Source organism: Oryza brachyantha, chromosome 11, assembly GCF_000231095.2.
Source record: "Oryza brachyantha chromosome 11, ObraRS2, whole genome shotgun sequence".
NCBI lineage: Eukaryota > Viridiplantae > Streptophyta > Magnoliopsida > Poales > Poaceae > Oryza > Oryza brachyantha.
This window is the reverse complement of record NC_023173.2, coordinates 14,314,517-14,384,787: the sequence shown is the minus strand read 5'-3', so window position 1 is coordinate 14,384,787 and position 70,271 is coordinate 14,314,517. Positions and strand designations below refer to the sequence as shown.

At 40.7% G+C, this 70,271-nt stretch overlaps 7 protein-coding genes across 10 annotated transcripts; 5 read left to right on the top strand and 2 right to left on the bottom strand.

Annotated features, from left to right (window-relative positions):
• Positions 1 to 795: 795 nt before the first annotated feature.
• Positions 796 to 10,720, top strand: LOC102706147 (ABC transporter G family member 48). The gene is made up of 20 exons (XM_015842221.2): positions 796 to 1,245; positions 1,348 to 1,468; positions 3,579 to 3,661; positions 4,027 to 4,111; positions 4,198 to 4,488; positions 4,577 to 4,667; positions 4,847 to 5,747; positions 5,839 to 5,999; positions 6,124 to 6,227; positions 6,346 to 6,511; positions 6,599 to 6,742; positions 6,941 to 7,047; positions 7,176 to 7,508; positions 7,622 to 7,912; positions 7,993 to 8,076; positions 8,401 to 8,534; positions 8,690 to 8,917; positions 9,048 to 9,219; positions 9,607 to 9,861; positions 9,957 to 10,720. The coding sequence occupies exons 1-20, from the start codon at positions 833 to 835 to the stop codon at positions 10,224 to 10,226; spliced, it is 4,434 nt and encodes a 1,477-aa protein (XP_015697707.1). The 5' UTR covers positions 796 to 832; the 3' UTR covers positions 10,227 to 10,720.
• Positions 10,721 to 11,289: 569 nt separating this feature from the next.
• Positions 11,290 to 16,206, top strand: LOC102713408 (rab GTPase-activating protein 22-like). Its single transcript, XM_006662946.2, has 11 exons — positions 11,290 to 11,699; positions 11,895 to 11,990; positions 12,567 to 12,670; positions 14,159 to 14,418; positions 14,526 to 14,648; positions 14,724 to 14,812; positions 14,884 to 14,989; positions 15,088 to 15,185; positions 15,362 to 15,622; positions 15,761 to 15,844; positions 15,953 to 16,206. The coding sequence occupies exons 1-11, from the start codon at positions 11,601 to 11,603 to the stop codon at positions 15,971 to 15,973; spliced, it is 1,341 nt and encodes a 446-aa protein (XP_006663009.1). The 5' UTR covers positions 11,290 to 11,600; the 3' UTR covers positions 15,974 to 16,206.
• Positions 16,207 to 16,939: 733 nt separating this feature from the next.
• On the top strand, positions 16,940 to 17,608 carry LOC102705862 (NDR1/HIN1-like protein 2). Its single transcript, XM_006663494.2, has one exon. The coding sequence runs from the start codon at positions 16,940 to 16,942 to the stop codon at positions 17,606 to 17,608; it is 669 nt and encodes a 222-aa protein (XP_006663557.2).
• Positions 17,609 to 44,815: 27,207 nt separating this feature from the next.
• Positions 44,816 to 47,449, top strand: LOC121055761 (serine/arginine repetitive matrix protein 1). 2 transcript variants are annotated; one of them, XM_040528881.1, is made up of 3 exons: positions 44,816 to 44,983; positions 45,079 to 46,272; positions 46,372 to 47,449. In XM_040528881.1, the coding sequence occupies exons 1-3, from the start codon at positions 44,837 to 44,839 to the stop codon at positions 47,158 to 47,160; spliced, it is 2,130 nt and encodes a 709-aa protein (XP_040384815.1). In that variant the 5' UTR covers positions 44,816 to 44,836; the 3' UTR covers positions 47,161 to 47,449. The 2 variants fall into 2 exon arrangements, with proteins under 2 accessions (XP_040384815.1, XP_040384814.1); XM_040528880.1 differs by having other exon boundaries at positions 46,369 to 47,449.
• A 6,176-nt stretch (positions 47,450 to 53,625) lies between these two features.
• LOC102712943 (pentatricopeptide repeat-containing protein At4g33990-like) lies at positions 53,626 to 60,443 on the top strand. Of its 3 annotated transcripts, none has more exons than XM_015842630.2 (5): positions 53,626 to 55,788; positions 57,909 to 57,965; positions 58,067 to 58,147; positions 59,334 to 59,434; positions 60,365 to 60,443. In XM_015842630.2, the coding sequence occupies exon 1, from the start codon at positions 53,743 to 53,745 to the stop codon at positions 55,765 to 55,767; it is 2,025 nt and encodes a 674-aa protein (XP_015698116.1). In that variant the 5' UTR covers positions 53,626 to 53,742; the 3' UTR covers positions 55,768 to 55,788; positions 57,909 to 57,965; positions 58,067 to 58,147; positions 59,334 to 59,434; positions 60,365 to 60,443. The 3 variants fall into 3 exon arrangements, with proteins under 3 accessions (XP_015698116.1, XP_015698114.1, XP_006663007.1); XM_015842628.2 differs by having other exon boundaries at positions 60,352 to 60,434; XM_006662944.3 differs by having other exon boundaries at positions 60,311 to 60,425.
• LOC107305336 (beta-carotene isomerase D27, chloroplastic) lies at positions 57,568 to 63,742 on the bottom strand. Its single transcript, XM_040528889.1, has 7 exons — positions 63,373 to 63,742; positions 60,732 to 60,871; positions 60,424 to 60,516; positions 60,000 to 60,061; positions 59,368 to 59,477; positions 58,034 to 58,123; positions 57,568 to 57,950 (listed from the first exon to the last, which is right to left on the bottom strand). The coding sequence occupies exons 1-7, from the start codon at positions 63,671 to 63,673 to the stop codon at positions 57,910 to 57,912; spliced, it is 837 nt and encodes a 278-aa protein (XP_040384823.1). The 5' UTR covers positions 63,674 to 63,742; the 3' UTR covers positions 57,568 to 57,909.
• Positions 63,743 to 67,365: 3,623 nt separating this feature from the next.
• On the bottom strand, positions 67,366 to 69,767 carry LOC102712479 (ADP-ribosylation factor-like protein 5). Its single transcript, XM_006662943.2, has 2 exons — positions 69,346 to 69,767; positions 67,366 to 67,891 (listed from the first exon to the last, which is right to left on the bottom strand). The coding sequence occupies exons 1-2, from the start codon at positions 69,535 to 69,537 to the stop codon at positions 67,529 to 67,531; spliced, it is 555 nt and encodes a 184-aa protein (XP_006663006.1). The 5' UTR covers positions 69,538 to 69,767; the 3' UTR covers positions 67,366 to 67,528.
• Positions 69,768 to 70,271: the final 504 nt, after the last annotated feature.

Here is a 70,271-nt window from a genome sequence, read left to right as displayed (position 1 = left end):
TCCCAAAATCATAGTCACTTTCTAATGTTCTAATCATCATCCTCCCCAATCTAATTAGGAAGCAGCAGGAGAAGATTTATGGATATATCATAGAGAACATGCCCAAATACATAATTCTTCTCATCTTCATCAGGAATGTCAACGCTCAAGCTACATCATATGCACTTTAAACCTCGAGCAAGGACATATTAAACCAAAATTAGGAAACCACATATATGTATTCTTACAACTTCATATACATCGATCTATAAGATATCTGGGTCCAAGGTTTAAGCTAGTACTAGTCGTATATTTGATTTATAAAAACTAAAGACCGTTTCGAACGCGGGAATTTGTTGTTAAAGTTCTTATAATTATTATAGACAGACTAAAGGCTGCGGCGTTCGGTAGAAGACCGGTGATGGGTTAGTTATCCGGTACGAAAAACATAGTAAAAGATTAGTATATAATTAATTAATTATTAAATACTATAAAATAGATTAATATGATTTTTTCAAAACAACTTTTCTACAGAAAATTTTCACAAAAATACACCATTTAGTGGTTCGGAAAGCATGTATGCAAAAAACGAGGGAATCTTGGTTATTTAGCTGGATTGCCAAATGCGGCTTAATTCGTGTGAAAATACTGTAAGATTATTTTCTTAAAAAACAAAGTGTATAATTTTCAAAGGAGAGGGGGGCTGCTAGTGAGGTTTGCTCTTATGTCATGGCGGCCAGCTTATGCTGCATGTGGGCTCTCTACTTATATAGTGGAGTAGATTGCAATGCTGCCTAGAGAGCTAGGTAGATTGAGTGGCAAGTAAGCCGAGCTCGAGAGCGAGCTAGGATCGATGGCGTCGGCGCCGGAGACGACGATGGCGGTGGCGCCGTCGGGGAGCCGGCGGAGCATGAGCTGGGGCTCCTCCATCTCGCAGTCGTTCCGGCAGGTGGAGGCGGAGGACCCCTTCGGGCGCGCGCAGTCGCAGCAGGGGCACGACGACGACGAGGAGAACCTCCGGTGGGCGGCGCTGGAGAAGCTCCCCACCTACGACCGCATGCGCCGCGGCGTCATCCAGAGCGCCCTCCTCCACGGCGGCCACGACGACGGCAACGCGGCGGTTGCCGCCGCCGCAGCAGGTGGCAAGATGGAGCTCGTCGACATCCAGAAGGTCGCCGCCGGCAACCTCGGCCGCGCCCTCCTCGACCGCGTCTTCCAGGACGACAGCGAGCGGTTCCTCCGCCGCCTCAGGGACCGCTTAGACATGTACATCACCATGGCCATGGATAACTACATGTGTTCGATCGAGCTGCTTCCTTGCTGTAATTAAATTAATGGCGGCCATGGCCGGCGACGGTGAACATGCAGGGTGGGCATCGAGCTCCCGACGATCGAGGTGCGGTACGAGCAGCTGTCGATCCAGGCCGACGTGTTCGTCGGCAGCCGCGCGCTCCCCACGCTGACCAACGCCGCCACCAACGTCTTCCAGGTACACACACACACACCTGCAGCTTGAGCTGGTGAATTACACGTTGATTGGATTGATTGTTCATCGTGCCGCCATCTCATCGTTAGTCAACATCTTTCTGTTGACAACACTGTAGCTGATGATCGGTTGAGCTTAAATATTAGGCTGGTAACAAAAGTAAATAAAAGCAGGATTTGTGGGTAATTTTTTCATATTTGAATTATCTGCGGTTTAAAAACCAAGCTAAAAAAATAGACTATGATTACGAAAAAGAAATGATAACTCTGAATTTAAATTTCGGAATTCAATTTTTTGTTGCGGTTGATAAAGCCACTTTACGTAGTACTCGTTAGGGTTATCTTATATTCTTGAAAGGATTTTGGGTTATTTTTCTAAATAGATAGAATTTTAATTAGGTACAATAAGAAATACGGAGTAGTTAGCAACAGAATTAATATATGTACTGCAAAGGAGAGAATTAGTTAGCAGCAGACGTGCGTCGCATCATTGAATTTAAATTTATGCTGTTCAACCTCGTTCTTTATACTTAAAGGATGAATGGATGAATATTCACGCTTCCAAAATCCATAAACGTCTTAAATTCAGTCCTTACAATATTTAAAATTTTATAATAGTTAACTCATCTGTTTGTACCCTCCAACAATTATTACAAATCAATCATCCATTCAACCATTCGGATAAAAAAAAGAAGACAATCACATCTATAACAGATTCCTTTCCTTGTCTTAGTCCATTTTATTTTTTGCTTCATTAGTGGGAATGGTGAAACAAGATGTTGACGTGTCTCCTGATAATTAATTAATGGGCGCAATCCCATGGTTGGACTCTCACACGAACTAAGATAATCTCCATGTACTTTTTAATTAATCAAATGCATGGCATCTAGCTACTAACTTCAAATGATATCCATTAGCCAGCAAGTCTTGTGTTTGTTTTTAATTAAATATTCAGGGATAGTCATGTCGTCACCTGCACATGCATAGCTAGCAACGATGTATGGACACCTTCGATGTGTGTCAAACCTTCTAGAACCTCTCCATCAAAAGAAAATGGGGAAAAAATCTTCTAGAATCTCTAGCTATCCAGCTGCAGGAATGCACTGCACATGGGACATGGCGTTGTTGCAAAAATCTCCAGCAAAGCACAGCAGCTACCTTAATTATATATCTAGGGTTCATGCATATTCTATCGGCTATGTATCTGACTCGTACGACGTGTCACTCGATCGCTAGCTCGATCCAAGAGTTTAAATACCAATCAATATAATTCCTAATCTGGAGTAGTTTTGCTTAAGCGAACTAGATACTGCTCCTTGTCTATTTTAATAGATGAGTCTCGTATGTTTGACCATTTATCATATTAAAAAATATGTGTAATTATTATTTGTTTTGATTAGATTTATTATTAAATATATTTTAATTATAGCTAAATTTTTATATATTTTTATAATTATTTTAATAAGACAAAATAGTCAAACATGTGAAAAAATCAACGGTGTCATCTTAACAAAAAATACAGATGGAGTACCGGGGACCAGTAAGGCCACATTTGGGAGGGGGCATAAGTTAACTTATGCTCTGGCACGGAAAACATAGTGATTGATTAGTACATAATTAATTAATTATTAAAAAATATAAAATAGATTAATATGATTTTTTAAAATAACTTTCCTATAAAATTTTTTACAAAAAATACACCATTTAGCAGTTCAGTAAGCGTGCGCGTGGAAAACGAGGGCGGCTTAGTTAACTAAGCGATGATGCCGAACGCGGCCTAAGTGTCGCTAGCTCATCAATTAACCTTTGACGTCATTACGGAGCAAATTAAAGGGCATGAGCTTTGCTACTGGTCTTCATGCATCTCTTTCTTCTTCTTCTTTTTTCAAAATACAAACGCAGAGCATGTGTAAGATGATACAGTACTCATAGGTTTATTAGTGTGGTGTATGTGTGCGTGTACGTTGCCCCAGTGGTATGTAAGCATGTCCATCTAGCAATATTTGGCCTAAATATTATGGTGGCAGGCTGTAGCGATCTTGTGTGCCAAGTAATTAATTTTCGGGAGTGTGATGGATAGAATATGATGATTTTGTTTTTCAAAAACGTGACAGGGTCTTATCGGACGATTTGGTTCCTCAAACAAGAGGAACATTAACATATTGCAGCAAGTTAGTGGCATCCTCAAACCATCCAGGTACAACCATATGCTACTCAAGCACTCTGTTCGTTTTTTTTTTCTCTAAATTTGACGTCGTTGACTTTTAAGTTTATTTTTATCATTGGTTTTATTAAAATAATTACATAATTATTAATTATTTTATTATGATTTGTTTTATTACTAAACCCACTCTAATTATTTTGTTATGATTTGTTTTGTTTATTAAAAACATGACTTATAATTTCACATATTTGCATAAAAGATTTAAATAAGACGAATCATTACACATAGAGTCAAAAGTCAATGGCTTCAAATAAAAAAAACCATAGAGAGTAATTCCCAAATACTTTTATTCTAAAAAAAAAGTAAGTATTGAACTCATCTATTTTTTCTCTCTTCAGAATGACACTTCTTCTTGGACCTCCATCCTCTGGAAAGAGCACACTTATGCGAGCACTTACAGGAAAGCTTGATAAAAACCTCAAGGTATTTCATCTCAAACTTCTTACATACTACTAATGAATTATATTCCTACCACTTGCTGCCTATTCACCCTGTTATAACCTGCTTAGGTCTCAGGCGATATCACTTACTGTGGACACACATTTTCTGAGTTCTATCCTGAGAGGACGAGTGCGTATGTCAGTCAGTATGACCTTCACAATGCAGAGATGACTGTAAGAGAGACATTGGATTTCTCTCGGAGATGCTTAGGCATTGGTGCAAGATATGACATGCTTGCAGAACTCGCCAGGAGAGAGCGTAATGCAGGCATTAAGCCGGATCCTGAGATTGATGCTTTCATGAAGGCTACTGCAGTGCAAGGGCATCAAACAAATATCATTACAGATGTTACTTTGAAGGTGAGACTGGTCATTCTGCTACATCTGTGGATTTGTCTGAGGCTGATAGAAAAAAGACTCACTTTTGTCAATTTACCTTGATATGTAGGCACTTGGTTTGGACATTTGTGCTGATATTATTATTGGGGATGAGATGATTAGAGGAATTTCTGGTGGACAAAAGAAGCGTGTGACAACAGGTATATATATATGCATTCAAAACGTATATTCAAAGTTCAAACTCTGTACACTACTTCCGCTAAACAAGATGTAGTGGTTGAAATCATTTGTTGTTAATTAAATTTCAAACCATTTGTCTACTCTAGGTTAACCATGTAATTGTCTAGGATTACAACTTCTTTAACCTCTTTGGTGGCAGGGGAGATGTTAACAGGGCCAGCACGGGCATTGTTCATGGATGAAATATCCACCGGTCTAGATAGCTCTAGCACATTTGAGATTGTAAAGTTTATTGGACATTTGGTACATGTGATGAATGAGACTGTGATGATCTCCCTCCTCCAGCCACCACCGGAGACATACAATCTTTTCGACGACATAATTCTACTATCAGAAGGATATATAGTCTATCATGGACCACGCGAGAACATATTGGAATTCTTTGAAAATGCTGGTTTTCGGTGCCCTGAAAGAAAAGGAATTGCTGACTTCCTTCAAGAGGTCACCTCCAAGAAAGACCAACAGCAGTACTGGTACCGTGACCATGAACAATATCGGTATGTGTCAGTCCCAGAGTTTGCAGATCGTTTCAAATCATTCCATGTGGGTCAGAAAATGCAGAAGGAACTGCAAATTGCTTATGACAAATCTAAAACACATCCAGCTGCATTGACAACTACCAAGTATGGGCTATCCAGTTGGGAATCACTCAGGGCAGTGATGTCAAGAGAGTGGTTGTTGATGAAGCGTAACTCCTTCATCTATATTTTCAAGGTCACCCAATTGATCATCCTTGGTTTCATGTGCATGACTGTGTTCCTTAGGACAAAGATGCCTAGTGGGACCATCGCTGATAGCACAAAATTTCTTGGGGCTCTCACTTTTAGTTTGATCACCATCTTGTTCAATGGCTTTGCTGAGCTACAACTAACCATAAAGAAGCTTCCAGTGTTCTACAAACATAGAGATTTTTTGTTCTTCCCTGCATGGACCTTTGGATTAGCAAACATTGTCCTTAAAATTCCTGTTTCTCTTGTTGAGGCTGCGGTATGGGTTGTGCTCACATACTATGAGATGGGATTTGCACCCTCTGCAGGAAGGTAACAACTTTGTGTAGTTTTTTCTTCAATTTTCAATATTAAATGCACAAATTAAGTTACATTAATTAGTTGTTCTATCTATTGATTGTAGGTTCTTTCGTCAGTTTATAGCTTTCTTTGTTACTCACCAAATGGCAATGGCTATGTTCCGGTTTCTTGGTGCTATTCTGAAAACAATGGTTGTGGCCAATACTTTTGGTATGTTTGTGTTGCTTATTGTCTTCATCTTTGGAGGTTTTCTCATACCAAGAAGTAAGTATGCTATCATGTAAATTCATTTGCATTTCATAAGCACAAAGAATACGGAAACAACAGTTGTCATTTATTTTTATGAAAGATACTAAATTTACTCTCCCAATTTGATTTGGCATTGCAGATGACATCAAACCATGGTGGATTTGGGGTTACTGGGCATCTCCTATGATGTATAGTCAACAAGCAATATCAGTCAATGAATTCCTTGCTAGTAGATGGGCACTTGTAAGTTTTGTGTGTCATTTTTTATATCTCTCTTCTCCCATTTAGAGGGAACTCATATTTCCTACTATTGTTAATGCCATGTCTTTTCAACAAATGATGAGCATTGTTTCTTCTACAGCCAAATACAGATGCAACGATTGATGCACCAACAGTCGGCAAGGCTATTCTTAAATCCAAAGACTTATTTACAACCGATGCAGGGTTTTGGATTTCCATTGGAGCCCTTATAGGATTCCTTGTATTATTCAATATCTTATACATTTTGGCCCTTACATACTTGAGTCGTAAGCACCATTGTTTTAACCATTGTGTTGTTGCTTTCATGTCATACTAATGCAAATACTTATCTTTGTATAAATTATTTCTCCCAGCTGGTGGCAGCTCAAACACAGTAGTTTCAGATGAAGATAGTGAAAATAAGATAGACATGAAAGCAAAAAATGAACAGCAAATGTCCCAAATTGTACACAACAATGGAGCCGACAATGCATCTGCAACATCGTCGATCCCCATGAGTGAGACCTTATATATCCATATTATACTATAGTAGGCTTGATAATGTTCTCAAACTCACGATTATTATTAGTTTTTGGTGATAATTTTCTCAAACTCAAGACTATACTATTGTAGGCTTGATAATGAACAAGACTATTGATGCTTTATTAAGTAGTTTGACATCAAAATAAACATTAGCACTTATTTTTGCTCAACAGATGGTAGCAGATCAACAAATCGGCAAATTCGATCACAAATTGTATTGCCATTCCAACCCCTTTCACTTTGTTTCAACCATGTGAACTACTACGTGGATATGCCAGCAGTAAGCTTACCTCCCTCTCAGAATTATCATGCTAGAGTAGTAAAAATATGAGTTCTGGCTTCGACAAAATTAATATTGTAGTTAAAATTAATCTAAGGTTAACATTTTTTTGTTGTTAATTATTGCAGGAAATGAGGGAGCAAGGTTTCACAGAAAGTCGTCTTCAATTGCTCTCTGATATTAGTGGAGTTTTCAGGCCAGGTGTTCTAACAGCATTGGTTGGTGTGAGTGGAGCTGGCAAGACCACTCTAATGGATGTCTTAGCAGGAAGGAAAACTAGTGGAGCAATTGAAGGAGAAATTATCCTCTCTGGTTATCCCAAGAAACAAGAAACTTTTGCACGCATCAGTGGTTACTGTGAACAGACTGATATCCATTCACCAAATGTTACTGTATATGAATCCATTCTCTACTCAGCATGGCTGCGTCTTTCCTCAGATGTTTACACCAATACGAGAAAGGTATTTACTGAACTATATTTTCACTCATTATGTTCTGTTATAGAGCTCTATGTCTTTGAAATTCCCAAACAGTAATTCAACTGATTTTAACTAAACTTTTTAACCACATCTAGATGTTCGTGGATGAAGTCATGTCCCTTGTAGAACTTGATGTGTTGCGCAATGCTATGGTGGGTCTTCCTGGAGTTAGTGGATTATCAACCGAACAAAGAAAGAGACTCACAATTGCCGTGGAGCTGGTAGCAAACCCTTCAGTAATATTTATGGATGAGCCAACTTCTGGACTTGATGCTAGAGCTGCAGCAATTGTCATGCGAACCGTCAGAAATACGGTCAACACAGGGCGTACTGTAGTTTGCACAATTCATCAGCCCAGCATTGATATTTTTGAGTCTTTTGATGAGGTCCCTCTCATTTCTCTGTGTGCATGAAATTCTAAAAACTTTTTATCTAATTACATAACTCACAATTATTTCTACTCCAGCTTCTTCTATTGAAACGAGGAGGGCAAGTTATTTATGCCGGTGAACTTGGTCGCCACTCTCATAAATTAGTTGAATATTTTGAGGTAATCCATTTTTTCTTAATTACAACTAGTGTGCATGATCCACTTTGTCCATAACAATGGTTTTTTATTTCCTCTTAATTAATTAGAAATATGGCAGCCTTCTATTATTGTTATTGATGTTATTATTGTTGTTCATGTTGTTATGATCATCATAGTTATTACTATTATTAAAATGGTGTTATTTCTTTACATGCTGAGTTGAATCACATATCTTACTCACAATATGGTCAATGAGATTGGAAATGTTACCAAATGATAAATGTTTATAGGTATGCATGACAAACTGTATGTGTGACATTTCATGAGGTTATTTTCACCCTGCAGACAATTCCAGGTGTTCCGAAAATCACAGAGGGATATAATCCTGCAACCTGGATGCTAGAAGTTACCTCCCCTATAGCCGAGGCTCGCCTCAATGTAAATTTTGCTGAAATTTATGCTAGTTCTGAGCTTTACAAGTAAGTAGCCTCAATTGAAATCCTAATTTTGTCATCTTTTAACTATTGATGTTTTTTTTACATTGAAACAAGTATGGATTCCAAACAAAAAAAGAAATAGTATTGTTGTCAATGTTTTTACTGACTTTAAATTCGATTTTCATAAATATCTCCAGGAAAAACCAAGAGCTAATCAAGGAATTGAGCACTCCCCCTCCAGGATATCAGGATCTGTCATTTCCTACTAAGTATTCTCAAAATTTCTATAATCAATGGATTGCAAACTTTTGGAAGCAATATCACTCTTATTGGAAGAATCCACCATACAATGCCATGCGTTATCTTATGACAATGCTCAATGGCCTTGTATTTGGCACGGTGTTTTGGCAAAAAGGAACTAAAATGTATGATCCTATACTGTTGTGCTATGCTTGACATATATAGATGCTAATGGAATTAGTGGTGCTATACTATAGATTCTTTAGTGCACACTAATGCTTTTAAATATGTTTGATTTCTTTTCTATATGGGCAGATCCTCCCAACAAGATTTGAGTAATTTGCTTGGAGCCACTTATGCTGCTACCTTCTTCCTTGGAGCTGCCAATTGTATCACAGTTCAACCTATTGTGTCAATCGAGCGAACAGTCTTCTACCGTGAAAGGGCAGCAGGGATGTACTCTCCATTGTCTTATGCATTTGCCCAGGTAAAATCTTTAACATGCTGATTGTTTGGGTGCATAGGGTAAAACATGAATCAAATAAATCTTGGAGAGAGAAGTAGCACTAGATATTTTCTCAAACATAAGGACAAAAGCACATTGCTAAAGAGCAGTGTGTAGGCCGGTCCTTTGTCTACTAAAAACTTAACAAAATGCCTCCATATTTTTTATCTAAGGTACTTATAGATATTTTTATGGTTTATATCGAAATATAAGGATATATATATATATATATATATATATATTATCACATAATAATCTAAATCAATTATATCCATTGAGATTGATAATGTATTGGTCGAAAACCAACAAAGAAACAAAGATGGTGTGGAAATTACAATATGATTTTTAATTAAGGGTTGATTTACGCAGGCATGCGTGGAGGTCATCTATAACATCTTACAGGGGATTCTATACACTGTTGTCATCTACGCAACGATAGGATATGAATGGAAAGTCGATAAATTCTTCTATTTCATGTTCTTTATAGTTGCGAGCTTCAACTATTTCACATTGTTTGGGATGATGTTGGTGGCATTGACTCCATCTGCAATGCTCGCAAATATTCTCATATCCTTTGTACTTCCTCTATGGAATCTTTTTGCTGGGTTTATCCTTGTTAGGCCGGTAAGCAAGAAGAAAAATGCTTTAATTTCTTATTGTTATATATTGTTTACTAGATTGGCTCTATTGTCTGATTGAGTCGGTGCGTATTGATGCAGTTAATACCGATTTGGTGGAGATGGTACTACTGGGCAAACCCTGTGTCGTGGACCATCTATGGTGTCGTGACATCACAATTTGGTAAAAATGGTGATTTGCTTTCGATTCCTGGTGGGAACTCTAAGGTAGTGAAGCAATTCTTGGAGGAAAACCTAGGCATGCGACATAGTTTTCTCGGTTATGTTGTGCTTGCCCATTTTGGCTACATCATTGTCTTCTTCTTCATCTTTGGTTATTCCATCAAGTATCTCAACTTCCAGAAACGATAGAGATGGTTCGCTATGGCTTAGAATGGCATTATGTTTGGTCATTGATGCCATTTACAACTAAAGGAGCTACTACACAATACCACTGTGGCATGACACAACGACTTAGTTAACTTAGGACTAGTATACGTAGCATGTTATAGTTTGTAAACATTCACTTCATGTATCAATATGTACATCAATTATATTCCATGTCCTAGTTATGATTTCTTCTCCCACTTGCCAATTGATGAACCATCCTAGACTGTATATACTTAATACAGAATTATAAAAACTAGCACATGAGTGTAAAAATATGTCGTCTAAGGCAAATGTAATTTTACAATTAGTGTACATACATTTCTAGTTGTTGGTCTTGTTCAGCAATGTTAACAACTTTGCATCTAGAATTCTATGACACGAAGGGACTCTAATGTACCCTAGAGGAGGAGTAAATAGGGAGAAAATTGCATATCTACCATTGTAAACAAAGGGATTCGCTGAAATGCCATTATGTAAATGGGCTTCACCCAAATATCATCCAAATGCTTGTGCAGTTTGTTATTTTACTATTTGGCTGTTAACTCTATTTTAGTGCTTTTTTGTTCCTAGTTTGCTCCTCCCAACTCATTTCTTCCATCCGTATCACACATACGCTATTTGCTCTCAATTTTTCAGTATCGCACAAGAGGCACGTGATGTGGACGCTCTCTATTTTTTCTCATCGCATAGGACGGCATTTTTTTTTATTTTGTCGAAAATGAGTAAATAAAAAAATATATTGAGAATGGAGAAAAAATACGCGTACGACAAATCAACTCATTGCGGCACGGGGAGAGTGCGATCATGATCATTAACGCCTTGTTCTTTTATTCCCCAAGAGAGAGGGATTGGAGAGGATTGAGTAGGAATAATTCCACACCGTAAGTTATTGAATAAATCTTTTTTTAATCTTCTTCAATCCTCTTGTGACGAACATGGCCTAAACATGTTTTCTGTAACGGGATCCCTTACAGCAGCAGTTCTCCAAATCAACTACTCTAAAAAGGATTTTTTTTTTCCTCCCCTTCTGCCAAACAAGGCCCGAGACACCAGGAGTACAGTACAGCGAAGCCGGAACTGCAGCAGCCGAACGCCCGAACCACCCGGAAACCCAAACTACCTCAACGCATCTTCTTCGCTAGTTCTCCCCGATCCGTTACCCGTCAACCAATCCGGTCCAGCTGACCAAAAGCCGGAGTCTTTCTTGCTTCTCGTGACTCCTTGATCTGTCGAATCCGTTCTTCGATTTCTTGCTTCTTTGATTCGCCGCTGTCGCTGCTGCTGGAGGTAGAAACTAGAAAGGTGGGGAGAAAGATCGAGCAATTTGGTTGCGATTGGAGGGGCGGAGGAAAGAGGATGCTGAGAAGAGCGGGCAAAGGGGAGGTTGCAGATGGGTTCTACCAGATTCGCTCGGATTGCACCAACAAGGTCCCCGAGACTAAGTTCAAGATCAAGGTCTCGCCTTTTAGTTCCCCCGATCTCTTCCTCCTCCCCATTAATTACTTGTTTAATTAATCTACTTGCTTGTGTATCTTCCTTCGGTGCGAGTTAATCTTTTAGATTTCAAAGGTTTAGTTTTTTTTGTGTCTGAGCAATTAATTCAGACATCTATGGGGTGTTGATTGATTTATCCTCTGCCATTAATTTCAGGTTGGGAAAACATTGAGCGTTCGGAAGTGGCATGCTGCGTTTACGCCTGAGGGCCGTTTGGATATTGCTTCAGTTCTGAACCGGATACAGAAAGGGGTAAATTGAATCCTTCTTCTATGAAAAGCTTCTGTCTTGGTGCCCCTTTGTCATTTCTGCGATATAAAAAACTTTATATTTTCCTGGGAGGTTATCTAATGTGATATGGTACGTTTAAGGAATGGAATTGGTTAGCCCCTCAAATGCACATGTTTAATTACAAGAAACAAGGAATGGAGTCATTCCATTGAAATTAAGCATAAGCCCGGGGTCACTCGGTGGATAACCATTGCCGCACTCTAGTTTAACCAGTAAGCTACTCCCTCCGTCCCATATTAACTGCTGTTCTAGGAATTTTTAAACACATTAATGTGAAAGAAAATTGACTCAAATATCCTTCATTATGGGAACTTTAGTTCAACTAGAATGGATCACCTCACTCAATTGTGCTTCAGTGATTGAACACGGGTCAGTTAGTCCCTATTTGACAAGGGATCGGTTAACAATTCAATACTATATGTCCACAGAGTAACCTGTGTCTATCCCTAACCAAAATCATGGGAATCCATCACTCAAAATAAACAGCATAATATTTCCAAGTATACATGAATGTAATGATCTGTTGATTTCTGTTAGGGTGTCCATCCTACAATCAGGGGAGAGGTCTGGGAGTTTTTACTTGGCTGTTTTGATCCTGGGAGCACCTTTGACGAGCGGGAGCAGATTAGGCAGAAAAGAAGGTAAGCAACTTTCTATAAATTTGTCCTTTTTTTCTTGCAAAGAGTAGAATGCTTCAATCCCCATGCTGTTCCATGATAGAGAAAACCATATTCGCTGCAGAAGCATGTCAGGCATGTGCACCACTTGGCTCTGCCCTTGCTCTTGTTTGTGCTTCTTGCGTCTTACTTGGTGTACTGTCATGTCCTTTGGTTGGCCACTGAACCCAACTGAGCTCATCTGTGGCTCTCATTAGTCATAACCCCTTGCCAAAAAACCAGACGCAGAAGTGTGGTCACAAAGTCCAGAAAAGTAGAGCGACAACATGCACTCTTGCATGAGGATATTACCTTGGAAATTGAAGGTCAGTGCTTACAATGTTGCACTAGCTGAATATCATTTAACCAGATTAAATAAGAATCTAGGGGACCAATGTTATCTGATCGTCCGATTAATCGCGATTAATTGGGCCGATCGGTCCCCTAACCTCGATTAGGCCATTCGAAACGATCAGGCCGATCAGAAACCTGATCGTCCGATTAGCCGACGATTCGGTCTGATTAATCGGGCGATCAGAAGGGGTGGCGATCAACCGATCAGCATGTGACTTTGGAGTTTTGGGTCGGGCTGGGCAGTCTTTAGTCTTGTAGAATTTTAGTATGGAGTATGGGACTAGAATTTTAGTCTCTTAGAACTATATGGAGTATAGGACTAGAATCTGGAGTTATGGGCACCTCAATCAACAAAGCTCAAAGGTAATTACCATCTAACCGTCAAATAATTCCTCTATTATTGCATTTTATATTGCAAACTAGTACACTGCATAGAGTGTAGTACTGTACCGAAAAGACTCGATTAATCGGTCTGATCGACGATTAATCGGCCTGATCGACCTGATCGGTGCCATGGCGATCAGGTTCGATAAGCCGATCAGACAACATTGTGGGGGACAATATAGACCTGAAGGGAGCTCAATAGAAACTACAAGGTCCTCCATGATGTCATGTGTAGCCACATCTCTGAGCTTGTAACTACTACACCAATTTTGGCAGAAGAAATTTGTCAGTGCAGCTCATTGCTCACCATTTGCCGCTTTTATTCTTTCCTGGAACTCATAGTCGATATGTATGTCACTAAATCAAGGAAGACTTGCTTCTATTTGGTTATACAACGGCTTCATTCTGGCTGATGTGAGACTGAGTCAATGAATTCTGACCCAGCCAAGTGGTGGGGTTTGGCCTGTTGGATCATCCATTGGATGTGAAGGCGCTTGGGGAGGGTTCTGGGCAGCGGCTGCGAGACTGTGCTGATGAGGGCAGATAATATGGTTTCTTTGTTGATTTCGTCTTTGTCATCCTACTGCAAACTCAAAATCGGTTAACTTATAAGAATTGCAGTTCCTTTTGCCCAGGCGCTTCATGCATTTTCCTTTTATTTTGAAATAACTAAGAATCAATCAATCAAAAGTTTTATCCATTTAGCCGCAAGATTGTAACAGTCAACCTATGTAGAATACAATATGCCATATGGAAGGAAGAATGCAAAGATATGGACTCCCATGTTGGTAGTGGTAAAATTATCACAGCCCCAATTATAACTGAGGATGGAAAGCCTATTATGGATCCTTTGGTTTTGCTCGAAGCTACTTCAGACCAGCACACAAAGCAAGGTAGTTCATCCAGTAGTGGGAACGAAAATGAGGTGACGAGGTCTGTAAACTGTGTGGTGGATAAACAAACTATCGAATGGAAGCTTCTGCTGCATCAAATTGGTAAGGTCTAGACATCGATTTTTTTGTTCCTCCTGCCCTGCCATTGTTTCATTGTGGCCATTCTTATTCTTCTTTCTTTCTTTTGTGCCCGTGTGTATGTTACACAGGCCTTGATGTATTACGCACTGATCGATCCATGGTATTTTATGAGAAAAAAGAAAATCTTTCAAAGTTATGGGATATTCTAGCTGTGTATGCTTGGATCGACAAAGAAATTGGTTATTGTCAAGGTGCGGTTCCTCTTGCATAAAAATGCTTATTTAATTCCTGAATAATCTTATACATGTTCATTTATTCTTAAACAGGAATGAGTGATTTGTGCTCACCAATGATAGTGCTACTCAACGATGAAGCAGATGCATTTTGGTGCTTTGAGAGACTAATGCGTAGACTGGTACAACTGCTTCTCCAACAGTTTTATGTGGGTTGTTTCTTCTAATTTTAGCACTAACTTTTGTTATAAAGCGAGGAAATTTCAGGTGCACGCAGCAATCTGTTGGGGTGGAGAACCAGCTTCAGCACCTTGCATCTATCATTCAAGTGCTTGACCCAAAATTACATGACCACCTAGGTATACAATGAAAACTTACAGGATTGTAACAGTGAACCCTGGACCTCCATTTGCTGATGCTAAGCCCTGCAATTGGTTATGTTGATCTCTGAATGCAGAAAACCTCGGTGGGGGAGATTATCTCTTTGCATTCCGCATGTTCATGGTATTGTTTCGGCGTGAATTATCATTCGGGGACTCTCTATACCTTTGGGAGGTAAACACATCATCTCATTTTGGCATGCCATGCTAAATCTTAAAATTCAATTCATTCAACCAATGAGGTCTCATCTATTAACCAACACAATTAATGTTTTATACGCCAATCATATTATCAAGACTAAAAAGCCAATGTAGCTGCAGCTGTATTACAATCGTTTCTGAAACCAGCAGATGATGTGGGCTCTAGAATATGATCCAGACATGTTCTCCACGTATGAACATATTGGTGCTGCAACTGGGGTGACTCCAGGATATAAGCCAAAAGTAAAATCAATGCGCCAGTTTGGCAAGTATGAGAGGGAGAATATGAAGAATGGGGCTAGTGAAAACGATGGTCCTGTTCCTATTTCCGTTTTCCTGGTTGCCAGTGTTCTGAAGGAGAACAGTGCAAAGCTTCTGCAGGAAGCTCGAGGGATTGACGATGTTATCAGGGTAAGCTGGATCAAGCCATTCTTTTATCTTCTTTAGAAAAGAAATCCATCAGACTGCATCATTTCACTGGATTTATGTATGACGGACAGTCTAAACTAACTTGGAATACCATGGAAAGCTCACATTCATTAATTTCAGATTTTGAACGATGTTAATGGGAATTTGGATGCGAAAAAGGCTTGCGCCATTGCATTGAAACTTCACAGGAAGTACCTTAAAAAGGTAAGCTGTTTGTTACACCTTCCTTTTACTGCAGCTTACTACCACTTCTTGTAATGCTTGATATGGTCTACTGGTTTACCAATCTTTGCTCTCTACTTCACTCGGCAGATTCAGGGAAAGAAGCCATGACAACGCTCTCTGGTTTGCTCTCCTGGTTTTGACAGTCGTTCTGTCTTACTCCTGGTTTTCTCCTAGTTTGTAAAAAAGATGTACAAAATTGGTTCATTTGTGGCTGGTAGAATTTCTTGCCACTAAACTACAACCAGCGTACCACACACGGGGAATATTACTTGTGACATTAATTTATTAATGAATGAATGCGATTATTGATCGCCGATTTTTGAGTGAGAAACCGTTCTACTTCTGCATATACTTAGTGTGATTATGGCAAGTAAGTACTGTCGGTCATTAGTCTGCAGGATTGGAGTTAATTTTTGAGAAATTCTCTCTTTTATGACTGACAAGTGATTGGTTCTACAATTAGCGTAGCGTCGGTGAACACCATCAGCGAGCATAAGTTCTACAAAATGGCATCTCACTGAATGTTTTTCTTCTCTTTTTGCCCTAATCTTTAATTGACCTATGTCAACCCCATACAAAAAAACTTTTTGTTTCACCATAGAAGGGACTCCCTCCATTTTAGGTCTGTCCTAAGCCAATCAATTTGAAGTTTGATCAAGTTTATAAAACATATCAACATTTCCAACACAGAATAAATATGCTCTAAAAATATATCCAATGGCGAATTTGATGAAACTAATTTGGTGTTGCCGATGTTATTACATCTTTCCATAGACTTGATTAAACTATGAAGCTAGCTGCTAAGCTAGCCTCTTGCCACTAGGCACCTGGAGTATTTAGAAGGAACAAAGTTAACTAAGGTTGGAGATGGAACCAAGAAGAAACTAAAGTTGCAGCTTAGCTCAGTCGGCAAGGCAAGCACATTTTATCAACAGATGGCTCATCTTGCTTCCGTTAATTTGATTCCTTCCTACCTTGCAAATGCATGCATCCATCCATGTCATCAACATCTCGTAATCACCACTAATCAACGAGACGCCGGCCGGCCGGAGAGAAGGAAGAACGATCTTATCGATGCAGCCGCCGGCGACGGCGAGCGGCCGCGCCAAGTGGCGAGTGGCGCGGCACACCCGCGAGAGCTGCACCAAGGTGGTGGCCAACACCCTGTGCACGCTGCTCCTCGTCGTGCTCCTCGTCGCCGGCGTCGTCCTCTTCGTCGTCTGGCTCGGCCTCCGGCCGCACCGCCCCCGCTTCAGCCTCGTCTCCTTCGCCGTCGTCGCACTGCCGCCCGGCGACGCAGCCGCGCAGCAGCAGCAGCAGGTCGCGTTCAACGTCTCCGACCGCAACCCGAACCGCCACATCGGCATCCTCTACGACGCGACGCAGGCCTCCGTCCACTACGACAACGGCGGCGTGCTCGTCGCCGGCGGCCCGGCGTTCGCCTCCGCCTGGTACCAGCCCAACAAGACCACCACGTTCATCGCCGGCTTGCTCGACGTCGTCGGGCCGAGGGCCACCGACGCCGCGTGGCCGTCCTTCCAGGCCGAGCTGCACGCCGGCCGCCTCCCGCTGCGGCTGCAGCTCACCACGGCCATCCGCTTCCGCCTCACCGGCGGCTTCGGAGCCCTCGGCTTCCAGTCCGGCCGGCGGAGGATGCACGTCGACTGCCACATGCTCGTCGGCTCCGACGGCGAGCTGCTGCCGGAGTCCGTCGGCGCCGCCTGCGACAGATACTTCTCATGATCTCACCGATCAACGGCAAAAAAAAAAAAGCGAAATTGATGGATAATAATAAAAAAAAATAGGACACTGATATAAATATGTAGAGCTGAAAAATATTGTAATACATAATGTTCAATTTGATTGTTTTTAATGCATTCTATGTGGCTTTCTCTGTTTATGTTCAGCTATGTCCATTTGCAATTTGTAAATACTTCCATTGGAAGATTATTCACTATAAACTTTGACCATCTATCTTTTTCCCAAAAAAAATGATAAATACTTAAATAAGCCCTACATCATTAAAATATGTTGAATTTTAAGCATGAACTTTCTCGTTCATCATAGTATGACCATTTAAAAATTAGTTAAAGTTAAAATAGAGGCAATTGTTGCACAAGGGGTGGATCTAACATGGGGTGACGAGGGCTCGACCATTTAAGCCACATGAAGAACACCCCCCCCCCAAAAAAAAAGTTATAGTAAAGATCAATAAAAAGATGGGCTGAAACTCTATCTAATTATTCAGATACTTAATCTCGATGGCTAGATCCGTCACTTATATATATAAATAGAAACGGAGATGGTGGCATCAGGTTCATGTGTAAACACATTCGGCCTGTGTTTTGGTGTTTGAGGCAAGCCCAAGGCCCAAACTCATGCTTCATGGGCCATTCCAAGTTCTCTACTATATATTTAGATAAATAGAAAAAGTCTGTTTGACCTCCCCAAGTATCAGCAGAATCCGATTTCACTTCTCTCAACCGCAATAGTGGATATAACACCTCCTTCCTGGGCCATTCCATAGTTGTGAACCACACATAATTTTGCAAAGTATAAGCTAACCCATAAGCTAATAGCACTTTCATGTTCCTTCAGACTGTTGGAGAACAGATATATAGACAAGGTGTTTTGCTAGTTTCAGGTTACATCTTGAGTCACAATTAATCAAATGGTTCAATTGGACCGTATGGCTAGAGGCATGTTAGAGGAAAAGAAGGCATGTGTTGTTGCATGCTTTTTAGGGCCACCAATTTTGGATTCGATCCTAACATGACAAGGAATCTGTCACTGGGGGCATGCATGCATGCATATGATGCATTTGCCTCCAAGCTTTCTGAATCATCACATGCTGTTCCAATTTTCCAATCCATCATCAAGCCAATGCAAGAACGTTGAAAGATTGTTTGGTTTGTAACCTAACTAAACAACCACTCCAAAAATTGGCAGTGTGAAAGAAAGTTTTGGAAAGTTTTTGAGCGATTTTCCGGTTCTTGGGTAGGTACTTAGACGTACTATCACATTTTTCTAGTGTAACAAAATATTTGGGTATCTCCAAATATCTCTTAATACCATAAAATTTCTAAAAAAAATTGTGGTCCATTTAGTTAATAAAAAACGACATGGCCAGATTATTTAGTTTGTTAAAATTTGAACAGTAATCCAAACAAACACAATTACTAAAAACTTAGTACTAATCACCAAATCTTGTTATTGTCAAAAAAAAATTGGCAATGCTAACTATGCCAAACAACCAATCAGAAGCCGTCATCCCAATCCCAGCGAGCCCCTCACATGTCCTTGTTTGGACGCCATGGCTTCTCACCAATGAGAGCCCACTGCTAGGGCTAAAGAACATAGTGAAAAGTGCATCAACGCAGGAGCATGAATATGAGAGAGAGAGAGATGACAGCACTTGCAGTCCATGTCAGGCTGGCCCAGGTTGATGGTGCATACTGAAGCTGACGCTGGGGCTGCCATCATCAGATTGTTTCATCCTCTCCTAGGGAGAGTGTCTGGTATATAAGGGGTTAAACTTTAGCGCATTGTTCGCATTGAATGTTTAGATATTTATTATAAATAGTAAACGTAGATTATTAATAAAACTCATCCATAATCTTGGACTAATTCGCGAGACGAATCTATTGAACCTAATTAATTCATGATTAGCCTATATGATGCTACAGCAAACATGCTCTAATTATGGATTAATTAGACTTAAAAAATTCGTCTCGTAGATTAACTCTCATTTATGAAGTTAGTTTTTTATTAGTCTGTTTAATCTTTAAATTAGTGTCCAAACATCCGATGTGACACAGGGCTAAAAAGTTTAACTTTATCTAAACAACCTCTTAACTGAATGATGAGTTGAATGACATGCCCTGGCTGGTCTAGGCTCTACCCATTGCAACTGTGCCAGTCATGCATGCTGCCCCAGGATGAAACATAGGCAGTTGCCCATCCTCCTCTCCTCTTATCTTCATTTTTGGTCACTAGGGTATCCCCACAGTCTACGTTGATATTATTTCATTTCATCTGGCTAGTGTGTGCTTCTTAAAACTCTGAGTAGAATTGTGCAGGGTTTTTTTTTTCTTCGTTGTACAGAACAATATGGTTTTTATGTTCGTCTTTGTGATACAGCCTGAGAAAATCAAGTGAGACAACATAACTGAAAGCTATTCGAAACACATGAATTTCGTACAATACGTTTTAGTTCCTATGCACAGGGATAAGACGAATAAGAAAAAAGAAGTTGCACCGTCCATAAGGGAGAGGTGCTCTATGGCGCCAAAACAGAATACAGTGGCCAATGTCTTTCAGAATTTAGAGAGAGGAAAGAAGAGAGAGGGAGATGGAATCTACAGTCAAGAATCAGCACGGTGTATAGGTGTGGGCTTGGGGGAAGATTGCCGACAGATAGTCCACTGACAGCTGAGGTGTGATTACTCCAATGTATATTGTACATGCACTATGCAGTATATGCAGTATGCCCCCCCTCTAGTCCTCTAGTAGCATGCAGCTGCTAGTGAACTGTTCTCTATGATGACCACACTCTCAGCTCACAAACCCAGAACTGTAGCCACATTGGTACCACACTCTCCATCAGTAGAGTAAACAAGTACTGCCTCCTCTTCATTGGGCTTCAGATTTTCTGCAGATGCTTTATATATGGTGTAAATTCTAGTAGTAGTAACAGCTTAGACTGTGTTTAATTTCCAAAAATTTTTAGAACAAATGTCACATCAGACGTTTGACCAGATGTCGGAAGTGTTTTTCGAATACAAATAAAAAAACAAATTAAGACGAATCTTTTGAGCCTAATTAATCCGGCATTAGCACATATGGGTAACTGTAGCATTTATGGCTAATCATGGTCTAATTAGACTCAAAAGATTCGTCTCATAAATTCTTCCATAATTGTGTAATTAGTTTTTTATTTCGTCTGTATTTAATGCTCCATTTATGTGTTCAAAGATTTGATTTGATTTTTTTGAAAAAAAAATTTGGAAACTAAAAAGGGACTTACTCGGTTTGTAGGTCTCCCAGAAATCTGCATTCTTCAGTCTTCTGGGGTTGTGAGGGAGGAATAGACTAATGTCAGGCTCACTGAAACTCTGAATCTTGAAGTTAGCAGATTTTGGTAGATTGTGTGCAGGATTGACCGGGGTTATCGGTTCTGGCTGGGTTTCTTGAATTAAGGAAATTATATTGCAGTGCAGGTGAAAACTGTCGAAATACTGATCCAAATAGAAGAAAAACAATTCTTACAGAAAGTAAATTCTGAAAAAGATTGTTGCCGGCATAGTGCATCTGTGACCATAACAGACATGCATGCATATGCAGTCCTACTCTACATATATGAAAATTGTGGCACAGTATGTAATAAGGCACAGATGAGAAGAGAATATCGTCAAAACTGTTGCCTGCCACGGACTACAGAAATTTTTCACAGGCAATCTAGGCTGAATCAGACCAACATTGCTGTGTGACCACCTCTGCATTAGGACTTCAAGGTTGCTCCAGTGCCTATTTGTCTGCGTCCTCTCATGGCTTGTGCTTTGGGCTTGGAGATAGAATGCCTAGAGGTAACTCTCAAGTTTTACACAAGATTTCTTACAGTGCTTCATGTGGTCTAGATTCAGGTTTTCATACATCCATGGTGTTGTTTGCATACTGTACTGATTCTTTGTTGAAACAGAAAAGAGAAAATAATGCAAGTTTTCATTTCTCTTTTTTTTTTTTGGTTGTTGTTGTGGTCTAGATCAATCGCAAATCCAAGCACTATTCCCATTTTATGGCAAGAAAAATCAGACCTTGTTGTCCTTTCTAGCATTTCTCATTTCATTGTTTTTATCTCTTTCAGACTTTCAGACAAGAAAACAAAAGGACAAGAAACTAAATTGCTTGACTCTCTGCTAATCATCTGCTGTGATCTAAATTAGTTCATTTTTTAAAATCTCCCTTAATCTTCTGTGATCTAAATCAATTGCAAATACAAGCACTTGTCCTTTCAGTCTTCCTATCAGGGCTTTCAGTCAAGAAAACAAAAGGATGAAAAACTAAATTGCTTGACTTGATTCTGCTAGTTATCTGCTAGCAAGACTATACCATAATTCGTGTGCATAAATATTATAGAGAGAGTTGCAGGCTTAAACATGCATTATCCTCGTCAATCTAGGGAATCAATCCACGATTACCCTTTTTTTTCTAATTGCAACTTTCAACAGTAATATACTCATTCAGATACTCACTTTGCCATAGTTAAACCCCATCATTAGGTAAGCTTACATCACAGTCACGCTGGTTTCAGTTACCAAGGTACTAGTACTATGTACTAGTACTATACTACTAGTATCAATCCCTCCAAGTATTAAAATGCATATATTATCATCAATCTTTGCTGCTTCCTATGAGGAAGAATCCATGTGTAGACCAATCCTGCCATGGACCACCAACAGCTGCCCTGCACTGCATCTGATCTTAATAAGAGGTCAAATGCACATTTCTTGCTGCAGAGCATGACATTATTGCACACTTATCATCATGGGCAGTGAGCAATATTGTCTGAAGAGCAAGCATCAAGCATGCATACATACATACAGATGCATGCAGGCAGCCCCATGTGATGTGGGAGCCGCCTCATTGTTAGCATTGCATATGCAATGTAAGCTCCATGTCTGGATGACATCAGAACAGCTAAATCTCTCAGCCAGATCCACCTAAAGATTGGTTCTTTTTTCTGTGTGTGTGTGTGTGCCCTCTCCAAGACAGGTAAAGGGATCTAGTTGTGTAGATGAACATTGAAAGGAAATTTGTTTCACTGCATAAGCATTCTGCAATAAAGATGTCCACATGTACTTAAGATGGAGGTTATATACAGATGCTAGCTAGAGAATATCCTGTGCAATGGTTGCATATCTTCAGGGAAGTCATGCATTGCAAGGAGATTTTACATGATTAGCCAAAGGTTTCACAAGTTGGAACAGTGAAGTTTTTCTACTGCTACTGTTGCATTGCATCAACATTGGCATCAGGGGAAGGGACATGTGGTGGACATCGTCTGATGGCATGTCTCCTCTAGCTCCTCCTATCTCTGTTGGCCAATGCCAAGAACAACTGAATGGGCTCAATCAGGAGCAGAGCCTCTTGCAGGCTGGCGTGTCACTTGTTGTTGTGCTGCTTCCCTTCACTGTTCCATGGATCTCAACAAGTGTCCATGGCTGCTGCTGCTGCAAAAATGAGTCCTTTCCTTTGGCGTTTGCAAGGACCATGGATTTCAGTCATCCTTGATGATACTACTCTACTACATGACCACAGCAGCAGCAGCAACAGATGATGCCACTGTGTAAAAAAGATTCCAGCTTTTATTAACTAACTATTGCTGCTCTGATGCAACCACATGCTCTTGCTGGATTCCTCTGTTGCAGGGAGGGATACCAAGAAAAGATACCAATCACTTGTGCTGAGCCAAGTAGTAATGGAGAAGTGGGCCCCTTGTGAGAAATGTGTGATGTCATCAGCCTGGCAGAGCCCCTCTGAAATCTGAATAATACTCACTCACTCTACTATAGTGCATAGCTTATGGCTGCTTCCCATTGGACATCACAGGGACAAGCGGAGCTGCCAATGTGGTCCTACCTGGATTTTGGTGAATATGTATGTATGTTATCAGAGAGGTAAATTAAACTTTCCAACCAACACACCATGAAATTACACTTCTCGTGCATACCATACCATCATTGTTTTTACAGCCCCTTAGGTCCATTTTTTGTACTTGGCAGAGCTAATTAGTACTGTAGCATACAAATAGACAAACTGATATTATGAACGGTTATATGTACAATATAGTTTTATCATAGGGCTAGAGCACTGAACTATTCATCATCTAAAAAAGACCACTGAACTGTTGCAGTAGATTTATAGCATTCTACTTGCACTATGATGTAGCTATTGACTCCACACTAAAAGGTTCAAGGAACTTGTGAAATAGTCAAAAAAGTTGTAACCATGCAATGCCTTTTAGCACCAGTACTTCTGCCTACTGCAGAGGAACTTTTCTTCAGTTTATAATTCTTTCAGTAGTGGTTGATCCTTGATGTAGAGCCTAATGAAGAATGTTTAGGTTTCCATCTTAGCCACTAAAATACTGGCCATTCTGATGATGATCACATCATTAATGTATAAGTAGGCATTTCTTTTCACATGCAGCCATGCAAAACAGGCTGCATTTATATGGTGCATCTCTTGTTGTATAGGAGTACCTTTGTCTGCTTGCTTCAGAGGTAGGTGGTCTATTGCTTCTTGTTTAATTAGAAAGATCATCAGAGTGTTAGGAATTTAGTAGTAGGATCATGGAATGGAAGGGATGTTATGTCAATCTGGCTGTAGTTAGTAGATGGAATAACCAGTACTACTAGAAAGATATTATATTGGTATCATATATAGCTTGAATGCTATGACATCACTAGCCTATTCCAAGTTACTTTTAGAGAGATCTTCATTGTCATTACATACCTAGTTTGAACAATTATGTTCCACTCAGCACAATAGAACATGGCACATGCTTATCTCACTGGTTCCAATAGAAAAGGTTCAACCTAGAACATTGTACAGTAGTCCTAATCACCGGTAAAGGTAGCACCTAGGACTTGTTTGTATAGTACTACAAATTATTGAAACAAAAATCATTTATATCACTATAAGAAGGTCCATGTGCTGCAAATGGAGCATATGAAAGGAACAATTATTGAACACCTGAAATAGGATCCCCTGAACCAAAGAGTTGTTGGACAAGAAAAGGTTAAATCCCTGATGTAATAAGGGGAAAATCCATGTGATGATTATGGGGTAATCGGTTAGACCGAGTAATTTGGTGCTGTCTTTGGGAATTTTTTGTCATCTAGGACTGAAGATTGAAATGGAAAACCAAGTAATTTATTTAGTTTTGAACATTTTGGTTTAGTCTTCGGTCATGATTGAAATTGTGATCCAAAAAAACCACACAAATCTCAGCTCCACCGTCAGCCTGTTGTTGTTGATGAAAGACCGAGATATCGCAGAGGGAGGGTGAATGTGACTGTTTAAAAAACTTAATAGTGCAAGTTAGTACTTCATCGGAGTCTCGCGTCCCAACCACTGGAGTCTCTGGTACCTCTTCTATGCCAAGACAGAGAGATGGTACTGAAAACTCCAGAGATATGGAGATGGTTCTTTGCAGAGCTAATCTAGTAGGCTTCAACATTTAAGAAACAAATAGACTTCAAGAAAATGGCAAGACATGACACTTTTTTGCCGGAGTTCGGATCTCTTAACCCTACTCTTCGTTGAGGGACTGCAAGGAGTCCAATCTCTCCCCATCCCAAGCCTCACTAAGCTCAAAACCATGAATATGCCTAATGCCTTGGTTTCCAAGCTAGCACCTAGGAGATCTGCTATAGGGGGACCATAGGAGGTTCAACCCTAGCAACAGTGAAGCTTGCTCTACCAATCAAACTTATAGGAGTGACTGAGTGAGTTCGGTATCCACTAACTTAACTCATTTTCTTGCGGAAGTGAGGAGAACCTTGCCGACTAGGAGGCAAGCCTCCAAGAGTAATAGGCTTGGATCTTCAGCCGGAGGCAATCCCAATGCGCTCTTCACTAGTATATAGGTGCCACCCATTGCAAACCCTAGATTTCTCTCTATAACCACTCTCTCTCTCTCTCTCTAGAAGAATGAACCCTAGGGGGATAAGGGATGAGTGATGGAGATCCCTAGAAGAATGCCTGGTAGTAATAAATGCACAGTGCCCAAAAAGGAATGGGGGAGGCTTTTATAGCAGATTAGTCGCCACTAGTCGTTGCCATGCGATTCGATTTCTTGAGACTTCGGTAAAAGCCACTAAAGACTCGGTCGATCTCGGTTACTATACTCAAGTGCCACCAAAGACTCCGATGAAAACCACTAGAAACTCCGGTAGGGTTTTTCTACCAGACTGAGAGTCTTTACCTGAGGCTCTGGCAGACACTGGAAAAGAACTAAGTGTCACTAGAGACTTTGGTGACAATCATCTGAAACTCCGGTAGAATCTCTCTACCTGATAAAGAGTTCTCACCAAAGGCTCTAGGGATACCACTGGATACTCTGATGTGAATTCTCTGTCTTACAGCAAAGTTGTACCAAGATTTTTGGTAAAGTCACTTCAATAACCCGAAATGAAAACCCAAGTGTGGTGTAAGGTGTATCGGTCAAGGCACTTTGATACTTGTTAGAACAGGTTGGGGCAGGTAAGTGTGGGCCAGAACTGTTTCTCAAGGCGGGTCAAGTCGGGTTGGGCAAGAACGGTCCTGGCCTCGACCCCAAAGTTCATCCCCAGCCTCGGAAACAAAAACGGGGCAAAACCCTCCCCGCCCCCAGACCCGAACGGGGCCCCGACACTCACGAGAAATTGTTCACGGAGAGAAAGGGAGGAGAGACTCACGCCTACCGCCGGAGGCCACTGTCGTCGTCACATTGACTAGCGCCACCCACCCGTTCCTTCATCGGTCGCAACACAGCGTGTTGAGGTAGGCGGTGACGTCGTGCCCCGTGCGCTTCAGGACGTGGTGCAACGTCCACCACTTGTGCAACTCCATCTCCCGCGGCCGGCGTCGGCCACGGTGGAGCGGGCCGATGGACAGCACCTGTGGCATGTACGCGCGCTCATCGTCGTCGCAGACCGACTTGGGCACGCGGTACACCGACAAGCGCGCCAACGGGCACGCCGCCTCCTTGTTGCGCACATCTGCCATCTTCCCACGAATGGTCATCACCTATTCCGGGTCCTGTGGCTTTGGGCTATGCGCCGGTGACTGCACCTAGATCCGGCAGATTTTGGAAGGAGAAGCTAGAGGAAGAAGATGACCCTAAGGGCATAATAGACTTTTCACATATTGTGTCATGCCACATTAACATAAGCGGTATAAAATTAGAAAACCAACAAAAGTGGTATAAAATTAGAAAATCATCTCTCTCTAATGGCAAATATGTAAGAGCAATTATAAAAGTGGCAATTGAAAAGTAACCACGTATAATAGCGGCAAATAGTTAAATTCCCCATTTCCAAGTTAGCTCTAGACCACATCCGCTATCCAAAATAATCCACTTTATATCTATATCCATGCATCATTTGTATCGGCTCTAAATCCCTCCAAAGTTTGACCGTTTGTCTTATTTTAAAAAATTATTAAAAAATAGTCACACATAAAATACTATTCATGCTTTATCTTCTAATAACCATAAAAGTACTAATCTTAAAACTCTTTTAAATAAGAGGAACGGTCAAACGGTAAACACAGGTGTAGTATGATTTAGGATACATCAATCACTATCCATTCAAATTCGATATGTTTGTGCACCTACCCTCTTTTCTGATTCCTATGTTTTTTCTAGTTTATTTAAACGACTTTCAAATACTTTTCATGTGTTTAACAATCAATTTGTCCTACACTTCCATTCCTAGCTTTCCTATGTTTTTCTTATCTTTTTTTTTTGATCCTGCATTTCACTAGCTAGTGTTCTTATAGGCCTGGACCTATGTTGTTATAGCTGAATATCAGAATGACCTACTGATGAGAGCCATGAAAAGGTGCATCTTCGATGTACCAAAAGATATGGAAAAGGAGAAAGAAAATTTATAGGGAAAAGGCAGCATAAACCATCTTAGCTGTCTTTGGGAGTTGTGTTGACTGCCAACATAGGTGTGAGTAGCCTCCCCATCCCTGCATCTGACTGCTAGGAGGAATCAACAAGTACCCCTCTCATGTTCACCATGATTGAAGCACAGCTCCCAATTACAGATTACACACACACATCCTACAGAAGAAACACACTATCAGACAAGAACATCACCAGATACCTCTTGGGACGGTGGTTAAGTGATAATAACATAATGAGATTACAAAATTGATTGCTGTCAAGTACTCTGGCAAAAAATAAGCTTAGGCAAGCACTGCCAGTATCACAAGCATGCATTACATGATGAACACAAACTGTTTGTCTGTTCTTCTCCATTGGCTCAACCAGTAAACATTCATGAGGCACATCCAATCACCAGTAAACATTCTGGCATAAGATAGCTTAGGCAAATTCTTGATCTTGTTTTTAGCATGGGCAGCACATTCATCTGCATATGAAAGTGTAGTAGTCTGCAGAGAGCATGCATCTGGTGCGTGCTGTGTGCATGCATCTATGGCGAATGCATCCACAGTATCACTACCAGTGGCTACTAACACAGTGTATGTCCTTGATGACCTTAGGATACATAAAGTAGAGCAGATGCAATGAACCTGAATTTGATGCTTGATGATTTCTCAGGGTCTGCAGATGTTGTAGTAGTATAGGAGTAGTTCTGAACCTGAATATTTTTAGAACCTCAAAGTAACAAAATTAAAATAAAACTTATGAGTGTTCACATTCATGAATAGATCATGTTCTTGGTCATTCAGATTCAAATTATTGTGCAGATTATAAATTTGATTATAGGGATAGTTTTGTACATTTAGAAATAAATTTGACGAATAGTTTGAAATAAGTCGTATAAACAATGTAACCCCTAAAATTAGTGTAACAGTAACCATAGTGCTGCCCTACACTACACTAAACTAAATTAAGCTAGGAGTACTTAATCAGTATTATACTTACATTATGCTGGTCTTAGGAGAGAGAGAGGGGCTGGAAAGACAAGGAATGTGGCAGTGCAAAAAGTGAATGACACTGAGATGAGAGCTGGTACTTGGGAAATGTGCTCTCTCTCTCTCTACTTTTTAGAGCATGTACGTCATTATCCAGCTCTAATGATATTTTAAAGAGATAAAAGGGAGAGAAGAGAGGTGGACTACTAATTTATAGTCAGTTGCACAGGGACTCTAAAAACAGAGTGTGTATATGATATGTGGGACCATGTACTAATGTTTTGTAGGTAACTATATATGAATTGGCTATTAGATTAACTATAGACGAATTAGAGCTAGTAGTTGGTATACTATTGAACTTGCTCTTAATCTCTTTTTACTCTCTTTCTTAACTGACTGTCACTCACATTCACGTCACTCAAGCACGAAGCCAGCGACCCAAGGTTAACAGTTGCAAGACGAGTACAGACGCTTGCGATATTCTAGACACCCATCTCACACCCTTGATGATCCATCCTACGGCCAGTATCAAACCCATCCTTCACTCACAGCACGTAGTAATATGCATACATGGATGTGTTTTTCTTACAACGTTCCCTACTTGAAGTACCACCCATGGGATTATTTTTTTAATCCAATAAATCATATTAATTTATATTGTCATATCAATTATTAGTATTATAATATTTTTCTGTTTGTAGTAAAAAATTATGAATCGGTTATTAAGATCACTTTTAAGATGATAATACTGATACCATAACACTATCAGTAAAGCACCGTAAAGATACAACTGAGGACATGAAAAGGTCAAACGTCATAAATCGAAAAATAGTTTGTCAATAGTGTACGTATTCTTATCGATTAAAAGGCCAAGACTGGAAAATAAACTTCGTTAAAAAAATCTTAAAATTAACTCTAAGTTTAATGTTGAGAATTTATTTTTTTCTGCTTGTAGAGCAAGTTCAATAGTATAGTCAACTACTAGCTCTAATTCATCTATAGTCAATCTAATAGCCAATTTATACAATAGCTACCTACAAAATATATATTACTCTGTCTCACCTATCATACACGCGTTGTGTCTTAGAGTTCGTGCTGTAGCTGGCTACAAATCTATAGCTCACTGTTCTTCTCTCTTCTCTTTTATCTTCTTAAAATATGTTTATAGTTGGCTTATAGAAAAGATTGCATACGTGTGGATGCATTGCAAGCATGCGTGCGTGCATGTGAGGTGTTTGGGGTGAAGCTGATTGGTGAGATCTGTTGGTGGCGAAAAGGCCCATGGTGTTTGTCTTTACAAAAGCTAGGGCATGCACATTGTTTGCTTTGGCCTTGGCTTTAGCTTGGCTCGTGCACACTGCGTGATCAATGGCTTTTTGTTCCTCACTCTCTCTCTCTCTCTCTCTCTCTCTCTCTCTCTCTCTCTCTCGTGTGATTTGGGATGTGATGATGCAACGGAAGGAGCAGGTCGAAGAGATGCGTACGTGTAGTAACTGAAAGGAGAGGGAGAAATGTCAGGATGATGATGATCATCATGGGTGATGGGGTAGGGCACACGTTGCCGAGGTCATCGCTTGTTATTATGATGATGGTCACTCGTCACTGTGCTGTACAGTTCTGTTCAGGTGACTCAACCCCTCCATAATAATATTTTTACGTGAATTATAGCAAGTTTCAATTTATTCGTTACTATTATCTCCGTTCTAAAATATAATTATTTATGCACGATTATATTTTGAAATACGTATAGAAATGTTTATATTTTTGAATGGATAGAGCAGCAACTTTTAAAAGAATATATTGATAAGAAATTTTTTTAAAAAAATATGGTTGGATGATTATGATATTCTTGCTTGGTAAGTCTCTAGGTAGGGAACAATCCTTGTTTTTAGGTAGTCACTTGTTACATACAATTAGGGGTGGTAATGGGTCTAAACTTCTTGCCTATAAATTAAATTTAAGGGTTAGGTTAAAATAGGTTAAAAATAAAATTATATAGAGTCTTGAACTAAATTTTTTTAAGGATTAAATAGAGTTATAAAAGAACCCAAGTCTTTACCCATTACCACTCCTACGTACGCTTGTTCAAAAAACCACATGATCAAATCCTTATATGTTCTTCTTCTATGTGTGATAATGTGGTGCATGGAAACTAGAGGCCCTGAGCTGGACATAAGTCTGACTTGACATGATCCAAAAAGATCCAAACTTGGCGATCAAAACCATGTGCAAAACCAAAGCTTTATTCAAGGAGTTCTTTTTTCCCATGGATCGATAATTGTTGCACCATGATTCCATCTCCATGCTCCATAGCAAAATCAAGCAGCAGCAACGGGAGATCGATGAAAAAGGTGGCAACAAGTGCCTATCTATCTAGCTACATACTACGTACGTTGGTGCATGCATGCATGCATGGGGAGGGCCACATGGAAATGGGGTTTTTGGCGCCAATCAGAGCTCACATCACCACATGCTAAAGTAGGGTTTTAGTCTGGGTCCATGCATGCATGCAAATGCCAACTTATCCATGTTCCCTTCCTCCTTGTCTCGTTGAGCTAAAGCATTCATAAGGGGACCCCCTTGGGTTAGCTTTTTGGGGACTTTGGAGGTGATGATCAAGAGAGGTACCCCTGCCTACCTAGCTTGTGTGATCAGAGAGACATGGTAATGCGGTGTGGCAGCTGTGTAGTCGTTTTCGCCTCGTTTTTCCTTTTAACCTAGAGTAAGGTTATTATTGGATCCCATGACAATAGGGGTTTGACGCTATCTCGATGACGTTCGGTGATTGATATGTGACTTGCCTGCTATGAGGTACCCACATGTATCGGTGTCTTGTTCACCGTCGCAAGCGGTTAAAATGCATTGTTGGTCCACCAATGCTTTTTCTTTACTCTCTAATAATATCTAGCGGGTGACTTAGAAGGTTTCGTCATTGGCTGCGATGTTATCAATTGTGTTGTTAACGGTGGCTGATACACCACAATATCTATTGTTTACAAAATAGCACTCGATTTGTTTTATATTGTAAGACGTTTTGGCTATATATGTCTATATATCGATATATGTTGTGTCTATATATGTCAAAATTTATTAGTATTCATATGAATCTAAGTAAATACTAAAGTCTTACATTCTTAAACGGCGGTAGTACTCCCTCTAATTTTTTTAATTGATGTAGTTGACTTTTGGTTTTATGTCCGACCTTTTATCTTATTAAAAAAATTTGTCCAAATATGCAAAATTATGAATCATACTTAAAGTTATTTTAGTAATAAATCAAATCATAACAAAATAATCAATAATTATAAAATTTCTTAATAAAAAAATCAAACATAGATCCAAAAAATCAACTACGTCAATTAAAAACGGATGGAGCAATACAGAAGCACCATCTAGCATGCGCACATAGACGAAGCTTTGCCGCTAGAATGCCAACAGTTTGGGCATGGAATTGCAAGTATGGGGGATCAAGGAAACGAAATCTTGGATGCACTGCAGATCGGAGAGGCCACTGCAAATGGCGGGAACAGGCGCAGGATGGATAGAAAAGAACCACTGCTGCTACTACCAATAATTACGGATGAACAGTGCACTGTGCAATGATAATTTTGAATTCCCTGTGGACCACGCCCACGGGCCACGGCCATGGCGATTGGCGCCATGGGCGGGCGCGGGAAAGGTCTGGATCTTGGTCAGTTTGAAAATGGATAATGGTGAGAGGTCTCCGTGCGTCCAGCCATGATTGGCTGCTTTGCGTTCGAATCCGGTGGTTTCCCGCGGTTTTTTTTTTTTTTTTGGTTACGCAGGCTTTGGTCTGAAACAGATCGAATCCTGTGTGGCCGCGTCTTGTTGATTACTGCATTATTAATTTGATTGCTTTCTGCTCTTGCAACTTGCAGGTTCATTCAATGGGCGAGCGTTTCATCCGTTTTGCGTCTCAAAATTCCTATTTTAATTATTTGTTTCCGCAGTAGTTTGTACTAAAACATTTATAAGATTTACAAAAATCGTTTCCACCAAAAACTACTCATCAGAAGGCTCATTAATAACCCCAGAACAATATACCAACTTAACCCAAACAAAATTATTTACCACAATATAACTTCATAAGTTCATAGTATACTTGTTATTAATAACTTACTCAGTTTTACCAAACTGTTTCTAAATACGAACAAGCTAACCGTTCGAGCAATCAGGACCATATTTTTTGAAAACTTGTTCATATATATTCCCTCCATTTCAGAAAAAAAAACAAATTTGGATGTTCAATGTATTTAAGTTCAAACCCAAAAGCTGGTTTTCGTTACTTCCTCCGTTCAAAAACGTACGCATTTATATGATCTACAAAGTAAACCTATATGACTTCGTGTGTTCCACTAATCACTTCTAATTTAAAATTATTTCCATCTTCATTCATTTGTTATTTACCCAAGCATATCGTAGCTTTTTTAACCTTAATCTTAACTAAAAAATATTTATATTTTTAAACGGAGACATTACCTCTGGCTAAGGCCGCGATTGGCCATCCCACAATTTACCTAAGTCTCTCTCGTTTTTCGCGCATACGCTCCCACAAACTGCTAAATAGAGTTTTTTTGCAAAAATGGTATAGAAAAGCTATTTTAAAAAATCATATTTATCTATTTTATTTTTTTAATAATTAATTAATTATTTACTAACCTATTACTGTGTGTTTTTTACCGGAACATAAGTTTACTTATGCCCCCCTCTCCAACCCGGCCTAAGTCGAAGAGTCCCTTGTTTTTGAGAGAAAAAACAATTAGCAGGATCAGAATGAGAGAGACGGGACGATAGCAAGTACTACTACTAGTATGCATAGCAAGAAGGAAAAGTTGACGAGACCGGATCGATCTCGGCGGCATGCATGCGTGCTTAATTTGGCGCGCAACGCAAGCATGGGCACGCACGTTGCCGGGGCGCGGGCGACGCTGTCACGTGGACAGTGGCTACTCTCCACGTGAGCACAGCGCTGCCCTGTCTCTCTGCATCCATGTCTCCTCTCCTCGTTTTTTTTTTCTCCTTTCTTTTTCTTCTTGCTCGCTACATCTTTTCCTCTCCGATTATACCTGTAAACTAAAATTAAATTTAAAATTTAAAATTAATTTTATGTTTTTATTGAAGTTTATTATTCAGCATTGGCTTTTAGATCGTACCTGTAAACTAAAATTAAATTTTAAATTTAGAGTTGATTTTAGATTTTTTATCGAAGTTTATTATTTAACATTGGCTTTTAGATCGTTAAAATACATGTATAAAAATTTTATTCATAAATTATATTTTTATTTATAAATATGTGATTTGCACGAAAAAAAATCAAACAATCCCGCTTTGATCAGCAATTTGTGATCATTAATCTGCCTCCCAATGAGCATGCAACACCTGTACTCCGTTCACCAGATTTCCCTCAGCGTCCCTGTACTTATCCATCCCAACTGAATAGTATCATATTATGCTGTTTCTTTATAGTGTTTTCTTCTTTGTTTTGTCTGTTCAGAAAGCATGACAATAAGATAGATGGAGATTACATACATGCAGCATGGTGTCATGACAAGAATGTCTGCACGCATGAGCACGACGGAGACAATGACATGCAGGCCTTGTTTAGTTCATTTTTTTTTAAAAACATCACATCAAATTTTTAGACACCTTAATAAAACATTAAATATAGATGAACCAAAAAACTAATTACACAGTTATGAAAGAAATCTTGAGACGAATTTTTGAGCGTAATTAGTCCATGATTAGTTATATGTGCTACAGTAACCAACATGTGCTAATGACGGATTAATTAGACTCAAAAGATTCATCTCGCGGTTTCTAGGCTAGCCGTGAAATTCGTTTTTTCATTCGTGTCCAAAAACTCCTTCCGACATCCAGTCAAATATTTGACGTGACACTTCTCCCAAAAATTTTGTCAATCTAAACACCGCCGTAGTAGATTGCTACTGTTTATAGGATGTCTTTCATACAATGTTGTCGATAGGCCTTCACTTCAAACCAAGAAATTTGATAGGACTTCTCCAGGAATTAGACCGATTCCTATAAAAATATACTGAAAATATAAGGCATGAAAATCCTTCTAAAGGAGTCTTTAATTCTTATGATCTTTATCAAATCGAGTAAATTTTACTACTGTTTAGCATGAAAATATAAGGCATACTATTAATTTATGTTATACTACATTAACAACTACAAAATTAACACTAAATGAAATTATTCTTAAATACAAATCAAAATTTTCAAATTGTGACTTTGCGATAAACAAGAACCGCTTATATAGAAATTTTCTCTGTTCATATTATAATATATTTTATTATGTTTAGAATATCTATGTATCACTGTATTAGTCCGAATAGTCCAGAACTACTATAACTGCACTACTGCAGTACGGTTCTTTGATTAAGGGTCCATTGAGTTCCCCGCATTTTTTTTTAGAAAAACATCGTGTTGAATCTTTAAACATATAAATAGAGCATTAAGTATAAATTAAAAAACTAATTGCACAGTTAGACGGTAAATCTTGAGACAAATGATTTTTTAAACCTAATTAATCCATGATTAGCCATAAGTGCTATAGTAACTCACATGTATTAATGAATGATTAATTAGGCTCAAAAGATTTATCTCGCGGTTCTAGCCAAGCTATAAAATTCATTTTTTATTCGTGTCCAAAAACCTCTTCCAACATCCGGTCAAATATCCAACGTGACCCAAAAATTCTCTTCTCGCAAGCTAAGCAGGGCCTAAAAAAACTAAGGTCATTTGCTCCGGCGACCAGTGATGGCAAGATTTCACTTACTACCACGCGAAGCCACCACAGTAAATTCACTCTCTTCAGCCTCCCAAATCCAAAAGCTCATCCGGTCACAAGAGAGTGCAAAGCAAGGCCAAAAGCGACTCAAAAGTGCTGTAGTACTCTCTTCTGCCTCAGCGCTGACCTGCAGCCTGCACTAGCTGAGCCGGAGCTTGAGTTTGAGCTGCCCAAAGCTACCTCCTCCTCCTCCTCCTCCTCCTCCTCACCTCACATCACACTTGTCCGGTTCTCCCTTACCATTGCGTTGCATCGATCGCCCAGCGCTGGATGCAGACTTGCAGAGTAGTTTGTGTTGCTCTGAAGAAACCAACCAACCAACCAGCCAACCAACCCTGCCACTCACGCATGCATGCAGCGAGCTTTTAATGATTGATTTATGCCTTGACCAAATCTTTGACCACTCTGGCTTCTACTGGTACTCTAAAGAAGAGACAGAGAGATTGAAGGGATGAACTACTCCCGTCCTAAGGCCTTATTTAGTTTCTAAATTTTTTTCTAAAAACATCGTATGGAATTTTTAGACACCTAAATAAAACATTAAACAAAACTAATTGCACAGTTATGAAAAAAATATTGAGACGAATCTTTTGAGCATAATTAGCCCATGATTAGCCATAAGTGCTACGGTAACCAACATGTGCTAATGACAAATTAATTAGGCTCAAAAGATTCGTCTCCCGGTTTTTAGGCTAGCCGTGAAATTTGTTTTTTTTATTCGTGTCCGAAAACCCCTTCCGACATCCGGTCAAACATTTGACGTGACACTTGTTCCAAAAATTTTCTCAATCTAAACACCACCTAAACTATAGTAGTAGTAGTAAATATTTATAGAATTTAAATGTTACTACATCTGTCTTACAATAAATTTATTTTTTAGTTTTTAGATAAAATGTGTTGACTCTTTATCTTATTTGAAATTTTTTTATTTGAAATTTTTTTTACGATCAATATTTTTATTCTTACTAGATGATAAAACATGAATAGTATTTTATGTATGACTAATATTTTTAAATAAGACGAAAATTTAAATGTGGGACACAGAAATCAAAAAATAAAGTTATTGTTTAAAGGAGGTAGTATCCTGTAATATGAAACTCATGAATCACTTTATATTTAAAATTATTCTAATTTTATTCCCACCTACTCTTTCACCTCTATGTGTCTTATTTTTCGAAGAAACTTAACGTTTTCTTCTCAGCCTTAGCTCCTGCTAAATAAATCAGAAATACTTATAATTTAAAACGGAACAGATACTTTATTGCCATCCTTTATCGATCTGTCGAGTGGGCCTCACTGCATGCCACAGTCTCCTCTGCCATCCTGTAGTATTTGCACGGTTGCACCAATTAATCCCCACAATTAATTAAGTCGCCAATATATTGGGTGAGTGATTTAAACGGGATTAGAGCTGTAGTTGTTTCTTCGAAGTTTTCCCCCTTGAATCCCAACTATATTTCTCATACCTTCAATTTGATCGGGAACCATGTTACGAGCACGCTACCGTGTTCTAACGTGCATCCTCCTTTCGTCCCAACCTGTCATCTTTAGGAGTGAGGCCTAGCGATTACTCTGTTCCCCTTACTACTCTTGGAGTTAATCCATCTATATATTTGGCGCTCTTTTCTCCTTTTAAAGCATCCCAGCAGCTCATCTAAATTTGAGCATCCATATCTCCATTCGGATAATCATTTAAAACAATTTAATATTTTATATCTTTTATACTCCAGTAGATTATTCATATATGATAACCTGATTTCTCACTTGTACTACTAAATTGCAAGAGATATACTGCTCCCTACTTCTCAAAATACTGCTAGTTTTAGAATACAATTTAATCTCATAATGATATTATTTATCTGCCTACCAATCACAACCTTCCCTTTTTTATTCAACTAGCCTACTTTCATACTTAAATCAATCACGATAATTTATCATGCCAGCTTTAATTTCTCAAAAAAGTGGAGTATTTAAATCCTAAACGGTTGTACAACACATCCATATTTTCAACAACATAACCAACCTAAATACACATCGTGTTACAGTATGCTACCTACTAGATACCAGTATTCAACATTTTCAGTAAAAGATGCAGATCGAGCCAATGAGATGACCTGATCCACAAACCAAATATAGCACACCTATCCATACTCGCATTGTTATGGGCATTCAAGAGTTCATCTGTGCAATAACCGGGGACCGTCCAAACACAAACAGTGTCAAGGTCACAGAAAGCAAGCCATGACTCCAGCCCCTACACCTCCAAAGGGGGACCTAAACCAGTAAACCTTGATGTTGCTGAGATCTTGTCACCAATTGAAGGCACCTTTCTCTCCCTCCAAATTTTCCTTCCTCACATTTCCAGCTACTAATGCATTCAATTTCACCATCACCAGTACTAGTTTGGTAGTTCTAGCAAGGCCGCATTCCACCAATTTATTCAGGTTCTCTCTTCTTCACGTACACGCTTCCCAAACTGTTAAACAGTGTGTTATTTGTGAAAATTTTTTATAGGAAAGTTACTTTAAAATATTACAGTAATCTATATTTATTTTAATCATATACTAATCGATTACTATTTTTTTCTTTTCGGATAATTTACCCATGTATTCTTCATGGCGAAACACGGCCCAATTGATAGATCTTGGCTGCAACAAAAAAAAAATGAACTGCCCTCTTTGTGGCTATCCTCCAAGAGGTTGAAATGGCCCCTACTCCATGCCACATCTATGCATGCAAACTATCATGCAGTGAGTAGTATTGGATGTGATCTGGACGTTTTGGCCTTGGAGAACAGTGACATTGTTTTCTCTCTTTGGCTAGGCAGTTCCTGTTTGATGCTCTGTGGAGGAAGCTCCCCCTGGTAGTGATAGATGAAGCTCCATATCTGGCCATTTGGAAGTTAAACCTTCTTATGGTTGTTTGATAACTTTGGAGCAGACAAAAGCTTCAAATGGGTATATAGATGGCAAGTCTAATGCTTATGTTAGATGAAGCAAGTTGTTGCTGGTAGAGAACCGTTTGTTGTTAACCGAGTTAGTTCAATGATTGTTGTTCCCCCTAACAAAAGCAAATAAATCAAGTACTTAAGTATTAATTAGCTGTGACTTGGGAGCTGTAATAGTCTATTGACCCATGTGCTACATGGGTGTGCTTGCCCATGACTCTATCTGGATTGGTTACTTATTGCAACATATTGTAATTGTTTTGGTACAAGTTCACAAATCCCATGTATAAAATTGTAATTAATTACTTCCTTAGCTATAGATTCTATGCCCTAGCCCCATGTTGTCAGAAAGGGCCATCCTTTGTTACAAAGGAACCAGACGTGACACTCGTTGTACGTTAGGCATGACAGAGGCAAAACATCTTGAGGTTCAGATCTTTTACGAGCTCGTTAATATATAGTCTAACATCATATGAGACTCACATGTGAGTGCGTAGTACCACGGAGGATCCGATTCTGATCTCGAGTGAACTATAATCTTCAACTTAGTTTGGATAAAGTGATTAATGTGACCTTGTGCGACTACTTAGATGTATGTATTGTATTTGCACATTTTATCATAAAGTGCGATTTTTTTAAAAAATAATGGAGGAGGTAAGAACAGTGCAAGTGCTAAAACGGGGTTCACACGACCTGTAAGCCGAAAGCCAGACCAACAAAAATATAAATTATTAAATTTATATTCAAAATTATTATTTGAATTTGGTAAAGTTTCCGTAATGTTATCTCGAAGGCTCGAACCCTCCATAAAAATGACTATTTTAAGCCTAACTCATAAAAAGATCACAACGTACGTCCTTCACTTTTTAAAAATTCTTTATATGTATTTGTTTTCTATTTTAATCTTAATGTATATTTTTTTTCATACTTTACAAAACTCCTCGCATGCAATAAGAGTATAGTCCTCGTGAAATAAGCGTGAGAAGCTAAAAAAGAAAGAGTTTTTTTAAGAGTCGTGTTATATCGAGGTACAGTGACCGGAAGACGACGGGTGGTAAGGCGAACAAAACCTGACGAAGAAGTTATCAAGATCGTTGGGAGCGTGATGCAGAAGTCGGAAAGGCGAGCGTCAACCCGATTTGCTGCACCCACGTCCTCTCAAAAAGATCGGCCATGGCCGTGGTCAGATCGATCATCATCACTCATCAGATCGCATTGTGCATTTGTGCCGTGCCAGGAGGGAGGATCGGTCTCCTTTCCCTTCGTCACGAGAGAGAAAAGAGAAAGAGAAAGAGAGGGGGAGGGGGAGGGGGGGGAGCGGAGAAGAAGTGGACAATTGGACACATGGTCCGATGCAGAATTGCGTTGTGTGTTGCCCAGATTGGCACAGCTCCGGGCCGTCTCCGCACTGCACCTCCCTGCCCCCGATTTGACCGCCCCATGGCTCTGGCTCCCTCCTCCTTCCGCCTCCAGACCGAACGCCATGTGCCCACTCCCGGGCTATAGTACTGATTTTTTTTTGAGAATTAACATTATTTTAATAAAAAATCATAAAATTAGAGGTCATCTATGAAAAATCGTAAATTTAGGGTACTGTCGAACTGTCGTAGTTCGATAGGACCCCTATTGAACGGCCCGCAGTCGACTGAGAACAAGATCGGACTAAGATCGCCAGCGTTGTAGTTCGGCAGGCCCGGCTGGCTCAGCAGTCAAACGGGTGGTGGCCCAATCGAACTCCCTTCGTTCGATAGGCCCCAGTCAAAAGCCCACCATTTGATAGACCCATAAATTCACGATTTCCGTCGGATGACCTCTACTTTTGTAATTTTTCATTAAAATAATATTAATTCTCAACAAAATTCGCTAGTACTACTACCAATTAGCCACCAACATAAAGTGTTCTATAGAATATAAGTATTTTTAAGTGCTTTCTAAAATATATTTAGATGCATGAATGTATATCTAGATATATTTTGAAAAATGCATAGATATTTTGGAATATAGAGGCAGTATAATGTCCTGTTATGAAATTATTGGAGGCTGTTTTGTAGCTTTTTAATGGAAAAAACCAAAACAGTCATGTGCAAACGAAAAATTATTGGAGGCTGTTTTGTATCATTATTGTTAGAGTTCAACGTTAAGTTCTATAAGATGAACACTGTATTTAATGGCGTCAAATGGAATGACCCTAACGACGACCATATTTTTTATACAAAGTCGTTTGTATGATAACTTAGAACTCATACTCGTCGATATCATTTCCCAGACTTAATGATGTCTTAGATTTTTCTCAAAAGTTTATACACCTGTACGATCTAAAAACAAATACCAAAAAGCAAACTAAAAAAAATATTAAAAATCAACTCTAAACTTAAAATTAAAAGTTCAGTTTTTTGCGTCCAAACATGAACGAAAATACATTTGAGATTATCGTAACTGTACTGTGTAATGTAGGTACGTGAAGCTGAGCTCATCGTTGAACACGCATGTTACCACATGTAAATGTGCGTTTCGCCTGCACCGAGGAGAAAAAGGTATGGATGATGCGGCACAACCACGCAACACGTACGCACCACCCTGGGTATGGTTAAAAATAAAAATAAATAAAAACACCGACTTTTTAAGTGTGTGAGTATGAGCGAGACTAGTGTAGTTTACACTGCTCGGATCTAACACTGATTACGCAGCGATCTAATCTAGTACCACAACTATAATACTGGCCATGGACGATGTAGTTTAAGACTAACGCTGGCATAGTGAGTAGTAACAGTGTGTTTATTTTTTTCTGTTTGGAGGCAGTGTCATCGTCGGCTCTGCTGCACTGCACTGCACGCACCGGCCGGGCCTGGCCTGTGGCTGCTCGCCGTCGGCAAAGCGTGCAGAGGCTGCGCGAGCGAGCGACACGCGCGCTGGCGGCGTCCAGCCAACTGCGTATGTAAGCGCACAGTGGCAGCAGCCGTACGAAGCCGTGGTGGATCGCAGGTAGGGTTGGCAACAGGATAAGTCACAGTCAGGCTAGACAAGAATGGCCCCGTCACCCGGCCCCGACCAAAACCGGTGCCCCAGCCCGAATGCTAATGGAACCAAATTGTCGTCCCTATCCGCACGCACCGGGTCGAAAGGCCCGAGGATAAAGCTGAGGAGAGACTCCTGCGTGCAACCAAAATATAATTTGTAAATAGAATTTTTACATGCGTATTGTTAATAATCTAAAAGCTATATCTGTAAAATAAACTTTAATAAAAAAACCCTTGAAAATTAAGTTTAAATTTAAAATTAAAAATATATATTTTGCTTTATAAGCATGAGAGAGAGATACGATGGCCTCTGTTTTTCGTCGCCCGCGCGCGCGTGGTAGAGCGGGAAACGGCGTGATCTCGGTGTGGTCCGTCCGTCCGCGCATCATCGCCGGCTTCGAAGCGTGCGCGGCTGCCGGCCGGGCGCCGATGCCTCCTGCCGCATACACACATATACATACATACATACATACATACATACATACATACATATATATATATATATATGCAAAATTCTCCTAAGATTCACGTCCAATTCTAGTATTATCCCTGTTTTCATAAGTCTTTTTAGGGTTATCTAAATTCATCAATCAATGAATGCATATAATTTATTTATATATATATAAGGCTAGAAAGTCTTATATTATGAAACGGGGGAGCATTTCTCTGCTAGTGTGCTCTCTACTAGGAAGTAGCTAGTGTTGTTATTGTCGGTACAAGTGATCACAAACATTAGTTTGTGAGTTATGTTATGATTGTAGATTCAGGAGGTGGACTATTCCCAAACAGACTCTGTGTCACCGAGTGGTTCATAGCTTCACTTTGGACTCCAACTTCTAACTTTGGAAATTTTCCTTTGGTTTTTTTATATATGCTTCATGCTTTATAAACCAAGTGACTTCCAGAGAAATTAATTATTTGGAATCAAATTATTATTTTTCCTCCCAGCCGAATAAACCATAAGTTAGATTAGGATTCTATATGTCTATGTAGTTTCTACTAATAAACGGTTTCCGTGTCGACGTAGAATCTTTTTTAAGGCTTCAGCTCCTAAATTTAACTATAGGAATAGTCTAGAGTGGAATTGTGCAATAATTTAATTATTTTTAGATCGCATCTGCTTCTATTTTAGACATAGCTGAAACTTGGCGCCAGTGTTCGTTATTGCTGAATTTTCGAACGTTTTTGTGAGGATGTTTGACTAGCTCGTTGGTTTTGTGCTATGTGCTACTAGCCTTGGACATGGAGTTGTACATCCCATATTTTCACTTATGTTTAAAGGTTAGAATTTGATTTTTTTTAATTCATAAATTTGAGGTAGATTTTAGGGTTTTTTCATTATAGTTTATTTTCCTACTTTTACTTTTAGATCACTAATAAGACATATATAAAAGTTTTATTCATAAATTATTATTTATTTATAAATATATTGTTTGGCTTTATGTATTTACTGTACGTGTCAATCCAGATGTTAGACGTGCTATATATAATAATCTACGGTAGTAGTACTAATTCTACTCAAGCAGGTCAATTTGAAAAAAGAAAAAAAAATCAAGGCACACATTTAAACTACACTCGGGTTGTCGCAACGTGGTATGAAAGTATACGTCTAGTTTGCTATTGAATGCCATCATTTCATCATCAAAATACAAAAAAAAAGAAAAAAAAAAGAAAAGCTTCCTTTCGTAAGATTACTCTGTTTCACGTTGATGGCTTGCCGTTCTGTATATCGGTTTTCAGAAAATCTAACAAATACACTTGACAAATATTTAATTTTAAGAAATGCCATCGATGAGGGAAGTTCTAAAAAATGTCATCGTACAAACGAATTTGTCTAAGAAATGTAATCGCTGTTAGGGTTCCGTTAACTTTTTCCATTAAATGCTATAGTATGAACAATGTTTTTAACGGCGGAAATAGACGGAACCCTAACGGCAATGTCATTTCACAAATTCGTTTATACGATGATATTTCTTATAACTCGCGTTCGTCAATGTCATTTCTTAGACTTGGACGTTTGTCAATAATATTTTTTAGATTTTCTACAAATTGATTTAATTCAAATAGCCACATACTCCAAATCACATCTCAGCTATTGTGTCCGTTACTTTAGATTAAACGAATCTAATTTGTATATACTACACTGGTAATATGCGTAATATGCGTAGTAGAAATTTTATAAATAAAAATTAAAACTAAAATATATAATTTCACAATAAATTTGTGTGGCATATTACAACGCTCATATTTATGGACAATACATAAATATCATTGCGTACGCTCATATTTATGGACAATACATAAATATCATTGCGTACGCTCATATTTATGGACAATACATAATCATTGTGTACTGACTTACGTGAAAGACATAAGTTACGGTATACCACCATTAATCAAATGGTAATATAGTTATTTAAGCTATTTTTCTATCAATAATTTCCTTATAAAATGGCATCGGTTTTCTTTTGTTCATCCACTCTATTTATGAACCACAACATTTCTCCGTTACGCTAATGTATATATCTTCCGTAACTCAGTTAGGCATGTCTGAACCCATCACATATTTCTTGTTGCACTGACCATGCTATTTTCATCCAACTAGGATACGTATACGCCATTATCCATCAAGTACCACGAAAATGTTCTAGCTTACAGTTTCACTCGTGTAAGAAGCCATATCGTAACACTAATATCTATTGTCGATACAAAACAATCACACACACTGACTTCGTAAAATATTTAAGTTGGTATACGCCGGTATGATAGTTATCCAAGCTATTTTCTCTATCGATCACCTACGGTGGCTTGAGCTCCCATTACTTGTTAAAGCCATTGAAATCTCCACGGAGACCACTCTAACATTTTATGGCAAACATCAATAGATATCTAAGTTGTTCACACCTCCAATCTCGTTGGTTAGATCCACCGCTGTCTCCTTACAAATGACAGAAATGATTTATTCAAGCTTAAAACAAAACATTTTGTTCGTTCCAAAAAAAAAATTCCATTTCATAGTGACGCAAATAAAAAAACAAATAAAATGGCGAAGACATCAACACTAGATCCATCTCTCTCTGAACAAAAGCACGCCCACAAGATGATATGCTTGTCGTAGAACCTAAAACAACAACAATAACGACCGTCTTAGCTGTAAAAGCGGGTACACCCACGAGCCCATGCCACTGCCACTGACACCCTCTTTTAATTAAATTAAACAAACCGCCGGGCTGACACTGACTGCTGGGGCCCGCGTGTCATCAGCCTGCACGGCCAGCTAGGCACGGCACACACGACGGCTCGTCCCAACGTCTCGCGCCCTCGCGCGCGTACCCCGACGCGGTGGCATGGACGCGTAATTACCGCGAAGACTCGGAGGGTAGTGTCGTGATTTTATGGGTGGCTCAATCCCCGCCTTTAAAATGGTAGCAAAAGCGGGAGCTTTTTGGGGACTCTTCGACGAGACGACGGCGAGCGAGAGCGAGACACCCAGAGCGGCGGCGAGGGGACGAGGGGGAGGAGAGATGGTGGCGATGGGCGCGGAGGATGAGGAGGAGCGGCGGATGCACCAGGGGTGCATGGCCGGGTTCCTCCACCTGTTCGACCGGCCGCAGATCCTCTCCGGCAAGCGGCTGCCTCACCAGCCCCGCCGCCTCCTGTCGTCGTCCAGCGTGAGTGTCTCGCCGTCCTCTGTTGCTGCCGTCGTGTGTGGTGGTTTCTTCGACGGGTTCCTGATGGGTTGCTGCTTGTTTGTTTGTTCGTGCAGGGGTCGGCGACGCCGTCAGAGAGGTCGATGCAGCTGGACCGGTCGCCGGAGCGGGCGACGGCGCTGCCGTCGCCGGACATGACGCCGCCGGCCGCGCCGAGGCCGTCGCTGCAGCTGCCGCCGATGGAAATGAAGGATGGGGGTGGGGCGCCCGCGGTGTGGCGGCTCCCGCGGCTGTCGCTGGACAGCCGCGCGGTGGTCGACGCCAGGGGGAAGCTCCGGCCGCGCGAGATCCGGACGTCGCCCGTCGCGCCGCCTTCGCCCGGGGCGGGCGGGGATGAGCGGCGGTCGCCCAGCGTCGTCGCGCGCCTCATGGGCCTCGACGCGCTGCCGCACGGCGTCGAGGCCGGGGACGAGCGGGCCGCGCCGTGCGGCGGCGAGCTCCGGCGGTCGGCGTCCGAGCGCGTGCCTCGGGACCCGGCGTGCTTCCGGTTCGTTGATCCGAGCTTCTTCGAGAAGCCGTCGCCGCCGGTGACGCCGCAGCAGCGGCCGTCTTCTCCGGGTGCGGAGGCGGCGTTGCGCCGTGCACCGGATCCCGCTTGTCCCCGTGTGTTCCAGAGGCGAAGCCGCTTCGACGCGCACGACGTGTTCCCGGAGCCGGCGAAGCGCGTCGACTCGGCCGCCGCCGTTCACGGCGAGATCGCTTTGTACGGTGAGATCGAGCGGCGCCTCCGAAAGCGCGGCATCGCCGAGCCGGCCCGGGATCTGGAGACCCTCAAGCAAATCTTGGAAGCTCTCCAGCTCAAGGGCCTCCTCCGCCACACGCCGCCGCCGCCGGTCTCATCCATGCGCAACCAGCCGCCTCCTATCGTCGTCATGCGCCCGTCATCACGGCCGCCGCAGCCGCCGGCGTCACGGACGTCGCCCACGCGGCGAATCCGCGTCGACGTCGACAACGCCCGCCGCCCGCGCTCACCGGACCGCGCCGCGTCGCCCGCACGGAGCCCGGCTTCCCCTGCTCGACGCGGCCCACAGTCCCCACAGCGACGCGTCTCGCCGGCGCAGTCGCCGAGGTACCAGCCCCCAGCAAGGAAGCTGAGCGCCGGAGACGCGGCCGCCGGCGTCCGCTCCCGCATTGTGCGCCGCGCGGGTCACGGAACGGCGTCGCTGTCGCCCGACGACGACGCGTCCACCACCTTCTCCGACGGCGGCAGCAGCGGGTCACTCAGCGCATCCTCCCGGTGGGACTTCGAGGTGAGCCCTCCACCACCCCTGAACTCACATCTCAGCCACGGCGGCGGTCACCTTGTGACAACCTCATCTCACCGGAACGAAATCTGTGCAATGCAGCAGCGCGCCCGCCCCGACGAGCTCCGCACCGACCGTAGCCTGCTCGAGCGCTGCGGCAAGCTGCTGAACAGCATCCAGGCGTTCACCGCCGGCGACGACCAGCAGCCGAGCCCGGTGTCGGTGCTCGACGCGGCGGCGTTCCTCGCCGACGAGGACTCGCCGTCGTCGTCGGGCGGCGGGTCGAAGCGCGCCATCTACTTCGGCGCCGCGAGCCCGCGGCCCGCGACCGCGTCCGACCCAGAGGATGACGAGTGGGGCCTCCACGACACGTGGACGGCGGTGGGCCCGGACGCCGCGAGCCTCGGCGACCCGGACTACGCCTACGTGGCGGAGGTGGTCAAGCTGCTCGACCGGATGCGGGACCCGTCCGAAGCGTACGCCGCGGCGGAGAAGGCCCGCGCCGGCGGCGACACGTGTCACCACCGGAGGCTCCTCTGCGGCGCGGCGGCGGAGGCCCTCGACCGGCGGCGAGCCGCCTGCGCGTGGGACCCCGTCGCGTGGCGCCGCGGCGGGGAGCTGGTGGCGCACGTCTGGGCCGAGGTGAAGCGGTGCCGCGACCCCGTCGCGCCGCCGGAGTCCGACCTCGATCTGAACGAGCTCATCCGCGGCGGCGTCGTCCGCGACCTCGCCGCCGACCACCACCGCTGGCCGCCGCAGCGGCTCCCCGGCGCGGAGGTCGCGGACGCCGTGCTGCACATCGAGCGGCTGGTGTTCAAGGACCTCGTGGCCGACACCATCCGCGAGCTCGCCGACGTGGACCGCCGCCTGCCACGTCGGAAGCTGGTCTTCTGAAACCATCTCAACCAAACCTATTACACCTAGTGTTGAGATTAGCAACCACAATTAATCGAATAATAATCAATCACTACCTTGTACTGCTTGCTTGCTTGCTTGCATTTTCTTGTCCAGAGAGAGAGAGAGAGAGAGAGAGAGAGAGAGATCAATGTTCATGTAAAATTACTTAATTACTGCAACTGTTAGCCTCTTACTAGTAGCAGCACTGTTTAGTGTTACTGTCAATTTGAAGTGTAATTCTTTAACTACCAACTTGATGATGATTGATGTGATGAACTGCTTGCTACTTGAAGTTTCTTCCATGTGGGCATGTGCAAGAGCTGAGCAGTACAACCAGGCACACAAAAAAGGGAGATGATCTTGAATTGCAGATAGTGGCATGATTCACATCTGTGGATTCCTCTTGAATCGAGTTCGTACAGTCACTTGAATGAGCCATTATTTGGGGTGCGGTACAGGTCGCAGGGACGGGAAGATGGTGGTGGTATGGTACTGCTCGTCGCCATCCTCCGTGGAAGATCTCCATGGAAGATCTGGCTCAGCTCAGCTCATCTCAGTTCAAGCTTTGCACTTTCCCTTCCCCTGGCTTCCAGGGAGGAGAGAGGTCAGAGATGAGCCCTAGTAGAAGTGGTTATTGCGACAAAATTGCAGAAATTTGAATCCAAATATTTAATAGAAATCTTGAGGACGTTTTTTTCTTTTGAGAAACCATGTTGTACCGAGTGATAATCGCACGATATGCAATGATAATCGTGACGATTTGGTTAAAACGATTATCACAGTTTTGAGAACTATAGTAGCATGATAAATACTTGAAACCACGGTGATTTTACGAATAATCGCAACCTCAGCCACGATCATCAAGCCCTTCTTTTTTTCCCCCTGATTTTTGCGCTGATTGATTTATGCCAATATTTTGAAAACAAAAATCACTACTAGGTTCAGAAATTACTTTAACTATTACCATGATATTTTTTGGATTTTTACCAAAACTTTTTTTTTGAATTAGTACGGTTTTTTCAGGAGACCCATAACCCTAACAGTACCCGTGGCAACCATGATTATCTAAAATATGATGGCTTTGAAAATCCTAATAGTAGTAGCTAGTAGCTTCTACTGAGTGGTACGGAGTGTGTAATTAGTTTTAATTTTTATCAATATTTAATTATTTATTTAAGTGTCTAAAGATTTGATGTGATATTTTTGACAAATGATTTGAGAAACTAAACATGGTCGGTCTTGGTAAGGGTCAGTCAAACCGGGCAAACCCAGATGATTAGTAGTCCGAGTCAACTTGGAAGGAGGCAAGACTAGCTAGCTTGTTGCTTCGCTCGTACCGTATACGTACGTACGCGTGCGTGTGTACAGTACGTAGTGGTCTCCGATACGGTGGCGTCCCGTACTTGGATGCGCTGTCTGTCGCGCCGAGGGAGGGAGGGAGGGATGGATGGATGCGCGGGAAAAAGGGCTAACCTGTGATGCGTTTGGAGGGCCATTCATTCAGTGTGGTGCTGGCAGCATGTGGAGCAGCACACACATGCTGCTGTGCATGTTGTTGTCTCACGTGTCTCTGTGTGTGTGCGCCATTGCTTTGCTTCACGGATGGATCCATGGATGGCCATTGCTAGCTGCTTCGGATTCACGCTGGGGCAAGAGAAATAACAGCCTGACCTGAATGAAAACTTTTTTTACCGGTGTCTGCCGAGCACCGGGATTTTTTTAGGATATTTACAGGAAATTGATTGATTGATTTAATTTGTATTTAAAATTAAAATAGCCCCCCTTAACTGGATATTATAACTTGTACTGTATCAAGGTGACGAGAACCGTTCTCGAGGAATGATTAAACGGGTGATAAACGATATATCTGTGAACGAAAAATAATTTATAAATAAAAATTTTATATATGCATATCTAAAAACTAAGGCTGAAAAATAAACTTCGGTGAAAAAACTCCGAGATCACCTCTTTAAAGTTGAATTTAATTTTTGGCTTATAAGCACGAGCTTTAATTACCACCATTGATACGTATGTTAATTTTATTTACCATGGATCTATCTATACATGCATGTCAATGACTTAACACAAGGATCCCCTCGCCAACAAGACGAGCTCGAGTGGTCTCGAGTTAGTTAGCATCAGTAGGGTCGAGGTTTCGATCGATATATAACGTCTCGTCTGTACTCTAGCACGTGACATTCAAAGGTTACACCTACTGTCTCGTACAGGTGAACATGTACCGCTCCTGTTGGAGAGCCACTCGAATGGGCAGTTTAGGACCCGGCAGTTTATGGTAAAAGAAGCCATTTTTACCCCTAAAAAAACCCCTAAAAATTTAACAAACATGCTAGCTAGTGTCCCAGTGAGTGTGATATATATGCCCGTTTTATTTTTTTACCATCATAAAAAAGATACTACGTTCACTACAAAATACAAGTATTTTTAGATTACTTAGCTTATATTAAAGATATGTTAAACTTTAGAAGCTAATTTTTGAATTTTGAAATAATTTAGTTTCCCTTTCAGTGCATAGGATTGGATTTGTAATAAATTGGAATGATTAAAATCATCTAAATCAACCGCAAAAATGCTTATACCGTGATACAAAATTTGAACTTATATTTTACGAAGAAGTATACTCTAGTATAAAAGACTTAGCATCTCAAGCTAACCTTAGCAAGAACATCTGAAATGTATTCCATCCGTTCTATATTACAATATTTTCTAGATTTGTTTAAATTCACCCACGTATTGATGTACATGTCTTGTACATATGTTTAGATTTATTAGCACTTACATAAATCTAGTTTTATAATTTGTGGAGGCAAGCAGCCGGCAGCGGCTGTGTATAACAGTGTAAGCCCACCTGGCCCCACCGTTCATCCACTCGTCACTTGCTGATCCACATCCAAGTCTATCCGACCATGCAGCTCAGCAGCTAGCTAGCTGCCATCCATCCATGGCGGCACCGGCCGGCGGTTTCACGCCATTATTCCCCAACAGCGCGCCACCGTGACGCGCCCCCTCACATCATCACATGCCGGCCGGCCGCCTTCACGATCGACGCAGGCGCAGTCGCAGGCGGGCCTTCACCGCCGTCGTCTCGTCGTCGCGAGCGCTGAAATTAACATACGCAGGCGTTGGATGGATGCAGGAGAGATAAAACGGTGGGTGGGGGCGACGACGACGGTGGGCGCCGGGCCGACCGCGGCCGGGACCGGCGCGGCGCGGCGGGGCCCGCCGAATCGGGCCGCAGCTAGCCCCTGCACGCACCGGCGGCGGTCCAGGCGCCATGCTGCTGCCTGGGCGGGCTGCCCCCCTCGCCGGTGGACAGGCGGGGGCCGCCGCCGCGCGCGTGGACCAGCTCCGCTGCAGCAACGGCCGTTTCCCTCTCCCTCGTCTCGCCCGCGCGTTACGAGATCGTGTGGTTGCTGCTTAATTGGTTAAGCACATTAATTGAAAGTACGGTGAATAAATATTTCACGTACATAGCGTTAACTAGCGATCTCAAAGTTATGCCCGAAAAATAAACATCTTTAAAAGATCCACAAAATCAATTATACATTTAAAAGTCGAAAATTCAACTTTTGACCATTAAAATATGGGTTAATTAGATCATGTCATTATAAATTTGCTAGTTTTGAAATATACTATTACTATTCGACTAATTATAAGTATGCCATTATAATTTTAGAATTATTCAAAATATATTAATCCATACCCTTTCGGTGTATTTAAAAAATGGGATCATATTGCCCCTCTGCTGTTCACTGGCTCACTGTGCTTTTGGTATGTGTAAAGGGCAATTTGATCATCTAAAATAGTTCTAAAATTACAGTGATATTCTTACAATTAGTCGAATAATAATGCTATATTTCAAAATTGGTAAATTTATAATGACATGAATCTAGGTAACCAAATATATGTATAAAGAAAATGAGTACGAGGAGGCTGCAAATTTAAACATGTTTCTGGTAAAATGTACCGTCATCGAGGACACCAAACTACTTTAATTAAATTAACCGTTAAATGTTGCGTCCACTTTTATAGTATACTTATGAGCCTTTTTACATCACTGAAATGATACTTTTGAGGTACGAGATATTTTTCTAGTGTAAAAACTTTACGCTTAGATATCTCGATGTGCTTTTTCACTAAAAATTTAATACATTGAAGTATTTTTTGAAGGATGTTGGTAAAATTTCCCTTTATTTTTTATCCCAAAACTATCACTATGTTTTTCTATAAATTTTGTTAAACATAAATGCTTAACTTAAAATAAACACAAAATATTAACTTCTAATATGAAAACAGAGAATAAGAACAGACTTAAATTAACTTATATAATGAAACATAGAGGGTAGTACTATTTACTCTAAGCTGCAGGGGATTTAAGCTGGCTGGTAGGCTGGGTCCAGTATATATATGGTACAGATAAAAAGGGCAAAATTTGTACTTACAGTAGGATCAGGTCGAAAATCACCTGGGATGAACAACATTACGGAAGGGAACACAGAAAGTTGGAGCTATTTACTGGCTGGCAGCTACGAATTGAAGCTGGGGTCCGGTACGCGTACGTCCTACAGATCGAAACAAAATTTGCGTTACGGGCGATGAACAGCTTTAATTAGCACGGCACAGGACAGCTAAACACAGTATCCACATCACCTGGAATATATAGGTATTGTCTGATAATCTTAAGATTCTAATATCTAATTACTATCTCCGTTTCATATTGTAAAACTTTATAGCCTTATATGAATCTAGGTAAGACTAGAAAGTGCTACGTTGTGAAACGAAAGAAGCAGTAAACTAAGTTTCTCAACTTCTAATTTCTAATTCATTGCTATGGTTTATAATTACAAATTATTAGAATCTCAATGTTGTTTGAGAAGCCTCTAAAAATTCAGAAGCCGCAGCAAGGTTTCACGAAACCGTCGGTTACCATCGCGATAACTGTAATAATCACTAAGCAGGAGTTGATCGAAGAACAACGTGGATCGAGGGGAAACTTTTTTTTTTTTCTGTTTGCGATGATGTCGAATGCAGGGCACAACTGTAGATAGACATACAGGTAGCTAGTTCGTCTCGTCGTCGTTACACTCACACCAGTCAGTGGCTGGCCAGCTATAGCTGAGGCAGGCAAGACAGGCAGTGTGCTTCGTCTAGCTTCGTACCCAGGCCTACGCGTGCGTGAGTGATGATTGAGTGGCCGCGTGGTCGGCCGGCTCCGCCGGCGGCGTGGACGCCGGCGGGGATGATGAGAGGTCTGTACCCGCCGGAGTGATCAGTGACGACGCTTCTTTTGGCTTTCTTCCGGCGAGCGAGCGTGACCACCGCATCGTCTCAGCTACCTTGTGTAGTACTGCCTAGCTAGCTAGCCGCCTATACAGCATCCATCTGATCTGAGAGAGAGAGTTGCGAAGAAGCAGCAGCAGCAGCAAGACAGCAGAGGCAGTGATACAGACATACAGTGAGTACAGAGCTGAGTAGATGATACTACTTACGGGATCCTAAGATGTTTTGGTTTTTAGATGTTTAGTTGTAAAATTTTTTTGGCAAAAACATCACATTAAACGTTTGACCAGATACCGGAAGGGGTTTTCGGACACAAATGAAAAAACGAATTTCACGGCTAGCCTAGAAAACGCGAGACGAATCTTTTGAGCCTAATTAATCCGTCATTAGCACATGTTGGTTACTGTAGCACTTATGGCTAATCATGAACTAATTAGGCTCAAAAGATTCGTCTCAAGATTTCTTCCATAACTATGCAATTTGTTTTTTGGTTCATGTATATTTAATGTTTTATTTAAATGTTCAAAAATTCGATTTGATGTTTTTGGAAAACAATTTAGGAACTAAACAAGGCCTAAATGCATGTATAAACCAATGTATTGTAATGTAAACATAAAGAGAGTCAAAACATTTTATAATTTGAAAGTGACATAATGTCTACTAATCCATCACCATGGATGTCAAGTCCGGGCACAGGAAGAAAAAAAAAGTAGAGAATAAAAATAAAAGGAAAAGTTTATTAGGATGATTTTTTTCTTATTCATATGGATCATTTTTTATTTCAATCACTAGATAGTTCTAACAAGGAGTGGAATGTGAGGATGTCAATCTTTCTTCTTCGGACCAAGATAAGAATATTCCAAGTAAGATTTTTAAACTATACTTTGGTGCACATATTTACCATTGTAAGAAAAATAAATCTACATAAGCATGACAATTCATCTAAATCAATGTAAAAAAAATAAAATACGTGATTTTTTACTTTTTCACCGGACCTAATGTTTGCATCGATATCTTGAATTCTCATTTTTGACGCATCAATGTAACAAAAAAAGCAATCTGCAAGCCATTCTATTTCATCCTTAATGGGCCACAAGCCCATGACAACGGAAGCCTCCCCTATCCTTTAGTGGGCCTTCTCTTCGTTGGCCCACTATCACCGCCTCCAGCCTCCTCACGTGATAACGCCCGGCGCCGCCGCCGCCGCCGCCGGTGCCGGCGAGCTGCTGGGCGGAGCTGCTGGCGCAATCCAGAGGGGAGGAGCGGAGCCGACCGACGTGGATGTCCCCCGTGGCCTACCGGTACCAGGCCCTCAAGGAAGCCCTAGCCGCCGCCATCTCCGGCCGCGGCGACCTCCGTCGCCCCCACGCGCTCGCCGTGGTCTCTGGCCTCGCCTCCAACGGCTACCTCGCGTCCCTCCTCGTCTCCCGCTACTTCCGCCTCGGGGACGCCGGCGCCGCCCGGAAGGGGTTCGACGCGGCGGCGAGGCTCCCTTCCACCTGCTCCGCCGCCGTCGCGCCGCCACCCAAGACTCTCCTCTACAATGCCATGCTCCGCGGGTACCTCGCGCACGGCCTGCCGCGGATGGCGGTGGGGGTCTTCGCGGAGATGGGGGCGTGCCCGCCCGACCGCCACACATACCACCTCGCCGTGGAGGCGTGCGCGCGCGCGTCGGAGTTCGAGGTCGGGCGGCGTGTCGGGGCGGACGCGGCTGCGAAGGGGTTCGCGTCCGACCTGCTCGTCGCGACGGCACTGATCGGGATGCATGCTGAAGACGGTGATATCGGGGCCGCTCGTGTAGTGTTTGATGAAATGCCGCGACGGGATGCTGTGGCGTGGAATGCGGTGATTGCTGGTTACGCCCGTGGAGGAAACCTGAGCGAGGCCGTCGAGCTGTTTATCAGGATGAGGTCCGTGGATGGCGTGCTCCCGACCGAGGCGACACTGGTGAGCCTGGTTTCTGGTTATGCAAGTTTTGGTTCTTCGAAGGGCCATGGTATGATGCACGCCATTGTGATCAAGTACGGTTTCCAACTCAATCTCTTTGTTTGCAATGCTCTCCTGGATCTGTATGTTGCGTTTGGCTGTTTGAGAGAGTCTGTGATGTTGTTTCGTCAGATGGCTGTGAAAGATTCTGTCACTTGGAGTGCGATGATTGGTGGGCTTGTTCGGAATGGACGGCCCGATTCTGCTCTGAAGCTTTTCCATTGGATGCTGTCAAATTCGACAATTTTGGTCACTAGGTCTATTTTGCTCAATGTGATTATGGCCTGCGCTGATTTGGGGGAGTGGAGAGAAGGAAGATGGGTTGAAGAGCGCTATGTGTGCTGTAACAGCTTTGAATTCAAGAAAGATCCCTCTGTGGTAACAGCATTGATATATATGTATGCGAAGTGTGGAATATTAGATTCGTCAATCAGTCTTATATATAGGGTTGGAGAAGTTAGAGATGATGTAATTGCATGGAATGCTATGATTAAAGGGTTTGGAGAGTTTGGACTGGTGGAAAAGGCAGTTGGTTTTGTGGTAGAAATGCAGAAGATAGGTGTTGATCCGGATGCTATTACATACTTGGAGATCATACCTATGATCTCATCAATTCCATCACTGAAAACAGGGATGGAAATGCACGCTCAGATTGTCAGAAGAGGTTTCCTGAATGAAAGGGCAATTGCTAACTCACTTATTAGCATGTATGGTCGATGTGGGAGTCTGAAGCATTCAATTGAAGTCTTTAGCATGATTGCAGACAAGGATGTAATCTCTTGGACGTCTATGATGCAGGTATATGCCTGGAATGGGCATGGTAATGAAGTTGTTAAGCTTTATGAGATGATGAAAGCAGAAACAGAGCCAAATCACTACACTTTTCTTGCTGTACTGTCTGCATGTAAAAACACAGGTCTTGTTGACGAAGGAATGAATTTGATTAAGTGCATGCAAGAGCAATGTGGTCTAAAGCCAGCAATTGAGCATATTTCGTGTATTGTTGATATACTCTGCCGTGCTGGACGTTTGACTGATGCATATCACCTCATAAAATACAATAGTTCTGAACACATCAACAATGAAATATTGTGGGGGACACTGCTAAGCGCTTCCCATTCATGTGGAGATTTGGTCATTGGAGAAGCAGCAGCCAAACATCTCTTATCTCTTGATCCAGAAAATAGGGTCAACTCTAAGATGCTTGCTGATATTTATGTCTTGCTTGGGAGAAGGGATGACGCTGACCATCTCCTAAGGGTATCAATGTCAAGGGGATTGGACTTGAGACCAGGTTGCAGCTGGACAGAAGGTGTCTAAAGCCTGCAATACATGTAGAAGGTATGACTTAAATAGGATTAAGTCACCATATTTAATGCATGATTTGAAATTATTCTCTCAGATGTTTATTTGAGGAATCTGTACTATAATATTGCAAAAAAATGATGGGAATAATTTTTTTTTTCCGATACAATATACCAACACCATACCTTTGTGGTCACGGTTTCTTTTCAAGATCGGACATTTTTATAGTATTAATATATAACATATTTTACTTTAGAGGTCCTAAGGTTTTTGAAGCCAAGTTAGGCCTTGACTTGATTAATACTCCGTATAATGTTGGAATTAGCTAAAAACCGTATCGCTTGCAAAATGGCACCACCACTGCACATCGCTTAGGTGAATACCATGCAAAGGTGGACAACTAGGAATGTTTTGTTTCTCTCATTTTTTATTTGTTAAATCGTTCCCTCAATAAGCCAATTTGCAAAAAAGGAGTACTGCACGTATTTGCATGAATCTTGAACTGACTTTGAAGTATTAGTTTTTCCATTTTACAATCAAATCTGACAAATCATGCAGATATGCTATCTTTTACAAAGTATAGAACTGGGACAACCTGCAGCTTGATGTGCACCTTACAGTGACATCCATGTAGGATGTGGCTCAGCCTGGATTTCATCTCCAAGATAGCCCAGCTTGCTTGGAACTTAAGGATATTGTCTTTAATAACCGCCTAAGAATACTGTAGCCTCCTCACTAAGCCCCATTTGGTATGCAGATCTCTTCCCAGAATTTCAGGAGGTAGGGGAAAACCTGCATTCCCAAAGTTCCTTAAATTTTGTGTGCACCATTTTGTTGCACCAAACCACCAATACTACTGGAGTCTAGAGTTATATAGCACACTCAGTCTGGACCTTCCCTGAATCTTCTGGAGAATGTACTAAAGCCAATAGAGCTATCATAACAGATCATGCATCAGGAGACAAATAACAGTAATGTGGCGCACGATCCCCTTGTCAGTAGCAATGGTTATCCCTGTCATGATTTTGTTGGGACATTTGAATTCTTTAAGTGAATTTATCCTGTTAGTGCTCTAGGTCTCAAAAAGTGGTTTCTTCAGGCTGGTAGATCCTAACTATTTTTTTTTCTATAATATGTTAAAGTTGTGTTACTTTATAGCCTTTTCGGTCAATTCTGTCATGATTGGTGTACCAATGTTTCACAGAATCAAGATGTGAGATAGCTACTTTCTTTTGGTATTTGCTAGAACCATGAACCTCTCTGGAAGTGCTGAATTATTTATTTTCCAGTTAAAAATCCCGCATGTTTGGCATTGTTATTTGGCTTTGGCATTTTTTTCATACAAAATGCAAGCAGATCATTAGAAGTACATGTAGATATTTGCAGTTTCCCCATTTCATCATAATTAATCTAATATCTTGGTCTAGTGTGGGAAATATCCTATACATCCTATATGTCTCGATATTCACACAAACTTTGAAAATTGAATCTAACATGCCGTTTTCTAATAATTTGGATGCTCTTGCTCAAATTCTTGAGCACATTGGCTGGATGGGACAATTCATGTACAACCATATACATAGAAAATTGTATTTTCCTCTAAACACTTAGTGACAAAAAGAAAATTCCCCTAATAACTGATAGTGGATTCATAGTTATATCAATTGGACTTTTCAGTTATATTTTAGAGGAATGCATGCAATAGTTTTCGTCCATAAGATAGTGCTTGGTTTCCACTTGCATCCTTTTGTATCAAATTGAAATTTTGTACATATATTACTGTAGTATAGAACTATATATCATGAAGTTATAAAGTCAACCAAATAGAACCTCTGCAAATGGTGGCATAGATTTAATTTGTCTTATTAACATTATAATTTTGTGAAACCAGCAATTCCATGCTCCCTTTCATTGCTTTTCAGTTCCTTTTTTAACATATGTAGAGGATGTACCTTAAAATGGTTACTGTTGGGCATGGGTGTCTTTCATTTCCTCTTAAATTGCTTTTGTATACAGTGAATGGTTAATGTACCAAACATGCTGAAATGTTGCACTAAAAAACAATGATGGTTCTAGTTCTGCTTCCCGAAGGAATGAAGGAAATGGAACTACACACTTTACTGACTTGGAATCTAACTATTGATAATTTCTTTCAGATCAAGTGGAGCAATTCACACCATGATTCTGCTGTGCAATACCTGCACATACATGAAGTAAACATTATGAACTTAGAGGAGTGTTGATTGAATTTGTGAAGATGTCTCAATGCCGGATTCCTTACATTTTGTCCGTAAGCATGGCTGCTTGAATGCAGGGTCATCTTCAGGAGGTTGCTGTCCAAATATCATCTCGCAGCTCATGTCTTCAAAATCTGAAGAGTAAATATGTAGTTGATGTAAGTAATATGTTTACATTTCTCCTGGTACATAATTTCACTATTTTCTTTAGGGATCATGTGCTTGATTCTTTTTCATTGGCCTAGTACAGAAAAACCTGCTTAATTTGGTTTGCTGGCACCAAACATGGAGCTATTTGGTCATATCTAGGCATAGTCCTTTGCAATATACAAGAGTGGAGAAAGTTGGGGGGAGAATAAGCTGTATAGGACTATTAGTAGCACTGCCAGTTATATAACATTTATTGGCAACTCCCAGAGACAACCACTTGACAGGGTAAAGGAGAGAGTGCCTTCAATCTCCCACACGGATTGATATCTGATTCTGTGGACTGATGTCATAAAATATCACTATCTTTTGACCTAGAAACAATGATTAATGTTGAAATATTCAGTGTATCACCTTAGAAGACTCAACATTCAAAACTAGTGCTTCTCATAAGTGAGATTAAGCCATATTGCTCTGATCATCGAGGCACGCTGGTTCTTCACTGCCAAGTGAAGGTGCTTCTACTGTATTTTCCCAGCACTACATTGTAGAATTGCTGGATTTGACACTACTATTCCATGACTTCATGCTATCTGCCATTCCCCACTACGAGTGACAAGTAGGGGCTAGCCCTTTTATTGTTCTGTACAACTTGCATGTGATTGCTTTATAACCTACAAACATGTTGGTCCCACTTTAGCCCTTTCTGTTTCCTGAATGGTAGCCGGTGGTTCCCATACCTAAAAAGGCACATTCCTCAGATAGTCGGTAGGTGGTGGCGGCATGATATTGTTTAATGTGTCAAATTAAGTTATTTATTTCTCATAGAACCATGATACAAAGGGGGATAAATTCCCTTTTCAGATCTCTAAACAGTTGGTGGTCTACGGACCTATCACATTGAACATTCAGCTTTACTTCACTCACGCATCCTAAAGTATAATGTTGAAATTTTGAGCACACTTATGCGTTGGCGGTAGTCAGTATAATGTTCCGCTATAGTAAAATTAGGTCAATGTCCTGAGAAGTTAGAGGAAAACCAGTTTTCAACACATTTTTTTCCAACTTTGAGATGATGTTGACATGACAACCCATTATTAGTTTCTTGCTAACTTTCCGCAATGGGATGGAGTTTGATTATTTTACCTTATTCTAACAAATCATATTTAAGATGTTGTGTTTACCCACTGATAATAGGCTTCCCTGATGGATCAGAGCAGAGGAATCTTACTAGGAGACATGTAGACATTCATGCCAAGGGAATCTTGGATGAACTTCTCACATGGAATCTTGCAAAGGTTCGTGCACATACCAACACAATTGGTGCTTTCGAGGAATCTGCTGCAAATAAGATAAGAAATTAAAAATAAAAATAGCAACACCGGTATCTTGATACTATTCTTCTGTATTTATTGATATATCTGTACATCAAATTTTATTTTATTTCTTAACCCAGTGCTAATTGGGATAGTTTGTCTAATGTGGTTAGAATCAATAGATAGGTAGTTTGTGGAGTGAGTAGGATTGTCAGTTTGCCACAATTACGTCATGGACAACACAAAATTGTGTCTTAGCCTTGGTTCTTCAACCTTTTTTCGCGAGTGGATTTACTTGAGTAAGGGTTGACATACTGCGAGAATTCATTCAGAACTAACTGATGGCTGCAGAGTCATACCATGCTAACTGCAAACCATCAAGTGAATACTTTCACAACTTAAGATTTGTAATCTAGCTATGAAGAGGCTGGGAGCAGGAAACCGTTTGATTGATATGTTACACTCTGCTCAACAATTGGAAAAAAAATCCTTACAAGGTTTATCCTAGTCAAACTAGCGAACAATTTCTGAATGATGATTGAATTACCTGCATTTGGGGATATATACCACGTTTTTCTCTTTCCTTCCATCAACTTCAGATTCCATGACCTTTGTTCAATGACAGAATGATCACTCAGAAGATAAGCTATATATACAAGGGCATTTATTCCATACATTATATGATATTTTCTCCACGACTGCTTCTTACAACTACTTTAAACAATGTAAAGCCTTGAATTATACTCAATAAGAAACATATTATTGTATGTAAGAACCTACAATTGACAGCATTGTAAGATCTTATGCAGCAAAGTTTTTAAATTAACGTGTGGCTTCATATTAATTCATCCTGTGCAGCTATCTTCACCAGAACCAAATAATGAATTCTTCTTGTGAAGATGCCTTAATCAGGTATCAGGCAGCTACTCCTTTCTGACCTGAAGTAACACAAGGAGGAACTGTGCATATACCTCACACGGTCCAACCAGCCAAGGAAAGAATATCGTGGTGAATGCAGCAAAGTACTCCCTGGATAATCTTGAAGGTGGCATCATCACTTTGATCTGAAGACAGAAGTCCCAATCAAAGTTGAGGTAAGAAATAATAATAAAAAAACCATCCCTTCGCACAGAACTTGGTGCACATATATATGTAGTTGTATTTCTCCTCAAAAAGAAAAGAGAAGAAGCTCTAAGTTTTACTTCCTGTTCAAATAATAAGTCCTGTTTTTTTCATTTTCAATAATTTATACATGCTTATCATGGATTAAGGTACTTACCATTGTGAGGATGTAGCTTGGAAATGCTATTTCCAAAGCTCGTGTCACAATCTCGCTTTGTTTATCTAGACTGAAGATTCTTGAGATGGCCAGGGCGGCATCTATCAGGCTCTCGTAGCCATCCTTTTCGTTCTTTAACCCTGTCATACATTGCATGCATGTTCATGTCAGTCAACAAGTGCTACAAGTTCTTTCAGAGCATCAACCTTTGCGTTTTGCACCTGAACAAATTGAAACTCAACAAGATGGGTGAACAACGTGGCCATGTTTAATTACCTGTACTTGAAAAAAAAATCTCATCTCGTGTCTTGCTTTTCTGATTTGTATGTATGATTATGAATGGCTTTGCTAAACATATATGACCCTATTTCTGGCTTGGCACATTTCAGGTGTTCCATGCCTTCTCTATAGTGGATACAAGTATACTATGTGGAATTCTCGTTTCATGTGCAAGAGAGATCACCAGTGAGGTGATAAAAAAGGGGGAAATACGACTATATCCATGGGCAGTGTATGCTTCAGTATTAATTATACGTAGAACTGTAACAGATCTGTAAGTTTATCCTTCTAATTTTAATAATTAATTATGTTTCGTGCATTATTTTGAGTTGAACTCAACTTTCTGGTCTAAAGGGCAGTAAACAGTACTATTCTTTTTGCTGTCATCTCAATTCTCGTTTCCTAGCCCTTTGGATTATAATCCAAAGCGATTGTAATTTTTGAAGTTTGATATTTTTTAAAACAATAGTTTTAGATAGATTTTTTCTTGCTGCTTCGCAATGAATGAAAAAAGTCCCTAAAAATCAATCCTAACATAATAAAAAAGAATAAAAACAGGTTCTGGGATTATAGCCTGAGACTAAATTTTTGTAGATGAGGAACTTGCATGCATGATGCACATGATATTTGACCTTTCGAGTTATTAACAGATAAAACAAGGAATTGGCGCAGAGGAGCAACGAGAGGATTAGATTCATGCACTAAAAGATTCCTGGAATGTGAACCTCACATTTGTATGAATAATCAGCGGTTTTTGACCTCTCGTAGTTGCTTACATGGTGATCAAGCACTTGCGTTTATTCTTACCTTGAAACAACTATGTCAAACAGTGGCAAATCTGTGCTGATGTGCCTAAACTAATTAAGATGCCTCTGGTCTCTTTTGCAGTGTCATAAATTTTTACTATTTGTACGGCATATCTACTACATATAGGAGTAGAAATCTTGCTTCTTTTGATACCCAATCTTATTGAAGCTGACTAATTAAGCTTGTCTGGCAATCAAATTATCAAATACAGCCGTACCTACTCGTCAGGTGTACGACGTATGTTGATGCTTGATTAGGTTAGGCCGTAGGAGAGAACCAATCACGTTCTCATGCACAGGCTCACACGTGATCATCAACAGCTGAATAATTATTTCGTTTGCACGTATAAATCACGAGTTAATTCAGTTTATCAGTTATAATATGACGCTACTGCTGGCAACCACGTTCACCCAGCTGGCCGAACAACATATAACACACGACGGCACGAAGAACGTACAAAGTCAATCAATTTGCATTTAACTAAGACGGAACGAGAAGAAGAATAATAAAAAAAAACTCGAGATCGACAACGTCGAAAAGAAAATAAGCCAAACAATACAAAGACCAAAAAGAAAAAAAAAGATCCATGAGCGCACATACGCTACTTTAGTTATCGGTATAGAAAAATAGTTCAAGAACATTGATTTTATTAATTTACCATGAGACTATAGGCTCTGAGATTCTAAGAAACAACTGGTGAGTAGCTAACTGGAGCTCAAGAACACTGATTTTTTTTTATAATGGAATAACATTCCAGCCTTTGCTCAATGAGCTACGGTTAATTATTACAAAATTCATGTATGAATAAGTTTCACACACTGATATAATGTAGAGAAACTCTAAACTAAAGGACACCAACACAAGATAAAAGAACCCTTAATTACTTAATTTTATTCAAGAATCTCTATCCGAAGTTGGCAAAAATGTGCATAATCGTCGACTCTAGTTTACGACATGCATCATTTATTAGCTTGATATCATCATCATGCCTTTGCAGTTGGGCATATCATAAGACTATATAGCCCTTATTTGAAGACGCTTGGGATTATGTGAAGCAACATGTGAAAAAAATCAAGTTTCTTGGTTTCTAATTCGATAGCTATATATTTTTAGGATACGAGCGAGAATCTTGTCTGTTTAGGGAGCTAAAAAATCTAGAAGTTTAATTTAGTTACCAAAAACTCTCCCAAACAGAACATATAACATATTTCTCTTAGGTATCTTCCACTCAAAATCCTAATCAAAACCACCGCGATCGAATCTTCGGTGCAAAAACAGGTCGATATGCATGACTGATCACTCATTCACTCTAAAGCTTGCATGTCCATGAACATCAGATGAATTAGAGGGGTGATTGTTTAGACATATTTACAAATGAAAAATAATTTGTGAACAAAAGTTTTTATATACATATCCTTAGTGATTTAAAAGTCAAGTCTGGAAAATAAACTTCAGTGAAAAAACTTAAAAAATCAAGTTTAAATTTGAGATTGAAAATTTAAATTTTGGCTTATAAGCAAAAGCGAAAAATATGTTAACGTATATAAGCACCAACCGGAAGCTTCTTGAAGGTTCCTGGACAGGTACCCGATGGCCAGCTTGTCGAACCAGTTGTCCCGGTACACCGTCGCCGGCGCCGCCGTCCTCGTCACCGTTGTCGTCACCATCGCCGTCTCCGTACTCGCTACCGCCGTCTTCTCTTTAGCCGGCGCTTCTTGCGGGCTCGCCATGATCGCCCTCACCGTTGGACAGCAACTCCTCCTCCTCCTCACGTAGCTTTGCTTCATCGTGGTTGCACCCGCCGGCCGCCATAGGTCGCCACGAGGAAGATGGAGCACAAGTGCAGTGGTCTCCATGATGATGTAGAGAGAGAAAGAGAGAGAGAGAGAAGTATATTTGTAGGTGAAGACTAGAGATAGAAAGAGAGAGAGAGAGGGAGTGGTATATTTGTAGGTTGCAAAACGAAAAAGAAGTTATGTGAGAGAGAGGAAGTTCATAGAGAAGTGGAGAGAGAGAGAGAGAGAGGGTGTCATGCAAATTGCAAGGAGGAAGAAGAGACCAAATGGCAGGGAGAAGGCATCTTTGTTGTGGTGGGAATAAGGAATCAAATGGCTAATTATGATTTTTAGGGTGCATAATTAACTATGTTGCTGGCTAATTGCGACATATATGGGACAAAGAGTTGTCCATCTCTAATGGGCTTGGATCTATCGATGTTTCTTTCTTTAATTGGCCAGGGCGAAAAGACCCAGGCACCATGGTAGATATTTTAGCACTGTGTGTATTTATTTTTAGGAAAAGTCCATTTACTCCATGACCTATTTTATTGAAGCTTACCCCTCTAAATTATATTTTGTCTCATTTTACACCCCAAGCAATTGAAAACGATTCATTTTAATCTCTAATGCTACTTCTACTTTTTTTTGTTTCTCTCTATATTAATTATAATTTACACTGAAATTTTATTAGGACGATAGATGCACAATGCATTACAACTTATGTTTTACCGATCTTTTAGAATTTTTAAACTGTTTATATAGATACGAAGCACCTTGTATTGATTTAAATATCAATATTTTAAAAGTTCAAGCAAATAGTCGGAAAAAAATTAAATTAGTCTGAAACTTTGATAATGATGTCATATATATGGCTTAAAAAATTCAGCTTAAAATATAACTTATACTAATAGTAACAAAAAAGAGATATATTATTAAGTAACTAAAGTGAATTGTTTTTAATAGTTTAGGGGGTAAAATGATCAAACAAAATAGTCTAAACGTTTAAGGGGTCCAATCAATCGGTTTGGGAAGCAAAATAGACTTTTTGTTATTTTTATCTTGTGGCAACTTGGAACGCCAGTAATTAATATAATCGGTGCCGTCCAAGATAATCGCATACCTAAATATATAATCCCAGCTAGTAAGACAAAGCTTTGTGAGGCTTAAGTATATTCCTAGTTTACTCCAACTATGTGTGAACAATCTCGAAGTAAGAGTATCATAGTTTTGTTTTATTAACTCGAATATATAGTACCAACTTTGTGTGTACCATCTGGATATAATACCATAGTTTAGTTTTATTATAGCTTACAACTCAAACGGTCCTATCAATTGAGATATAACCTCGCCCACAAATGGTACCGTTGAAGTTCGTATGGCAACATTATTCCTCTTTCCCCCTAATAAATCAACTTAGACTCTGTTTCATTAGTTCCATAATCTAAGTAGGTTATTCATTCTCTAGTATTTGACTTTTACCACCAAAATTTTAATGAAAATATTTGCGAAAAATAGAAATCTCTCGTGGCATGGTAAGAACTTTTACTTAATGAATATGTTTTATTTGTGAGGGCTCGAGATTCTTGCCCATTAGGATTCTACACCTATAGATACTTAGGATTTATTAGAGAAATTTCTAGCGGTCGTAGCTTTTTCTAAATTTCTAGCTCTCCAAACTATCTAGATTTTTATTCAGATTCTGAAAATCATAGTTATAAAATTGAATAATAAACTAGAAGCTAAGAGTTGAAAACCCCAACCTTTTTATATACTGAAAAGCCGGCTTTTCACAGCGCTTCTCCTGGAGCTGCCTTGGCCAGTGCACACGTGGATGTCGTTTTATTTTTAGGACACTTTTATTCTTACCTATGTTTTGATCTCTAATATTGAAAATTTTAACTCAATCAATCAACCGTCTACCTCTCTTTTGGATGGAGGACACTAACGGTGTTAAGTTAGTCACTAAAATATCATTTTACCCTTCATTGGAAATTTCATTTTTATTGTATATTTTAAAGTACCATTTTACTCTTCTATTCTAAATCACAACAATAAATATACATCAACAGAAGCACTATTAATAATACATGGACAAAAATAAAATTTCCGATAAAGGGTAAAATGGTACTTTAACGACTAACTTAACACCATTAATATATTCCATCCAAAAGAGTGACAACCTATGGATTGAGTTTAAAAACAGGGGTAAAAATGAAAACCATAAAAAACAAGGGTAAAATCAATATTAGAGATTGAAATAGGGGTAAGAACGAAATTACCCCTTTATTTTTCCACCGAACACACGAGAGCTATACATCATATTAAAAGAAGAAATGGATTAAAAACCCTTATATACTAGATATGTTTTATACAATAATTTATTAAGGTTAGAGTTTTATCGATCGCCATCTTTTCTCTCTCTTTAAATCGTGTGTTAAGGTATTCGCATATGCAGTGGTGTGCGTATATGCTCGTCTTCCTGGTAATAATCGGAAAACAAACGAAGAGTTTGCCATCAGGTTGAACGTGGGAGGGAGCATTACACATTCTATGGTGGTCACTGCTGTGCCAATATGCCATCATCAAATTCTGATAGTGCCATCTTATCAGGAGGGCAACCACCGGCGTTGCACATCTTTTGGCTTATCTAGTGAATAAGGGAAACAATATATATATTTACAAAAATAATTTGTAAATAAAAGTTTTATATGTGTGTTCTCAGTGATATAAAAGTAAGAGCTAGAAAATAAAATATGATGAACAAAACTCTGAAATCAACTTTAAATTTTAAATTTAAGTTTAAAAATTTAAGTTTAGCTTATAAGGATACGAAAAAAAGAGGTTGGAAAATCATATCATCTACTACACGTTAGTTCGTGCTGCAGCAAGAACACCGATGCGTGCAGTGCAGTAACATGACACATGAATCGGCCGTACGCTCCCGGCATGAGTGATGAGCACTGCCGCCATTCTGCTTGCTTGCTCGGCCTGCGTTTTGCAACGCCAAAGTGGCAGAAGGACGGCAACAATCTCGTACCACCTGGAGACGACATGTCTCCGCACTAGCACTATAGTTTGAAGAAGGTGGGTGAAGAAGAAGAAAATATCACACTGAATGAGGTATTTTATTGGTGATTAATAAATTTAGTATTACCTATTGTATCCGTCCCATAACTACCGTTTTGACCATTTATCTTATTTAAAAAAATTATAAAAAACCTAAAAATAGTCACGCATTAAGTACTATTTATGTTTTAATATCTAGTAATAATAAAATTATTAATCATAAAAAAATTTAAATAAAACAAATAGTCAAAACATTATATTTAAAAACTGAAAAATGAATTTAATATAGGACGGATGAAGTATATTAATATGAATTTTCAAAGCAATTTTAGATAGTTTTTTTAAAAAAAACATACAATTTTGTAGCTTGGAAAGCATGATTAAAAAAAAAAGAAGCTACAAACGAAACGCAACCTTACGTTTGCAGCTCACCCCATACCAACTTTGTTTGGCAGATTTTGCTACATGGCATACAAAGTTTGTACAGTTTGCTAGTGAACATCACAAAAACATGTTATGACATACCTCTAAAAACTGGTAATTTGCAATATCGACGAGCAAATTCCATATATTTTGTGTGCTCTATAGCCAAATTTGCCAACCTTTTAAGGAGTAAGCAGAAATGTCAGAACTCTGAAGATTGAAATTGCACATAAAAAATGATGTGTATATCAGAGGAATATGGAAAAAAAAATCAACTTGCGGTTGATAAGGCACAAATTTGATTTTTTATATTCAGATTGGTGGGAGGGAATACAGACACAGTTTTCAGATTTGAGACACAAAATAAACACCGAGAGTGGCAGCAGCAATAACAAACACAACCTGCCACCTCCAACAGATCCATGGAAATACAGGCGATGTTCGTTAGCTTGTTGTAGCCTTGCCAGCAACTTTCTGAGCTATCCAGCCAAGCCCGTCGTAGAGGCCCTCACCGGTGATTGCGCATGAGGCTTGTATGTGCCAGTCGTGGTTCTTTATACTGTGGAGTGAGAGGGCGTCTGTGATCTCAGCTGGCGACATGGCGTCCTTGAGATCCTGCTTGTTTGCAAACACGAGAACCACTGCGCCTTCAAGGTCTCCGTGCTGAAGCAACCGGAAGAGCTCATCCTTGATTATGTTGATCCGGGCACGGTCTGTGCTGTCGATTACTACAATTACAGCATGGGTTCCTCTATAGTACGTCGCCCATGAGGTGCGTAGACTCTCTTGTCCTCCTAAGTCCCATACCTAGTTCAACGAACATGGATTTCAGTACAACACACTGGTGCGGAAAAAGGTGTCCAGGTAAATCATGTGGAAGGAAAAAAACCAAATAATGATCATAAGTAATATGATAACTGGAATCAGGATTTAAGAAAGTAACACAAGGTTGTTCTATAAAAAGAAAAGAAAATTTTATGGCTTTGGTATTTCTGACAAGTAGCGGCTATTTGGGTATCTCACTGAAATACCAAATTGTTACTGTTTGTTTTGAGAGGCCTGGATTAACAGGTGTTGTTAAAGTCCTACAGATTTTATCAAGAAAACATGCAAATGCAAGCATCATAGCATTTGTAACTATACAGACAATAAATAGTAACAGGGGGTAATTGTTTGGCATATTCAGGGAAAAAGCTAAAAGGCATATTTACAAAATGAAAAATATTTTGTGAATAAAAATTTTATATACATTTTCTTAATGATCTATAATACAAGACTAAAAAATAAACTACGATGAAAGGTATATCTTTGATGTAGTTGATTGCAATTCCCTGGAACTAGGAATACCATGCTATGGAAACTTAGGGTTGGTTGTAGCATAGAATAAATACGACAACAGAGATTAAACCAGTCAACAAATATGAATGCAACAGGTCATACTCTGTATCTTCTAACAACTATTAAACAAAATACCAGATCACAGTTTATCCAAACTGTCAAATATTAATGTTTTGAAATATTTATCTTAATCAATCTTGATAACGCTATCCTTTTGTTCTAGGACTGCCTTCCTTTAGAAAGATTGTTCTTTTCCCACGTGGCCGGTGTAAGTTTGGAATCCACTATGGGATCACTCCAACAATATACCATGCTTCATATCTCAAGTGTATATGTCAAGCCTAATTTCTAATTTCTTTGTTGGTACAATGCCCAATTTTAGACCTATAGTAGAGACTAGATTGAACCGGTCTCTATATTCCATACGAATGACAAAAGTATGAACTTTTCACTCCTTAGTCCTTACGAATGAATAATCAACACAACAACACAACCATACTTAAAGTAGATTAACACAGTTTTGAGACGAAGAATCCAGTGGCTAACCGCAGCTACCGTGTTTTGCCATACAACAGAGAAGCCTCAACTCTCATCTACTCTTTATCTCAACTGGTTCTGCTTACGAAATCCAAAGGTGGATTGAGCGAAAAACGCCGAAACATATGTTGATCTGCACCGCTCAACGCCTCTCAAAGCAACCAACGGATTATCAACAAAGAACCCTTCTTTTTTCCTTTTCGTTCTACCTCTTACTGCGCTTTGACTATGATTAACGAGCACGGCACGATGATTCGGCGCTAATTACCAACTAGCAAGAACCAGATCGGACCGGAGGTGACACCCCTACCCTGTCCTTGGATCGGGCTGGGTCTGAAGCTGGAAAGAGAGAAAGAAATCGAAGGGAGGGAGGAGGAGGGCTTGACCTCGAACCGGATGTTCTTGAAGACGACCTCCTCGACGTTGCTGCCGATGGTGGGGGCGGCGGTGACGGCCTCCCCGAGGTGGAGCTTGTAGAGCGTGGTGGTCTTGCCGGCGTTGTCGAGGCCGACGACGACGATCTTGTACTCCTTCGCCGGGAACATCAGGAACCACACCCGCGACATCCACGCCCCCATCTTCCTCCTCCCTCCCTCCCTCTCCCCACACCCAAGAAAACCGAATCTGAATCTCGCGCCGCGGGTCGGTCCGACCCGAGGAGGGCCTCGATCTCCGCGGGAGCGCTGCGTGGATGGGGATCGGATCGGATCGGATCGGCCGGCCGGCGGTGGAGAGGAGGAGGAGGAGGAGGAAGCGAGGCCGGATCGGAGCCGGAGGAGGAGGCCGCGTTCGTGCGCCGATGGATATTCGTGTTCGTGTCCGGGTTCATGGTTGATTGGTGGGTGGCCGTGGGGAACTGGGCTGGGCCGGGCCGGGACGGGCCGGATGGTCTCTGGATCAATGGGTGGCATGCGGGAATAAGTTCATCCGCCATCCATCAACTTTACATCGATTCTACGAAACATCTATAAACCTCAATACCAGAAATCTTCACCCTTAAGCTATACAAAACCATATAGATTAGGTCCAAGAGCAGTATTCATGAATGGTTTCGCTTAGTCAGCACAAGTATACTTGGGTTAAAGATGCCACGTCAGCGAAACCACCCTTTCATACTGTCCTAGGACATATTTTAAACGGGATTTGCAAGTTTAAGGTCTAATGTTTCTGGTATTGCGGTTTAGGGATGTTTCGCAGACTCGATGTAAGTTGAGGGACCTTTGGTGAAGTTATTCGGTGTAAAGTTTAGGCATGCGTGGATGGACTCGGCCCAGTTGGTCATCCCTGTTGGAAGTGTTGCCATCTGATGAAC

Excerpts from the sequence above, each read along its gene's own strand:
- LOC102712943 (XM_015842630.2), top strand. The coding sequence starts at position 53,743 with ATGTCCCCCGTGGCCTACCGGTACCAGGCCCTCAAGGAAGCCCTAGCC.
- LOC102713408 (XM_006662946.2), top strand. The coding sequence starts at position 11,601 with ATGCTGAGAAGAGCGGGCAAAGGGGAGGTTGCAGATGGGTTCTACCAG. Across the intron at positions 11,991-12,566 it reads TGAACCGGATACAGAAAGGG|GGTGTCCATCCTACAATCAG; the intron begins GTAAATTGAATC and ends GATTTCTGTTAG. Across the intron at positions 15,623-15,760 it reads GGATTGACGATGTTATCAGG|ATTTTGAACGATGTTAATGG; the intron begins GTAAGCTGGATC and ends CATTAATTTCAG.
- LOC107305336 (XM_040528889.1), bottom strand. The coding sequence starts at position 63,673 with ATGGAGACCACTGCACTTGTGCTCCATCTTCCTCGTGGCGACCTATGG. Across the intron at positions 60,062-60,423 it reads GGCTGGTTGGACCGTGTGAG|GTCATGGAATCTGAAGTTGA; the intron begins GTATATGCACAG and ends CATTGAACAAAG. Across the intron at positions 59,478-59,999 it reads GTATATATCCCCAAATGCAG|CAGATTCCTCGAAAGCACCA; the intron begins GTAATTCAATCA and ends TCTTATTTGCAG.
- LOC121055761 (XM_040528880.1), top strand. The coding sequence starts at position 44,837 with ATGGTGGCGATGGGCGCGGAGGATGAGGAGGAGCGGCGGATGCACCAG. Across the intron at positions 44,984-45,078 it reads GCCTCCTGTCGTCGTCCAGC|GGGTCGGCGACGCCGTCAGA; the intron begins GTGAGTGTCTCG and ends TTGTTCGTGCAG. Across the intron at positions 46,273-46,368 it reads CCTCCCGGTGGGACTTCGAG|CAGCGCGCCCGCCCCGACGA; the intron begins GTGAGCCCTCCA and ends TGTGCAATGCAG.
- LOC102706147 (XM_015842221.2), top strand. The coding sequence starts at position 833 with ATGGCGTCGGCGCCGGAGACGACGATGGCGGTGGCGCCGTCGGGGAGC. Across the intron at positions 4,668-4,846 it reads AAAGAAGCGTGTGACAACAG|GGGAGATGTTAACAGGGCCA; the intron begins GTATATATATAT and ends CTTTGGTGGCAG. Across the intron at positions 7,509-7,621 it reads TTTACACCAATACGAGAAAG|ATGTTCGTGGATGAAGTCAT; the intron begins GTATTTACTGAA and ends AACCACATCTAG.
- LOC102705862 (XM_006663494.2), top strand. The coding sequence starts at position 16,940 with ATGCAGCCGCCGGCGACGGCGAGCGGCCGCGCCAAGTGGCGAGTGGCG.
- LOC102712479 (XM_006662943.2), bottom strand. The coding sequence starts at position 69,537 with ATGGGGGCGTGGATGTCGCGGGTGTGGTTCCTGATGTTCCCGGCGAAG. Across the intron at positions 67,892-69,345 it reads TCAAGAACATCCGGTTCGAG|GTATGGGACTTAGGAGGACA; the intron begins GTCAAGCCCTCC and ends TCGTTGAACTAG.